Source organism: Micropterus dolomieu, linkage group LG06 (genome assembly GCF_021292245.1).
Source record: "Micropterus dolomieu isolate WLL.071019.BEF.003 ecotype Adirondacks linkage group LG06, ASM2129224v1, whole genome shotgun sequence".
In the NCBI taxonomy this organism is placed as follows: Eukaryota; Metazoa; Chordata; class Actinopteri; order Centrarchiformes; family Centrarchidae; genus Micropterus; species Micropterus dolomieu.
Genome location: NC_060155.1, coordinates 13,831,112 through 13,902,809, shown reverse-complemented (window position 1 = coordinate 13,902,809; position 71,698 = coordinate 13,831,112). Strand labels below are relative to the sequence as shown.

At 41.9% G+C, this 71,698-nt stretch overlaps 3 protein-coding genes across 6 annotated transcripts in view; 2 read left to right on the top strand and 1 right to left on the bottom strand.

Moving 5' to 3' along the window:
• LOC123972797 (solute carrier family 22 member 23-like) overlaps positions 1-7,930 on the bottom strand; it is a 37,910-nt gene extending 29,980 nt beyond the window's left edge. For both annotated transcript variants that reach the window (XM_046052484.1, XM_046052485.1), the window contains exons 1-3: positions 7,118-7,930; positions 394-497; positions 130-284 (exon numbers count right to left, since the gene is read on the bottom strand). In XM_046052484.1, coding sequence (XP_045908440.1) covers positions 130-284; positions 394-497; positions 7,118-7,555 — 697 coding nt within the window. In that variant the 5' untranslated portion in view covers positions 7,556-7,930. The remainder of the gene's footprint in view (positions 1-129; positions 285-393; positions 498-7,117) is intronic.
• Positions 7,931-13,672: 5,742 nt separating this feature from the next.
• dspa (desmoplakin a) lies at positions 13,673-31,075 on the top strand. Of its 2 annotated transcripts, none has more exons than XM_046051264.1 (24): positions 13,673-14,066; positions 15,306-15,390; positions 15,685-15,803; positions 16,191-16,338; positions 18,117-18,242; positions 18,404-18,463; positions 18,587-18,754; positions 18,886-18,990; positions 19,081-19,176; positions 19,274-19,399; positions 19,949-20,101; positions 20,445-20,599; positions 20,754-20,880; positions 21,041-21,227; positions 21,327-21,580; positions 21,789-21,970; positions 22,128-22,266; positions 23,680-23,873; positions 24,016-24,178; positions 24,300-24,383; positions 24,503-24,610; positions 24,891-24,989; positions 25,118-26,932; positions 27,334-31,075. In XM_046051264.1, exons 1-24 carry the CDS (start codon positions 13,819-13,821, stop codon positions 30,556-30,558), a joined length of 8,166 nt encoding a protein of 2,721 aa, XP_045907220.1. In that variant the 5' UTR covers positions 13,673-13,818; the 3' UTR covers positions 30,559-31,075. The 2 variants fall into 2 exon arrangements, with proteins under 2 accessions (XP_045907220.1, XP_045907221.1); XM_046051265.1 differs by having other exon boundaries at positions 13,676-14,066; positions 25,118-25,615.
• Positions 31,076-32,019: 944 nt separating this feature from the next.
• Positions 32,020-64,889, top strand: LOC123971914 (tensin-3-like). Of its 2 annotated transcripts, XM_046050981.1 has the most exons (27): positions 32,020-32,399; positions 40,175-40,342; positions 40,594-40,644; positions 40,864-40,986; positions 41,279-41,343; positions 42,356-42,439; positions 43,682-43,794; positions 44,255-44,315; positions 44,513-44,588; positions 44,697-44,826; positions 45,060-45,125; positions 46,228-46,329; positions 51,395-52,600; positions 55,776-55,933; positions 56,048-56,180; positions 56,314-56,397; positions 58,186-58,318; positions 58,936-59,495; positions 59,579-59,665; positions 59,771-59,902; positions 61,441-61,536; positions 62,025-62,102; positions 62,287-62,364; positions 62,612-62,780; positions 62,864-62,932; positions 63,192-63,221; positions 63,352-64,889. In XM_046050981.1, exons 2-27 carry the CDS (start codon positions 40,193-40,195, stop codon positions 63,494-63,496), a joined length of 4,179 nt encoding a protein of 1,392 aa, XP_045906937.1. In that variant the 5' UTR covers positions 32,020-32,399; positions 40,175-40,192; the 3' UTR covers positions 63,497-64,889. The 2 variants fall into 2 exon arrangements, with proteins under 2 accessions (XP_045906937.1, XP_045906938.1); XM_046050982.1 differs by lacking the exon at positions 51,395-52,600 and having other exon boundaries at positions 32,022-32,399.
• Positions 64,890-71,698: the final 6,809 nt, after the last annotated feature.

The following is a 71,698-nucleotide window of genomic DNA, read 5'->3' as shown; positions in this document are numbered from 1 at the left end:
TGCCAACATTATCAGTGTGAACTGCTTATGTGTATATGGAAAGCTTGACAGGTGTAGCAACAATAACACAAGGTGGTAGGTCTTGGCAAAGGGTCAATTAGCACTTTTAGTTGAGAGATAAATACTTACTGAGGACGTAGAGGGACAGGGTAATCCCTGCCAGGCAGAAGCCCTCAAAGAAGCGCAAGGTGCTGAACATGGGGGCGTTGACAGAGAAGGCCACAGTCAGACCAAACACCAGCATGAACAGCACCGATATGATCAGCACTGGGTGGCGGCCAAACCTATACAAGATACAAATACATTTTTGACTATAAATAATGTGAAAACAGTGGTTTTGATATACACACAATAAGACTTTATGTTGTGCAATAGCTTTGTCCAAAATCTTACCAGTCAGCAAGGACTCCAAACACCAGGTATCCAAAGATGGATCCCACCAACAGAGAAAATTTTGCAATGTGGACTTTCCATGCTGAGTCACACACCAGACTCCACTGTGAAGACAAATAAACACAGGCATTAGTCCCAAGTCATGTATGCTGGGTAAAAGGTGAAGGTTTTGAGAATGAGACACTTTATCTATTGACTATCACTGTCCACTAGGTCTGAATGATTTCTGGGGAATTATTATCACACAGAACACCGGAATGTGAAAAGGGTACATGTCTTTATGCCTGTCTTTATTTTCTTCGGTGACTGAAACTCTCCACTCCAGCAGCAGAAGGATTCCTAGAGGGCAAACAATGCAGTGCCCCCCCCCCGTAGACAAGTTGTGACAGATAGATCTTTTACATAGCACAGGCTATTATAGTACAGAGGTACAGGGGGAAATGTAAAGGCCAGTGGGGTATATGCACTTCTTATGTATGTCAGCTGCTTGTGGGAACAACCTACATATACCCTCAAATATCTACCCTAACCTGCAACTTCGACCATCATTGATAATATTACATAATTAAAACTAGGATAGGTGATGTTTGAGAATTTAACAAGAGATGGCTAGATTTTGAAAGTATGCAACCAAAATAATACCAACCCCTCCATCCAAAGCCACTCCCCCAAAACACAGTTTCATGCGCAATGACTGCACAGGCAGAGTGCGCGCAGGTATGTAGGTAGAAAGGCAGGTAGGCCGGACAATCATTTCATTCGGTCCGAATGTTTTTCACAGTCCTGTGACAGTGACAGACACCTGTTTTGTTTCTGTGTCAGAGCATTTGACTTACTGATTGCTGTAAAGTGATCGATGTAAAGATCATTTCAACAAATATAATGAAAAAATGCTTCTAAAATAAATTGCCTACCCCAGCTTTAATGAGCCTAGTAGAGTAGTTGTTCCTGTGAGGGGGGGAGGATATTTGGCAACATATGCCTCTCAGCTGTCTGTGCTGACACAAGCAGCAGCAAGGCACAGACTGGGCGTGGTGGCTAGCATATGGGGGAAGCTGATCAACACTGACCTCAGTTCTGTCTCACTTCGGTCTAATCTATACACCAAACCACTATCACTGTATAGAATATCGGAATATATATATTGCCATGTCACAAAAGAATACCATCATCATCGCCATTTATATCAAGCTCAACCTCATCTTATAAATACAAAGTGTAGTTTGTTCTCCTGTTTTTCTCTGAGGGGCTCTAACCTCTCATAACCTCTACCCTAGCGACCTGTTCAGAATGGAACCCTCCAGGATTACCCAGAGCCACCCAGCCATCACATGATCCAGGCATGCAACTCACTCATGGTTTCAGTATCGATGTCAGCAGAGAAAAAGACAGAGGGAGGAAAACAAGTTCCTGTCGAGCAATCACTGCACAACCAAGGGTGTTTAAAAAACTCAAACTGCCGTCCTATAGGAATCAAAAACAGGCATACACAGAAATTAAACATCTTCGTGGCTGGATGACAGTTTGGTGACCATTGTTGTAAAATACCAACATATAAACTTTCCCCAAGTCCTACACCAGAGACAAAGAAGTAATGTCATGCAAGTGTTAAGTGCTGTTGAAATGTGTAGCCAAAAGGGCAGAGCATGGCAGAATTTGATTTGAGCCAAAGTATCTTTAATGTGTTTTATTTATAACTATCTGCCAATTCGCATGTATTATTAACTAGGTTTCTCTCCAGGCCAAGACTCTGGCCGAGATCATACCCAATCATTAACAGGCATTGCTATTAGCTATTATCATAAGTGAAAAAAATATGGACAGACTTTCAACAGTAGTAGTAGCAGAGCAAATAAATCCCAGCAAACTGCCATTAACTCTACGCATGAGTCAAATCCACGCAGCTTGTCTGCTATGCCCCTATTATTTCTGTCAGTTGCTCTCTTGCTGTTGTCTTGCTCATTTAGGAGTAATGAATAGAAGTCAGTGTGTAGAGTCGGGTTATAGGCACATTTAAAACTATTAACTGAAATAAAATGCAGAACAATGAGCGGCCAAAAGCAAATCAGTTCAAATCCCTAGGGTGTCTGCTGATCCCTCTCTCAAATGACTGGCCACCAGTGATCGGTCTACACCAGTGAGTCTCATTAGCTTAGATGAAGACACTCTCAACTACAGCTGCACATTTCTGCACTCGTTGAACTACAGAGTGGAGGGTGGTGGGTCTCAACGGAGGGGGAGCAGACAAGGAGGGAGGGAGGGGAATGGAGAGCACAGGAGGAGGGAGGAATAAAGCTTATTCAATCTAGAAACATAACAAACAAAGACATGGAGGGAAATGCAAAGAATAAGTACATATATGGGAAAGGATAACAGGCTGAAGGGAGAGGGAAAGAGATGCTTAAAAGCAGTTGTGAGGGGAAGGCAGAAAACACATGGAGAGACTGCTGCATAGTTACTGCCTAGCAACAGACCATCACTGTGGTTATCAGACTATTTCTGCTTCCAAGTGCAAGTTTTAGCTATCGCTGCTCCACTGAAGGTTAAAAATCCTATAATGTGGTGGTAGCTTAGGTGAAGGTAAAAGAGAATGAAAAAACGGATTTTAAAAGAAAGGTTAGTAATAGCAAAAAGATTTATCTATGCTACACATACACATGCGGTTTTGTGTTAAAGTCAAGAAGGAAACAAAAAACACATATCCGACATTGGTGATGTAGCCTGAGGCACTCACAGACAGAGCGTGTCTTTAGATAGGTGTGACCAAGTTTCAAGTAACTGTTACACTACTGTAGCATCTGGACTATACTACACATCACATGAAAAAACACTAACATGTTTGACAAGCTGGCGGATGGCAGTTATATTTTCCCTGCGGCCAACAAACAACAAACCTTTTTCCGCCAATACATTATTCATTGCCTCCTTTTGTTCACAGCTAAGAACCGTAATTAGACATCACAAAATACACCAGATATGTATTGATAACCAACAAGCACTCCTACAACCTGAATTCTGTCACACCTCACAACAAACTTAAACCACGGCAGAGGGTCTGAGGCCCCACAATGTTACAAAAACAACACTTATCAGAAACGAGCCTGCAGCACGCACACACACAGAGCCCTAACAGAATTTTATCTTTTGGTCACACAAGCGTCTTTCCTCCCAGCTGACGCTGTGAGTGGTTGTCATTGTGTGCTGACTGGGTATCTGCAGTGGGGTCATCGCCTTTCGACAGCTGAGACCGTTTCAAAGTGTCCCGCATTGATCCGGGGTCTGTGGGAGGAGCAAACCAGCTGGGTAAACAGTATGAAGGGACACGGACAGAGCAGAGAGGCCTGCATTGCTATTCAACAGTATCATCTTTCAGATCTTTGGGTGTGCAACCTCCAGCACAGTGATATTGGGTCTGGGTGTACCCACTAATGTGCTTTACAACATATCTTCCTTTTCACTTTCACACAATGCTCTAACCTACATTATCCAACGAAGGTTAAAATCAAGGGCAACTGGACTTGGTTGAAGATACTGGAAGACGTTTCGTCCCTCATCCAAAGGACTTCTTCAGTTCTGACCTACATTCTAATAAATGGCACTGATAATTTGACCATGTATATACTGAGTTAATGCTGAAACAATTACTCATATATATTATTATATATTATATATTATATATATATTATTATATTCATGATTTATGGCCCAAGAAGCCCATTCTTTTTCTTGATTATTTGATTAATCGTCAAGACTATAAAATGTAAGAAAATAGTTAAAAGTTTACATCTCATCTCAAAGCCCAACCTAACATCTTAAAATGTCTTGTTTTGTCTAACCAACTGTCTAAAACCCCAAAATACACTGAATGATTGGTATTTTTGCTTTAAAATGATTTTAAGGATTAATTCATTGTCAAAATAGTTGCAGATTATTTTTCTGTTGATCAGCTAATCGATTAATCAACTAATCGCTTCAAGTCAACTATCAAAAGAAAGTTGTCGTGCAACAATTTTGATGATCAATTAATAATTTTGGTCATTTAGTAAGAAAGAAATTCCAAATATTGGCTGTTTCCAGCTTCTACAATATATCAGGATTTGCTGCTTTTTTCAGATTCATCATTATCATTTTAAATGGAATATTTTTGTGTTTCAGACTGTGAGACAAAACAAGCAATCTGAAGACATTAGCTTGGACTCTGGGAACTCTAGGAATTATTTGACCATTTTCCGACATCTTATAGGCCAAAGTCCAAACGCCATTCTACGGTGAAGCAGTAGGATTCAGTTTTAGACCTGTTAAATCATCAATCCCTAAATGTCAAGTGTCTCTAATTAATATGCAAGAACCACACTTTCCCAGGGAGTGTCAAGGTTACTCTTTGCTTTGAAGAAGTTCTCAGGCCACTAATACAGGCAGTGTGTGAGAGCTGAGTAGGATAGGTTGCAGAGAGACTCTATCTGTCTCTGAGTAATGATACATTCTCATTTCTAAGGCTCAGTCCAATTAAGACGGACCCCGAGGAGAGCTTAGACTCATTTAGGATGGGTCTCCACATTAACCACTTTGGATCTTTCACCACCACCTCAACCTCCACCGCCTCCTTCAAAGCCCCCATTCTGTGACACCCTGAGAGTCAGGAGCGGGCAGAGACCTGTGCTACTGATTCTGGAGGCTACACATATGTGGCACATAGTCTACATATGTGCATGTTTAACTCATGTGATATGAAGGGTTAACAGGGTAACATGGGGTTAGTATGTGTTGGTACATTTTGACAGAGACGCTACCACATTTCTTGAGTGCTGACACTGATCTGTTTTTCAAGGATCCAGTGTCACAGTCATGTGCAGTTATGCCTATGCAAATCAAACACTGGGAGAAATGCCAAGTCATCATTACCTCCTACAACGTCACCTCCTAGTTTCTGTGCTGTGGTGGTGGAAAAGGGACCTCGAAAGAGTGACGGTCAGGTTGAGAGTCAATTTTCCTTCCTTTTTTCATTTTGCATTTGAGGATTCGTCTGCATGCCATTGATTCAATCTCTCCTGACGGTGACCTTGTCAGAATGTGGACTACATGGGTCAGGGAAGGCGAGCACAGCAGATAACATTTACCAACTGCTCAGGCCTGACACTGATCTACAGCGGTGGTAGTGTCAACATGACATTCTCCATATGTGTGTAAAAGGCAACACAAATATAATTATCTACAGGTTACAACTCCAGCATGAGAGGAGGGCCTGCAAGTGTTTTAGCACTAAAGCCTTCATATCGGAAACCCCTCTTGAGTTGAGAATGTATTGACTGTTAAGTAATATGGATCCACCCAATTTTCCTCACATATGACTTCATATCCAGCTGCAGGTTAAGAGCATTTGGAACGCCTCTCTCCATAAAGACAGTTTATCAGTCCTTAGTTCATGCAACCCCACTCCCCAAAATTACCCTGCAGACTAGTTTTAAGCTGTCTCCCTGGCTCAAGACTTAATGAAAATGCCACAACTGTATTTTATTTGCCTTTTTATTTAAGTGGGGATATCATCAGTGATAAGCAGATGGGCTGTTTGGATCACAGTGGACGCAAGCTCAGGGTGGCACAACCCCCTCCTGTAGCACAAAGCCGATGCAAAGCCCAGCTACAAATCTAACTCTTCCTGATAAGACTTTTGATTATAGCATGCATGCCAAACTCTTCAGAGGTGAAGATGCTGCAGATTGAAAATGGAATGCAAGGGTGTGTGAGCTCATCAGAGCACGTATCAACATTTGAAACCTTTACTAAGCTGAACTGAACATTGACCTTTTCCCTTAAGATTTAAATCTCATTATCCCATCAATGTGAGGGTCAAGTTTACTCAGGGGACCCTGCAGATCAAAGTGCCATGCTTTTTTTCTCTAAAACTTGATATCTTGATATAAAGCATGCAGCATCCACAAAGGGAGAAGAGCTGATGCATTACGATATATAAACCCCTACTTCATGCAGCTAGACCAGCTCTGATGACAGCAGGCCTGTGCAGATAGGGGTATCACAACATTATGGTGGTGTGGTAGGAGGTAACGACATCACCTCTGGGAATCATGGACACACTAGAAGTGCCCAGAATGAACGCTATAAGACTATCTCACTAGTGTTTGTTTAGGACAGTGATAGGGCAGGTGATGTTTGACCAGGGATGGGGTTGCATTATTCTAGAGTACACTAATGACCTTTGCTCCAAATCAAAAGGCTTCATTCTCTATTATGTCCATTACGACAACCGGCAAATTCCACCAGCCCTGGCAGTTTTGCCCAGTGTGCCAATGGTGGAGTCTCTTTGCAATAGGTCACACTGTGTGTCAGCTGTTGCGATGACTCACGGTCAGCACAATGCAGGATCTCACCTATACTGTCCTACTACGTTTGGATCCAGCGTGAGCCGATTCGTGGCTCTGTAGGACCTCTACAGAATAGAAACGACTCTAGTGCTACCGGCTGTGGAGAAATGCACGCCTCGGATGCAATAATGGAGGCATAGCCACAACCACTATCCAGCAGCTGTCAAAGAACACGATTTGGGCACAGTGTTATAATAACATGACTGCGTTGTTGCCTGAAAAGTGTGAGGATTTCCCCCTCTTGCTAACGTAAATCGATCGTAAGAGGATTAGAGCGGCTAGGGTATCACATGTATAATACAATATGATGGAAAGGATGCCCATCCTCAAGATGAACAGCTTACCTTGGTAACCACATTCTGCACAAGTCCAGTGTGCAGCTCGAATGTCCACTCACTGCACCTACACTGCATGTTGGTGGTGTCATTGTGGGTGCTGTAACTTCCATTGGCATGGCTGTAAGCCGGCCGCGCGCTGATATTTTTTGGACTGTCTAACAACGAGGAATGGCCCGCAGTGTGGTTAGTCAGGTTTGTCAAAGGCTGGACACATGTGTTGTTCGGCTGGGCAAGGAGGAAATTATCAGAGTATTGGCTGAATCCAATAAATAACGCCGGAATCCATGTCAGCACGATCAGCTGTTTCTGGTACTTCCCAAATCCCCCGAGAAATGGCAGGACACAACCGTCGATGCGTGTCAGCAGCCCCGGCGACGTGGTTTCGGGGGACACGAAGCCGTTCTCCGGTTGATGGTCCTCCGTGTCGAGCTGCACCACGGCCATCGCGGTTTCGCCGATAGATGCCTCCGTTGTGTAGCGAAGCCGGGGTTGCAGTGCTACCCCCTGTCGACTCCACAATGCGTCAATGCCCCCAGCTCCGGCGGTGAAAGCCGTGCGCAGTTCATTCACTGGAATGGAAATAAGACGCACCTCTTTATTATCAGGAAGCACTTCCGTCTGCCACCAAAACTGGGACTGATCGCAGGCTCGAGCTCCGAAACAAAGGCAGATTGGAAGGAATTATGCAATGACGGGGAAAACTAGGTATTTTCCGTCGTCTGATTCATTACGGACTCTGTCAGTCAGCGGTGGAAGCAGAGCCCGCAAAAGTGCTTCCTGAATGAGCCACAGGTAACGCACCTGCCCATCAAGGCTGCGTGTTGTTGACTCCTACCCCAACATGGCTACCTGTGCACCGGTAACCACCTTGACAGGAAAATGCTCTGTGCAAAACTAGAGCAAGTCAACTAGGCTACTGGAAAAAAAGCAGTAGCTATTATTGCTCCTTATAATATTGCCTATTCAGCAAAAAATACACCAGTAGCCTGCTTATTTTGTATCCACGTTATGTTTATTATTTAATGACAGAATAAAAATCAAACCAACCTGCAGCAACACATTCAAACAAGTTTCTAAGAAATCGGTATTACAAACGTTTTGCAAGGAAGTCACAAGAGGCAGTAGTTTGTATTGTCTTCACGTTGTTTCCTAAATATTGTAGATAATGAATAAATATAGGTACATATATACGTAAATATAAAAAATGTAAATGCCCAGGACAGACGTCCCATCAACAGGAGGAGGAGGAGGAGGGGGAACTGGCTCTGCCCCCGCCCATTCTGTAGCAAACAATACACATGTATTTTAGATTCCAGCAAAGGTGAATAAAACAAATATAATTTTTCTTTTTATAACTTGTATAAGCTTATTCAATTTCAGATGTAAGCAAAAATCTCTAATACAGGAGAAAATGACCTGTCTGTCTGTTGTATAGGGGCAATGGTTTGTAGGCTGCAGTGTGTGGGAGCAGCATTCAAAGGGGTTTGGTCTTGACAGTTATGTCTGAGTGATTGAGAGAGAGCGAGAGAAGCAAATCAAAAATTTCTCTTGTCATAAAGGTAGCCTTTATCATGTTCTAATATGTTGGTAGTCATGGGCTTCAGCTTTTCTGGTTATTTACATTGTGCTTTGATGAGTCAGCATTTTGCACTCATTTTTGCTTTTGTACAATTTTGGGCAGCCCCATACAATTCCTTACATAGCCTACCGAATTTGTAACTAAAGAAAATTACATTTTTAATTACATTAAACAAAATTACATTTAACTTGCTTGGTGGTGACAAATCTAGTTTCATAATAAACCCACAGGCGTGGAGTTATGAATGTTAGTAAGTCATTAACAATGAGTTCTTTTGCTGTAATAATTTATCAAGTGTGGAGTTAAATGTAAATGTTTCATAATTAGCAGTTATCAAGTGGATTTTGTTCCAGATGGTCTTCAGCTCTTTCCAGTTGGTTGAACTGCACATTGAGGAGTCTTGCTGATGAAGAACTAAAAAGACTAGAGGAAGTTACACTGGAGGAGGATAGCCAACTGATATTTTCACAACCTGGCAACCCCAAACGTTTCCTTATTAATGTCTAATTGCTAATCTACGTGATTAATAAATCATTTATTACCCATCAACAATAGCCCAACATACAGTAAACTCTTTATAAATTATGCCCTATTAGAACGCGGGTCCATTCGTTGTAGCAACAGATGATTAATTTGTGTTGTATTATTCATTGTGAAGGATTTAAGGAAGCCTCATGGGAACGGGATAAACTGCACTATTTATGATAAAGAGTTCAATATTGGTCAGGTTTGATTTACACCCACCAGCTTGGTAGCCCATATTTATCTGACCATGTGATAGCAGACTCCTTCTTTTCTACTCAACGTTGTGTTTAGCAATGCTTCACCCTCCTGGCCATAATGTGCTAGCACATACTTCCTTTATTGACTCAGGTTGTTGAATCACGCACATTTAATTTTTATTAGTTTGTCAGTGTGATTCTTCTTCTTTTTAAACGATTATTATGAAAATAATATTCTATAAGGTATAACTGTACGCATAGCAAGCATAGCAGCTCCTGAGGCGCTCCTGGAATGAAGACTGAGGCTATAGTCTAGCTTGCTGCAGTATGTCTTGTTGTGTTAGTCACACACTGACCCCCCCTGCAGGCGTACTGGGGCAACACCACTGCTTTCTTTTCATTGCAGCATTTGCAGCCTGTTTTTTTTTTTTTAAATCTGGCAACAATCATGCAACGTCAACATTTGTGCGGGTTTAAAATTCTCACTAAATTACTGACAGGATATAAATGTAAAGTTAAGCTGTTTGATGCAAATGATTTAACTTTCAATGTGCTGTACAACAGCTAATGAATGTATTATAAATGTATTTTTCCATTGCTTGCTGTTGTATGTAATCTACAATAAATACTAGATTAATGACCACATATATTTTATCTGCTTCCTTTACACAGTGACCCAGACAATGTTTTCTGTTGTAGTGTGCGCAAAATATGTCTCATGGCTGTGTGCCAACAGAAACCAGTCGACCTATGTACCGCCATACTTTCTCACTGTGTTGTTTGTTATCATTCAAACCTGCTTATTACTTGCTCCCATGGCAACTAATTCAGGTGTGTCCAGGACCCACCCAGGCAATGCTGTGAGTCAGCGTGTGTGTGTGTGTGTGTGTGTGTGTGTGTGTGTGTGTGTGTGTGTGTGTGTGTGTTAGTTTATCTGTCTGTCTGGTATATGGTTACACATGAGTTGTAAAACAGGGAGGAAAAAGGTGGGCCTGAGCTTTCTCTCACAAAGTAACAACGTTGCATGAGTCTTTTTGTGCACTTTGATTTCAAAGTCCAAGACAGATTTGGACGTTTGGGGTTAATGTCAACTTTAGCTAGGGATGGAAAACAATAAATTCATGGTCAGTGTACACAGTTTATGGACTAGGCGTGGCCACACCAAGATACAGTCACGCTACTGCACAAATACTGTGAAGAGCTTTCAGTTAATCTTGAAAGAAGATAAAGTAAGGAGATTTAGTATTTTCTACCAGGATTACATAAAACATACACAAAAAATTCTAAACTTGCAACCTCTTTTTTTACCAAATGTATTTTTACTTAGTTAATGTGGAGACCTTGGCTTTACTGAAGCGAATGACAGAACCGCCAGTGGCCCTGTAAAGCAGCACTGAAGAAATGTCTCTCATTCAGTATTGTGCTATGAAGCAGTGGAAAGTCTGTATGTTTACAAGCTGCAAGGGAAAATAAGATAAGGTATTAAGATAAGATATTAACAAAACGTTAATAAGCGACATGATGTCAATTGTCTATGCAATTTAATAAACCAGCTGTCAGTCTTTTTTCCCCAGGTGACTCAGTGAGGGATGTCAGTGCTAGTGCCGGCAAATGATATCATATGTCTACAAGTGTCAGCATGTCTCAGAGTCACTGTGAATCACTAGTTCGTCAGAATTAACCTCCTCAAGCCCTTGCATTGTTTTTTATTCATCAAGTTTCACATCCATTAAGTCATCTTGGGAGGTTTTGAATTTTGTTCCAGATGTCAGTTTGGTGACACATAAGTGACATGAACACACCTTTGCAACAAATGTCCTGTCTGCAAATGTAGCGGTGACCCACACTGGATTTAAATGCAGAAAGCAAACATTTAGTTAAATATTCACCCCCAAGCTGAAGAGACAGTCAGCAATGCTTTTACTCTGTCCTCAAAACACCCTGTGTACATCTGAATGGATAATGCAGACAGAAAGTACAGGTTATGGACAGACAAGTAGAATAAAGGACCAGAGGGAGGCTCCAGTCCATGACACAAGTATCACAAAATCTGACAAGATGAGCATTCCCTGTAGTCATTGCCACACCTTACTGTGACTGAGACTTAAATCTGGAAGAAAGATTCTAATCTTGCAAAAGAAACTTTTTCTCACTTGGGTGCCTGAGGTTCCAATTAATCTTCATTATGTCAGTATACAGTACAGCAAGGTTCACTGTCGTACTGTTCTCTTTTGGCACGAGAGCTGTTATTAAGCTGCAGTTTGCAAAATTGTACATGTTCAGTCTTGCTGTGTCTTTTGTTGGTGGTGGTGGGGGGGGGGGGGGGGGGGGGGGGGGGGGGGGGGGGGGGGGTAAAGTAAACCAAACCCTCTTCAGCCTGGTGGGAAAGAAATGTAAGGTGGGTGTGTTTAACATGTGAGGCTGACCTTCATAGTCATTTCAAATATGTTTTCATTGTGGTTTTAAAAGTTACTGAATGAGCCGAGGTGTTCAGCATGGACATGGCCATGCCAAGTTATTTTTCAAATACAGGCATTCAAAAAGTTTGCATGTGAAAAAAGAAAGTGTAGTAATGCTTAATGGTTTGAAAATTCCAGTTAAGGGTGTTGGTTTCTTAAAGTTGTCGGTTCAGTTCCCACCCATGACTATGCCTCCCTCTCCACCTATCTTTGTCTTTCTCTCTGTCCTTACACTAGCCTCTCTGATGTAGTGCGGTAGTTGTGTGTGTTCAGTGGCTATACCTCAGAGCTAAAACACCAGGGGGCACAATATGTCTGTCAGCAGTCAACTATTGTTCTCTCTCTCAGGCATAAATACTTTATAAAGAGTGAATTAATTAAGAGCAAAGCATTTTTCTTCTTTTATATCTTTTCCTCACATGGATCATCTGTCTTTTCTACTTTTCTGCCAAATAAAATAAAATAACACTCGGGTTAACTGTTTACTCTTCAGACCTCCCACACCCTTTTTGAAACACTGCCTCACCCTGACACTACATATACCCTCCTTACTCTGTCTCCTTGTGTTTCTCAATCCCTTTCACTTTTTACAGCTCTGTCACGCCTACCTGTGGTGTGCTGTGTGTGCAGAGGAATGGAGAGATAGTAGAGAAGTAAAGGCAGAGTGAGAGCGACAAAATGGAGAAAAAAACATCCTTGGTTTCACTTGGTTGTCAGCTTCAAGCAACTGCGTCAAACACTGAACTCTCAAATGGACTCCTTTTGACCTCAAGAATGTTGAACCCGAGACGACAAATTCTTTGCACAACCACTATCTCTACTCACTCCACTGGGGATTAAAAGCCTTGGCTGCTATATTCTTTAATTATTGTCAACTGGATAGATAGCACTATCACTTGCCAGGCTTTAAATGAGTCCACATTGATCCTGAGGCCATGGGGGGGTGGGGGTGGGGGTGCAGGCAAATGCCCTAGAAATGCACTGGGAACCCAAAAAAATCACACTGTGAATTTAGAATAATTCTTCAGGTGGTGTGTAGGCTAAGTGTGGCTGAGTGAGCCCATAAAAGGACAGGGGAGTACTTAGTAAAATTAAGAATTTTATTTATTCATTTATCGCAGAGAAAAAGCGCAACGATCAACATCACCAGTGTTAACCAAACAACTGATTTTCAACTGTTGTCCTTTGCCAGACATTACCATTAAAATAACGATAACATCATGTAAAATCATAACAGGAAAGGGCATGATTGTACTTTTTTTGCAACCAAGTGAGGTGTTATTCCAAACACTGTAGCCTATATTAATCAATTTGGCCTACTCCAATTGTAGATTTCACATAATATGAGGTATAGGCCTACAGCTTACAATTAAACCACTCCAACCCCAGAATAGGCTACAGCTGGTCTCAAATTTACCACATAAGTTGATTCAACATCTCTGATAGGGATAATTAAGCATAAGCTGTCTGTGTAAACCTCAAGGACATGTTTTGAAGATGGCAGACATTTGTCTTTATTTGTAACAAGTTAGTCTACTTGTTAATAACTAAGAATAATGGCAAAATAGCAAATCTAACAAGCTTTAAGACAGTTCCCTTAGCTCGCTCGCTTCAACATAAAGTTGAACAGATGTTGTAATTCATCATAGGGCTAATTCAAACCACCAGGAGAGCTATGATTGCAACATAAAAGCAGAATGAAATGACAGCCCCAGCGCTAAGTCTTCCCACACAGGCTTTTGCTGGGAGCAGGAGTGTTGCACGGACACAATAAGGTGTGGTTTCTAAGCAAAAGCAGGCGGCTTCCGTCTATTCAGGACATTATCTGCGCAACAGGAGACGGGGAGAGGAGAGCTCTGCCCTGTCTGGACTGCAGCGCAGACGAACGGCAAAAAAAAACCCAACCCAACAACACTTTCTTAAAACATTTAAAACGACTCGCCAAAAATGAGTTTGTACGGCTCCAATTCAAAACTGGCTACAATCGGCCCGAGAAGTAATTCGCGACCGGATTTGGTGGGTTCAGGTTTCCGAAACGACGTGTTCGTCGGTGGAAACGGCTTCCAGGGGGATTACCAAGCAGGGGACGGCGGATACACCTTAACCACCTTCTCCAGGAACTCCATGCACGGCGGGGGGGTCGCGGGACAGAAAGTGGGAGCTGGCATGGGGGGCAGCGGAGGTGGTGGAATGAGGTAACGTTAAAACAATCACCTGTTGCTACTGAATGAGTCTTACGGCACGGTTATTAAATGTTGCCTACCTGTAGCCCACGAAATACGACGTACAAAAAGTTACGAATAATTGGTAGCTAGTTAACACACAGCTAGCCTATTCTTGAGGACTACGTTATTAAGTAAGCTGTGTCCATGCAAAGCCATAAGACTCATTCGGGAAGATTTCGTTTTTAATTTACACCAAAAGAGAAAAATGTCATCACGCAGGTTCCTATAACCACAGAAACACAGCCTTGTTGTCTGTGAGTGCTGTAGGGCTATTTATACAACAAAACAATTCTGTTCTTTCATCAGTCCACATGCATCCCAGGTCTTGACCTCTTTGCCTAAACGTCATGTTCTAATTTGTAAGTAATCCAAGTTGTTATCGCTCCTCATCTGTGGCCCAATATTCTGAATCACAATAGAGGAAATAACTTGCACACATCCCTTGAATGTGGGCTGCTCCCAGTGCTAGCATTCATCATGATGTCAGTTTTTAATGGTGTGATTATTGGTGTCTGTCTGTGGAGTGCCAAGAGCATCTTTCTAACTATCGCCTTTTTAAAATTCAACTAAAGTGGAAGTACAAAAAAAATACAGCATGTTGTTTAAGTGTATAGGGGATTTGACAGCCCTTTAAAGAGAGAGAGAGAGACAGCAGTTGGTTAGTGTTTTGTTTTGGTGACCCATGTCCATGACCCAAGACCTATAGCTCGACTTCTGTAAAAGCAATAATATATGAATTGTATCATTTTTAAAGGATTATTCCTCATCAGAAATGACTTTATTCTTTTTTTGATTTTCACACATTGTTGTCACGCTATATTGTTCATTAAGAAAGCTGGATCTGGTATTTACTGTTTTAATTAAAATTTCCATCATATTCAGTGATCATTTACAAGCATTTAAAATAGTTTAGTAACCTACTAACTATATTAACAGCATCTGTCTTTGAAACGTTGCTACTTATTGGCTTAAAAAATCATCTAGCAGCTTTTTATCAAGCCTGCATATTCCATTGATGACATCGATTATAGAACAACAACCTCATGCTTCTCAATAATCTTCTACTGCAAAAAGCTAGCTGTGCGTATACAGAAATACACAGTTCACTCTTTATTTTTAATTATGTTATTTTGTTTTGTTATCACATTGATATTATTTCAAGCTGTATTACATCATCTGAAAATGGATTGTTTTTCTCCTCACGTGCAGTGGACAGGCTTTTCAGCAAAGAGCTTTCGTCTTGACAAATCAGTGTCAGGAATACCTGCAGAGAGCGCAGGTGATCCTCCAGAACGTAAGTGTGGCACAAGGGTTACACTAAACATAACTGATCTCAAGTGTTTCACTTTTAGTGATAACAAAAAAAAGAATTAGAATAAGAAGAAAATTGTCCGGTTAGTTTGGCTGTGAAGCGGCATTATCATAAATACATGAGTTAAATCTTGCCATTTTGTTGACTTTATTGTTAAAATGTTTTCTGTTTTGCACCTCAACATGATAATGATGATTCTGAAAAAGCAGATAAATATAATTTAGCTGGTGGCAAGAGTTAAGTGTATGTACTGTGTGATTATATATATATATATAGGGGGGTCCAGCTGTGGACGCAGAAAAGATGTTGGTCATGGCTTCAGAAACCATGGAGCAGATGAAGGTCTGTGGCAGAGAGCTGCAGCAAATGCGTATACCTAGTGATGTCTTCAATAGGTAAGAAGAGAAGCAGTGTGTTTTTGTTTGTGTGTGTGTGTATATGGGCTTTTGGAAAGTGCAGGTGTGCACTCGCTTGTGTGCTGTCTTTGCATGTTCGCATTTGCATGTGTTCATTCATGACTGTGTATACAAATTTGAGTAAATCTGCCTACAGCTTAACATAAGTAGGTGGCGCTAAATGGGTCAAATATGCTAATATTTGAGTACCATCTGAGTTTTCATCTTCAGTTTATTGTTGAGCCAAACCTCACACAGAGAAAGAGTTGCCATCTGAACATTCTTCTCATTCAGCTGTATTTACCCAGCTGAGCCCTTTGAAGCTGAGGGATCAGTGTGCCCTTGGAAGATTCACAAAGTATTTTCCTTTTTTGTACAACTCCGCAGCCTAGAACAGTTCCAGCAAATGCAATCTGTTATCCATCAGCAATTAGTCAGTAGTATGATGACCACACGGCGGAACAGAGGCAGTGTGGGTTCCCTTGAGGGGGGGAGAATCTTTAATGATGCCATGCGCTGGATTACCCAACAGAAGGTGAGCGCTTCATACTTCAGAGACATTTAAGAACATAATAAAAAAACGCAACAAATATGGGTGACACAGTTGAAATCAATATCATAATAAGAATCTTTTCCCTTCATAGATACACATTAGTATACGGGAAATCTATGTGGAATAACATACAAAATAATGTCATTTATGTTTAATTGAGTGATTTGTGTTCCACTGTTATGGACAAAACTCTTCACACATGTAAAAACAAAAACTTTAATTATTAATTTTCCTTTTTATTTCAATTTATTTGTACTTACTAATTTGGACAATCATTAAATGTTAATACTGATTTGTTAACAGCATCAGTATACTCGTCTGACTTGTGGCAGCATCGTCCACAAATGTCTTGGTAAAAGTCAGTTCCCAACAGTTTACTTTTTTTTTTCTTACCAGTTTGAGCAGTGTAAATAGTTGCAACTACATGTGTGTGCATGCCTGTACGGGTTTATTTGTATGCACCGTTTCTTTATATGAAGGGAGGAGGAGGAGGAGGGGACGCATTCACCCTATCACTTATTCTGACCTCCTGTAACGCAAACCATGTGCATACGCTGCCAGAACCCGATCTGTGAGTTAGTGAGGGAAGCCAAGAGAGGTGCAGATGGATTGAAACAAAGAAAAGGAAAGAGCTCTGCCATTTGAGAAAGAGACAGAGAGACGGGAAGGCAGGAAGAGGTAGAGGTAGATAAAGAAGCCGTGGAAGCAGAAAGAAAAGTAGAAGTAAAGGAGTGTGAAATCTGACACTCTCCACTGACTCGGTTGTTATGGGAGAGGGCAGTTCAGCAGATCTCTAACATGCTCATGGGAAAATGCCTTTCTACTCTCTACCTCCCCAAGCCTCTCACCCAACCAAGAAAAACACTCTGTCATTCTGTCACCACTTCAGGCCTCACCTCCTCTATTTTGTCTTTCACCCCCCCTTCCCCCTGTCATCAGATACAGAAACATTTGCATATTATTGTCCAAAACTGGGAACACAGCACCTGATGACCTACTGCTGCCATTTTTACTAATGTGTCTATGTACTGTTGGTCATGCTTTTAGCTAATAAATAACTTTGTTGAATCTAGACTTTAGCTACACTTCTGTCTTGTAACAGCCATGTTGTGTGTAGCTTAACAAGCTAAGCTTAAGTAACCATAAAGGAAAAGGGAGTGGTGAGAGAACAAAAGACTTCAGAGAGAAGGGAGAGAGGAAAAAATGTGAGTAAAGAGCAGGGACCGGCTGAGGTTGGTTTACTGGCAGAGCTCTTATCAAAGCTGAGAGCTGCGAATAAGGGAGGAATAGTTGGGATAGTTTACTGCTTAACAATCGGCTTAATGAATATAGTCTGACACCTAGAGGGCGAAAAGGGGAAGGACATAGATTTAAGGTCAGGGAATAGTGTGTCTGTTTAGATTTAGAATTCTGTTGCCTTAAAGGAGTGGTTCTTTAACTTTTTTCTGTCAGGCCCCCCTTTAGAAGCCGAAAAGAAGTTCAAGCCCCTCGACTCTAGCAAAAATGGAATTAATTTTAATCCGTTATTAACAACAAGGGTGATTGAAATAAAACAAAAGATTCAGGTTAGCAACAGAGCCCTTTTTTTTTGTTTATGCCACACCACGTGAATCACATTCATGCTCAACATCCATGCCTTTAGAGTAATGTTCTATAAATTATGTTATTTCCCTTCAACTGAGGTTGATTTTGTCACTGTAATTGTGTGTAGCAGTTCCTGATTTTAAAAGGTAATAAAACCTTGATTCTGCATCTTGTAGCGCATGATTGAAACATCTCCGTGGGGAGATGACTCCGTCACCATAGAAAAGCAAATCATGAGCCAAAACAAAAACCACAGCTCTATCCAGAGGAGCCTGGAAGTAGACCGTGCCAGAGATGAACTGGTAAGTGGTCTCTCTTTACCCTGTTTTCCTTGTTTTGAGGCTCTTTTTAGTTGCTCTTTTACTTTAGACTGTTTTAGCCTAATGTTTATTCTTTAAATATCTTGTTCGTTAAGGAGGATGGCAAAAAATTAGAAAGAAAATACATTTTCTTTTTTTTTCAGAGCTCGAGGGGGGACAAGTACAACCTCTCCATCCTGGAACAAGAATGGGACAGCCTGCAGGTAGAACCATTCTCTTTTACAAAAAAATGTTTTTTTTGGTCTGTCAAAATCAGCAGCATTTTATGTATTACCACTATTGTTACATCTCATCATATTCATATATTTACTGTGTCGCTTCTTCAGAAAATGTCCCACAGCCGTGTGAATCAGCTGCGTGAGCTCCAGGGTATCATTGAAGAGATCTCCCAAGCCATCATGTGGGTGAATGAGAGAGAGGAGGAGGAGCTTGTGTTTGACTGGGGAGACAAGAATATCGATCAGTATATCCCCAAGAAGCAAGAGAGCTACTCAGTAAGGATCTTTGGCTGAACTCTTCTTTTCTTCTGGTTGGATGTATCTGTCTCAGATTATGGGTATGTCTAAAGGCTTACTTTGGCCACAGTGTAGCCTTTTGGGTCTCTGACTTTCTATTCTCCTGACAGAGGCTGATGAGGGACCTGGAGGAGAAAGAGAAGGAGCTGAACAAGCTGAAGGTGAAAGCAGACACACTCGTGAACAACAACCACCCAGCCGCAGATAAGATTGAAGTAAGTCTATTTTTTTTTCTGGGTTTTGACCTCTCCTAAACTGTCAGTTATTCAGTAGTTTTGTACTCATAACTCTGTGTGTGCCCACAGGCCTACATGGACACCTTGCAGACCCAGTGGAGCTGGCTTCTCCAGATCACCAAGTGTATCCATAATCATTTGAAGGAGAATTCTGCCTACAGCCAAGTAAGTGCTCAGTCCTGCTCTTGTTGTTATAAAAAAAGGGCTGGGTATGTCTTCATGTGAAAACTGAAACAAAGCTTTTTGCTGTTTATGTCTTCAGTTTTTCAAGGAGGCCAATGAGACCTATGCAAAGCTGCAGAAGGAGCACGAGACTATCCGAACCAAGTTCACCTGCGACAAGAACACCCCACTGGATAACCTCACTGAACTCCTGAAAAACCTAGAGGTAAAATTATACTCTGTTAAAGTGTAACTTCTGAATTTTCCAATCTGGATCAAATTTTCCCACGTTTTTGTGTGTATGTGACTAATTAGGACAACATTTTTTTGAAAAAAGATCTATCTCTTTAGTGATCCTTTCCACAGTGTTGTGAGACACTTAATATAATAATAATAATAATATAATAATAATCTGAGCCAGTCAGCGGCAAAAACAAGCACTTTAGAGGATGTATTTTGATGGGGCACAATTGCCTGCAAGGATTACATTGAAGCTGCTGCTGACTATAGTGCCCTTGCTCAGTACTGGACCAATTTCAAAAAATGTTTCGCAATTAGTGACATAGACACACAAACGTGGGAAAATAGGTTGAAAAATATCAAATTTACCCTTTAAGTCTAGGTGATCCACATTTCCCTGCTGGCGTGAAAAACAAAACAAGCTGAGTGACACGGGTGGGAATGATTTACATGTCCGGTTAGGCAATTGTTTTTAGAGTCTGCAATGTACAGGTGCTCAGTTAAAAACACAGATGTGATTTTTGCATGTTTACAGAAGGAAAAGGAGCGAATCATTGAGAACAAGAGGCAGGTCCAAAGTCTGGTCAACAAATCAAAGGCCATTGTCAGGCTGAAACCTCGTAACCCTGAAGACAAGAGCACCGGCCCCATCATGGTCGAGGCCTTATGTGACTTTAAACAAGACCAGGTGGGATATATGATCTATCTCTCCCTCACTCCCTCACACACACACACTCACACATCCTTGTACTTCTAAAGTTGTGAGGACCCTCATTGCCACAATGCGTTCCCTGGACCCTTAAAACCAAATCCAAAATGGTACTTTGAAGTTGTGGGGACTGGCCAAAATGTCCTCACTTTCCAAAAATGTTGTCACTTTTTTTGTTAAAATTTTTCTGGTCTTCACTATCTAGGAAGTACAAGTACACACACACATACACACACACACACACACACACACACACACACACACACACACACACACACATAGAAGTGAAACATTATTAAGTATATGTGTATGTGTGCTTCAGAAAGGGATTTTAAAAGGGAATGAGGGCATCCTGAAGGATAACTCGCAGCGCAGCAAGTGGCTTGTGACGGGACCTGGTGGTATGGACATGTTGATTCCCTCCGTATGTCTGCTGATCCCCCCACCAAACCCTCTCAGCATCGGCCTCGCCAATAAGTAAGAAACATTGAGTCAATGTAGATCAACATAAGTCTGTGAATATGCTTTTCAGATATTGTCCGGAGCAGTTCAAATTTTGTCAGCTGAAAATACATTGGATCCATATATTGTTGCAGTTTTCGAGTGATTAATGGCTTGTGCTGTTACCTAGGAATGAGCAGTATTATGAAGCCATCATGAGTATCTGGAATCAGCTTTACATCAACATCAAGAGTCTCATCTCGTGGCAATACTGCATCAAAGACATCAACTACATCAACTCCCTCACTCTCAGCATGGTAAGATATCACAAAGAATGCAATTGACTTCTTAGTTTTACTGTTTTCATACCAAGCAAAACTGAATTAGATTACGTTTCTGTCTGATCTGAAACACTGCAGGAGTTTGTTCACCTCCTGTGTCTTTTGCTTAATCTGACCCTGCTCCACTGTCTTCCAGCTGTCTAAGATGCGCCCTGAGGAGTACCGCAGTATCGTCAAAAGACTGGAGACTCACTACCAAGAGTTCCAGCGTACCAGCCAAGGTTCTGATCTGTTTGGGGAAGACGACAAGAAAACTATCCAGAGCTGCTTTGATACAGCCCAGAACCACTATGATACACTGATTATCCAGCTGCCTTCTTACAGTGAGTGTAAAACTATTTACCATTTCTCTAAATTGTCAGTCCACTAAATTGTTTACACTCTAAACTGATATTCTCTAAACTTCCCATCAACTAATAAAGAGGATGAAGGGGTGAAGCCTGAACCCCCAAAACAGGACATCATCAAGCCTCAAAAGATCACCAAGGTCACTGTCCCCAAGTCCCCTACCCAGCCTCCCCCACCCAGTTCCACCCTCAGCCTTACCCTGCTCAGTAATCTGCAAGAACTTCGACGCCGGCTGGAGCTGGCTGAGTCCGGCCTCACCACCCATCTCCACATTCCCATGGGGGACAACAGTGTGCACGAATGCTCACTGCACATCCAGAAGCTGCAGGTATGTAACTTTTCATTGATTGTTCTAATTAAAATTGAGGTTCTTCTTTGCTACCAAACCCATTTCCAACTTTGTCAAATATAAAAATGTCCAACTAACCACAAGAAAATTACAAAAGCTAAAACCCCCAAACATTCACATCCTGTTTCAAACACAGTGAGAAAAATCTGATTATGCTGACTTAAACTTGTCACACATTGATGTCTAGACTGTGCACCAAGATTTGGACTCCATTCATGATGAGTACCTGCGAATAAGAGAAAAGATTGTGAAGCAGCTGGAAGGGATACCTGCAGACTCTGAGCAAGCCAAGTTCCTCCGTTCTGAACTGGAAATCATAAACCAAAAACTGGGAGGCCTGCAAGGTCTCTACTCAGTCTACCTTCAAAGGTACGTTATTCTAGTCTAATCACACCATATTATTTATTTATTGAGTAAATGCCGCACAAAAATAACATAAGTACTGGGACCAGAACTTACTTTGTAACATACACGTTAGAGTAAAAAGGAGTTGAAAGTCATTTGCGTGCCTGTGTGTCTTTCACAGACTGTCAGCTCTGAAGGCCTTGCTCCAGAGCCTTCTCCAGGCTGAAGATATTATTAAAGTCCACGAGGCCCGGCTGACAGAGAAGGAGACCACGTCTCTGGACCTTCGAGAGGTGGAAAACTATCGGATCACACTAAAGGTTTGACACACTTTCCATATTTAGTTTGAACTGCCGTCTCTTGCTTTCCAATGTAAAGACAAAACGTAAAACAGTGCAGAACAATAATACTAGCAATAATTAATTAGTGCATTTCTCAAGTACTGTACATGAGTACAAATTTGAGGTACTTGTACTTTACTTGAGTGTTTCCATTTATGCTACTTTGTACATCTACTCTACTACAATTCAGAGGGAAATATTTTTGGTATTGCTAGTTACTGTACAGATTAAGACTTTACATACAAAAACTAATTATGATGAGCTTATTAAATATTTTCACCTCGACCAACTGCAAGAGTAAAATCCTACTTACATAGTGATGCATCAGTAATAATAATTCCTTATTTAATAGTATCACATGGGCCATTTTTCTGCATTTTGAGTTCTTTTGCGTTTCTTACTTTATGTGCATTTTTTCTAATAATTCATACTTTAACTTGAGTAACACGTTCAGTGCAGATCTTTTACTTGCAATGTAGTATTTTAGTTTTGCAGTATTTCTATTTTTACTTAAGTATCTGGATACTTCATCCGTTCTTCCAACGCTGAAAAAACACTAGCCAATTTCATTTGCCGATGAAGGCCGAGACTTGAGTTTGAGCTGAGAATATTTTGTTACACAGTTGATGTTTATTTACATTTATTCATTTAGCTAACGCTTTTTATTCAAAATGACTTACAATTGCTGTATATCAGAGGTCGCACGCCTCTGGAGCAACTAGGGGTTAAGTGCCTTGCTTAGGGACACATTGGTGGATGTCACAGTGGAGATTGGGGATTGAACCCAGGTCTCTCACACCAAAGCCATGTGTCTTATCCATTGCCCCATCACCACCACCCATGACTAAAATAACCAGTAGAAGTTTCAGTTTTTTAATAAATTGCTTGATGAATAAAGGTTGTTAATGCATGAATGATATCATGTCCATATATCGTCATAGCTCCCACTTCTAGATGTACAGTAAATAAGACTTAAAGCTACGGTGTGGAACTTTTACATATAAATGAACATCCGTTACAATCAAGGGCTTGCCAAATGAGTTCATCCAATGCCATTTAATTAAGCTATCACCCCCAGGTAAATCTATTTGTATTGGCAGTATACTGGAGTTTTCAAATATGCTCTCTGTGCAACATTCCCACACAGGCGAACCAGTAGTGATGTGCTTTATGCCAACCAGCAATGATTGGTTTGCCAGAGCTGAAGGGGGGGAGCCACTGTAGCGACAGCAGCAATTCAGTATGGTCTCATAAGCTCATGTCGACTGTACTGCATAATCCCTCTCACTGTCAGATGGGGGAGACAAAAGTTCCACATTAAAGGTGTAAATAGGATTAATGGTTATAATTGAAATTCCAAATTTCAATCTATCTTGTGATTCTTTGTTAAAGCAAATGAAGAGTGAGCTGGAGCAAAAAAGAGACCTGCTGACAGCTATGGAGTCTGACCTGGCTAAAGCAGTGCACTGGAACGGTCAAATCTCTGACTCCTTCCACAAGTGTGACGTGGACTTGTCCAAGTACTCAGACTTGGTGGGTCAGATGTCTGACCGCTGGCGCCGCATCCAAACCCAGATTGATAGCAGGTAGGATAGTCTGTACTTACATGTACACACATTTCTTCAATACCTGTGAATATTTCTCCATATCCCCCATTCGTCATTGCCGGTGACAACGCTAAAAATATCCTTCCATCCCTTCCTCTTCCTTCCACTCTTTCCTCCTCAGAGTCTGGGACTTGGAGAAGCAGGAGCAACAGCTGAAACATTATCAGCAGAGCAGCACTCTCCTGGAACAGTGGATAGACAATGCCAGGAAGCGCCAGGACACCCTTCAGATGGTTAAGATCAATGATATCCAGACTCTAATGGACCACCTCAACCAACAGAAGGCACGCCTTTCCTTGTGTACATTAACATATTGTAATCAATAGCAATGTTTAAACTGAAATGATTTAATTTTGAATTGGAAATATATCCACCATTTACACTTTTTTTTTGCTGACTGCACAGGCACTTCACACTGAAATTAAAGGAAAGAAGGAGAAAGTAGACGATGTACAGAAAAATGCTGACACATGTGCTGCCTCCATTAAGGTGGGTACTCAATTCATGTGCACCGTTTTATTTCATTTCATATTTCATTTCAAGTTGATAAGATAAAGCAGTAGTATGGCACAAAATAATGAGGTCCATGTTGTGTTGCGTGTTTTCAGGACTATGAGCTGCAGCTGGCTTCCTACAGTTCCGGCCTGGAAACTCTGCTTAATATTCCTATCAAGAGAACAATGCTTCAGTCCCCCGCTTCTGTGGTCAGACAAGAGGTATGAGTAGTGTCTCTTCATTAAGTCACACTAAACATACCTATTTTAAGTTAGATATTCCTAATAAATGTAAATTGTTATACACTCAAGTAATAATTATATGTTTATCTTCTGATAAGTAAACAATGATTATTTCCTTTGTATTATGAGCTCACTTAATACAACCAATTGAAAGGTTTTTGCAATTGCATGTGTCATTTAAAGATCTCATGTAATGAGTATATAATTAACACACAGACGTTTGACGTCAGTATTCATCCACTAATTTTAACTCCATCAGGTGGCAGATCTCCAGTCCCACTACATAGAGCTACTTACCCGCTCTAGTGACTACTACAAGTTCCTAGGGGAGCTGCTGAAGAACATGGAAGAGCTAAAGGTCAATAATATTGTGTTTGTAAAATAAACAGTTTGATAAACATAAGCTAAATGAACAGATGGGTTTGTTTAACATTATGAAAGTAGGTGACTGAGGCTCTTTCTTGCTTTTGTCATTGCTCTCTTCAGATCAGGAACACCAAAATAGAGATGCTGGAGGAGGAGCTGAGGCGTCTGAAGGAGGACATCCAGGACCGTAACCAGAAAAACAAGTCACTGGAGGATGCTTTGGCCCACCTAAAGCTGGAGCTTACTCAGTCAAAAGACCAGCTCATTTCTATGGAAGAAGTGAAGAGAACCACAGTAATGCAAGTTAACGCTACCAAGGAGAACCTGGACAGCACACACAACCAGCTTCAAGATCTTAATGACCAGCTGACACGCATTAAATACCAGCTGGAAGAGGAAAAGAGGAAAAGAAGGTTGGCAGAGGAACGTTACACCAGCCAGCAAGAAGAGTATGAGGGGGCTGTTCGCCGCAGACAGAAAGAACTGGAAGAACTCAACTGGACAAAGATTGACTTGGAAAAGGCAGTGAAGGACAAAGAACGTGAACTTGAGAGGATGAAGATACTGCTGGAGGAGGAAACGACACGTCGCCGAAACGCTGAATCAGATATCTCAAAGGTAAGAACACAGTGCACCCAAGAGATTAATCAACTTAAGCAGACATACGAGACAGAGATCCACGTTACCAAGACCACGATCCTGAAAGCCTCACAGCAGAAAGAAGAAAACACTGCAGAACTGAGACTGCAAGTTGACCGACTGACTGCTGAGAAGAGAGATCTAGAGGAGGAGCTGAGGAGACTGAGGCAGTCCATTGCTCACACAGAAGAGCAGAGAAGCAGAGCAGAGCAGGAGGCCAGCCAGCAGAGGGCCTCAGTGACACAAGAGACAAGGATGCGCAGTGAGTTGGAGGTTCAGCTGAAAACAGTCATGCAACAGAGAGGAGATGATGAACTCAAACTAAAGGAGGCGACCAAAACCAATCAGGAAAAGTCCAGGCAGATCAGCATGCTAACATTTAACCTGGAGGAGGAGGGGAAGAAGAGGAGAGCTCTGGAATTGGAAATCAGCCATCTGAAGCTGGCTGAGGCAGAGCTGAAGGCGAAGAACACCTCCCATCTGGAGGCAATTAACAAGCTTAAATCATCTGAGCAGGAGATCCGCATCATCCGAGTAGAGCTGGAGAAGCAGACCAGTGAGAAAACCAAAGCTGAGCAGAGTTCTGCCAGGCTGCAGAGCCGGATCCGGGAACTTCAGTCCTCTCTGAATGGGATGGATGCTGAGTTGGAGAAGCAAAAGAAGGAAACCCAGGAGGAGTTCACACGTAGAAAAAGAATGGAGGCAGAGTTGGAGCGGATGACACATACTTGCAGAGAGCACACCACCACAATTAACACACTGAAATCTGTGCAGCTAGAGGTTTCCAACTCTGGAAGAAAGTATGAGCAGGACCTCAGTGCCCTCCAGGCTGCTCTGGACAAGAGCGTGAGGGAGCATAAAGTCACTAAGGAGGAACTGGCAGCTGTCACAGCTGAGCTGAAGACCCTTAAACAGAAGCTCCAGCAGGAACAGGCTCGAATTCATGAGCTCAACCAACGGAATGAGAGCCTGTATAAGACCATTGAGGAGAAGAGCCGCCAACTTAACGAATACACTACAGAGATTGAGAAGCTGAAGACTCTGACGCAGAACCTGACAAAGGAGAGACTGAGGTTGGAGGAGGAGCTGAGGGCAGTTAGACACGAGAGAGATAACCTGAAGCTTAGCAAAGACACTATTGATGAAGACAGTGCCACTCAGATCTCAGCCTTGCATGTCCAGCTTCAGAGTAGCACCAAGAGGACAGCGGAGCTCCAGGCTCTCATCAGTGACCTGACTAAGGAGAGAGAAAAGCTTAAATTGGAAATAGACAAATTCCAAAAGCAATCGATTGAGGTATTTCTGACTGCATTGAAGGATCATCTCCGCATAATTAAACTAATTCTGACAGAACTGCTTTCGCATGAATGATTATGGGTGCATTAAGAGTAAACCTGATTTTGAAGTACGTGTGTACAGTGACAGATGACTTATTTTAGGTGTTTTGCATGAAACGCACAAATGCTTTTGCTTAGATATGCATGTTCACCCTTTTTAATTTGCACATCATGTGACTGCACTTAACTCATACAATAGTAACAATCACTTAATAAATCATTGCATACTAACTAATATAATCACTTTACATACTGTATTTACGTGACAGTTGGTTCAGTCAGTACTGTCAACTGAAGGATATTAAATCAGCCTACAACATCTGGATAGACATAATAATGTGTTTTCTTGTCTCTCCCCAGACATCAATGATGGTGCATAGCTCTCAAAGCCAGTACAGTGAGCTGCTGCTTGAGAAGGACAGTTTGCTATCCAAGCTTAAACTGCTGGAACAGGACAAGACCCGTCATCAGCGCTTAGAAGAGGAGCTCACCCGCATCAAGCTCACACTAGAGACGGAGTTCCGCAGCAAGAAGCGGCTGGAGGACGAGAAGAATGCCATCCTCAAGGATTTTAACTACATGAAGAGCCAGTTTGAGCTGAAAGACAGCCAGATTAGGCAGTGTGAATCAGACAGAGACAGGGCTGATCGAGAGAAGCTCTCCCTGAAGAATGAGATTGAGAGGCTCATGAGGGAGTTAAAGAGCGTTGAGGAGAGCTACAAGAGCCGCCTGTTCAGCTCTGAAAAAGAGGCATCAGACCTGGCTCTCAAGAGAGATTCCCTGGAGAGAGAGATAAAGAGGTTGCAGCAGAGACCCAGCAATCTGAGCAGGCAGACGCAGACAGATGAGAGGGTTCCAACAATCGATCCATCCAAGCTGATATTTAATGGGGTGCGCCACAAAGTCACAGCCCACCAGCTTTGTGACTGTGGTGTAATCAGTAAAGCCACTCTAGACCAGCTCCTAAAGGGAAAAAAGACAGTGGATGAGGTAGCTGTGGATATCCAGCTTAGTCTAAAGGGTACCGGCGTCATTGCTGGCATGATAACAGGTTCTCAAGGGAAAATGGCATTCACTGAAGCCAAAAACAAGAACCTCCTCAACTCAGAGAGTGCCCTCATGCTCCTGGAAGCTCAGGCAGCGACAGGCTACATACTGGACCCCGCATTTAATGAGAAGATGCCTGTGGATACAGCCTGTTCAAGAGGGATTGTAGACACAGAAGACAGAGACGCCTTGGTGACAGCCGAAGCAGCTAGCACAGGCTTTAAGGATCCATACACTGGCAAAGTGTTATCTGTGGGTCAGGCTTGCAAACAGGGCCGCATAGACAAAGACACCGCCGTTCGCTTGCTCCAGGCTCAGGAGTCTGTTGGAGGCATATTGGACCCTGTTCTGAGCGTGTTCCTTCCAAAAGATCTGGCTTTGGATCGTAATCTTATTGATGAGGAGCTCTACAGAGCTTTGAACAAAAAACCCACCTGCTACCTGGATCCAGTGACAGGAGAGAAGATAAGCTATAGTGACCTTAGAAAGAAGTGTACTGTGGAACCTGTTTCTGGCTTGCTTCTGCTCCAAGGTCCAGAGAAGCCCATGACAGTGAAAGGTCTCCGCGGTGAAGTCTCTGTTACAGAGCTCATCAATTCTGAGCTGCTGGATGAAACTGATTTGGTGAAGCTAAACCAGGGCAAGCTCACCAGCAGAGAAATCGAAGACAAGCTAAAGTCCTATCTCTATGGCTCTACCTGTATTGCAGGGATCTATGATGAGGCCAAGGATCGAATTCTGCCTTTATATAGGGCAATGAAGGAAGGCCTGCTCATGAGAGGAACCACCCTGGAGCTTCTTGAGGCCCAAGCTGCTTCTGGCTTCATTGTTGATCCAGTTAATAATGTCTTCTTGACAGTAGAAGAGGCTGTAAAGAGAGGCCTGATTGGAAACGAGTTTAAGAATAAGCTGTTATCTGCAGAGAGGGCAGTAACTGGATACAAAGACCCATCCACAGGAAAGACAATTTCCCTCTTCCAGGCTATTGAGAAAGAGCTTATTGAGAAAGGTCATGGAATCCGTCTTCTGGAGGCCCAGATTGCCAGCGGTGGAATTATTGACCCCAAAGAGAGCCATCGTATTGATGTCGCTGTTGCCTATAAAAGGGGATATTTTGACAAAGAGATGAATGAGATCCTAACTTATGAAGGAGATGACACAAAAGGGTTCTTTGACCCTAATACTAAGGAAAACCTGACATATCTTCAGCTGAAGGAAAGGTGCATCACAGATAGCAAAACAGGCCTAATACTCCTGCCACTCAACGACAAGAGCAAGACCCGGAAGTCAGTGGAGAGCCGTACCAATGTCCTTCGCAAGAGGCGGGTTGTGATCGTTGACCCAGACACTGGGCTTGAGATGTCAGTGAGGGAGGCCTATCACCGGGAGCTCATTGACTATGACACTTTCCTGGACTTGTCGGAGCAGGAGTGCGAGTGGGAGGAAATAACTATCAAGGGGTCTGATGGCTCTGCACGTTTGGTGATAGTGGATAGGAAAACAGGAACCCAGTATGACATCAAGGACTGCCTGGAGCGAGGTATCATTGAGCAGAAGTGTTTGGATCAGTATCGTGCTGGAAAGCTAACCTTGACGCAGTTCGCTGACCAAATTACAAGCAGAACCAGCAGCACTGAGATGACCATTGCAGCCAGCAATGTTGATGACATGTTCACCCGCAGCAGTCCCACCCTGGCCGCACCGTCTTCTCCTACGGTCCGTAAACGCTTAAACAGTATTTCTATTACTGTTTCTCCCCCTGAGATGTTCGATGACCAGAGCCCTGTGGGGGCTATCTTTGACACAGAGACCTTGGAGAAAATAACTATTCCTGAAGCGGTCCGAAGAGGCATAGTTGACTCTCTTACAGCGCAGAGGCTACTGGAGGCCCAGGCATGCACAGGTGGTATTATCAACCCTGCCACTGGTGAGAGACTGTCGCTGCAGGATGCTGTCCATCAGAGCATCATTGATGACAGCATGGCCAGTAAGCTGAAACCTGCCCAGAAAGCCTATGTTGGTTTTGAGGATGTGAAGACTAAAAGAAAGATGTCTGCAGCAGAGGCAGTGAAGGAGTCATGGTTGCCTTATGAAGCTGGCCATAGATTTCTGGAGTTTCAGTACCTGACAGGAGGCCTGATAGAGCCTGGCACTGGAAATCGCATCTCCATTGAAGAAGCTATCCGCAGAGGTTGGGTAGATGGTAAAGGGGCCCAGAAGCTTCAGGATACACGCAACTACCAGAAGAATCTGAACTGTCCCAAGACAAAACTGAAGATCTCCTACAAGGAAGCCATGGACAGCTGCATGGTGGAAGAAAGCAATGGTATGAAGTTGCTGCAGGCCTCCTCAGTCTCTTCCAAGGGAATTAGCAGCCCTTACAATGTCTCTAACCCAGGGTCTCGCTCTGGGTCCAGGGCTGGTTCCCTTACTGGCTCCCGAAGTGGATCTCGTAGAGCCAGTGTGGATTACACCTCTACTTATAGCTATAGCTTCTCCTCCAACAGTACCACCTACAACACCAACAGTCTCTCTTAATACACAGCATAGAAAAAGAATGATACTAGACTAGTTATTACCAGCAGGGCCTATGCAGGTTGCTTTTCTAAATGTTTTTCTGCTATCTATGAGATTCTGTGAGGTTTGTTTAAATACAGAATCCGATTCTGAATTTATTGAAATATTTTGACTGCAGTTTTTGCTGATTTGGTGTTTCAATACTAAACTTAGTATAATTAATGCTGTCATTCTAACATACATTTTGAATGAATATTATTTTTCACAGCTTATTTTAATATACAGCTTTTTTTTTTAAGAATTTAACAGTTTGTTATTTTAAAATATGCTTTTTGTCCCTGATGTCAAAATTAATTTTGCTATTTTTTATTCTTAGGAGGTTGCAGCTTGATTTGTGAATGTTTTATTTTTTAGAAAACAATGTTTGTATCAGTTGCATGCTGAGGTTTAGCTTAAAATACTGTAATGATCAACTATGCAAATTCCTTCCCGCTACAACGTTATACTCAAGTGATTAAAAATAAAGTTGTTATAACAATTTTGATTCATTAATTTACTAATTCATTAATTCACTGACTTGCTGAATATTGGTGGATTAAAAGCTTTAACAGTTCTGTGTATGAGGAGAAGCTGATGTACAGTCTTGAAGTATCCATTGTTACCTATGGATGGCGCTAATTACCATGCTAAAACAGTTTATTGTAGGCCAGTTTGCCTTCTACACCACATTATACAGAGAGGTGGGAAACAAAATTGGTTATAGTGTAATATTAACTGGACTGTATAGTGTTGGAAATATTAACGGAGTGAAAGCGAGCTGTTATATTTTAAATGTGATGATCATGGGCCATATATAGCCTATAAACGTGAACAAACGCAGGTAATTGGGTATTAATAATCAAGCATTACATATAAACTAACAAGCAAGTTTCTGATTTAGCCTAAAGATAATTTGAGTGCGTGTCAAGATACCACGGAAGATAGGGACATTTCACACTTTCAGTTTTATGATGATAAATATGATCATTAGAATTTAAAAGGGCAATTTCTTATGAAGTAATTATTCTTGTATAGTGCATTTCGGCCCAAAGAAGGTGAAACCAACTCATATAGGCTATAGGTTACTGAATGTGTCCTGTAGAGAGTACAGAGTAAAATAATTTGATCATGTTCTGCGCCTACTACCAGTTTGTTCAACTTCTTGAATTATACTCTGGGGGAACCTTATGATGCTTAAATCCCTTATAATTTTATATTTCATCATATAATGGACTGTACTGCTGCTACCTTTATCACTGTCCGGTCTACACATGTGAAGGGTTTTTGGGGGGTCCTCTGAGGGGTGGCTGGAGGAAGTCTCCGTCTGCTTGTGAGGGTGAGAACAAATGGAGAGGCAGAGGGAGGAGGCCATAGAGAGGGGAGGTAGAGTGGAAGTGGGAGGGAACAAGGGAGACAGCCCTAGCGGCGCGGTGGGAGGACTATCCCATGCCAGGACTTGTGGCGGCTGCAGCGGCAGCCTGAACTGGAGGAAGTGTGCTGGGCGGGGGTCTGAGTAGCAGAAGCAGTTCAGGAACCGAGCAGAGGCTTCCATTTTATCACCAACAGCCACAAAAAAGGCCGAGGAGAGCACGGGGTCCACCTTTGGTCAGAGTGAGCTCGCAGAAGCGGCCGTGGTCAACCTGAGAGCAGATTCCAGCAGAGGAAAATGAGCCTCTCAGCCAGCATTAAGCCTGTATGACGGGCTGAGGGCTCTTTGATCAGGACCGTACCCCACTCTTTCTCATCCAGCAGCTCTGACTGACAAAGGGAAGCAGAAGGGGAAAGAAAGAAGAATCAAAGCTTTCAGTTTGAAAAAGTAAAAGGTAAGAACTTTTCTACCGTCAGTCATTGGCAGTGAGGGTTTTGAAGTCGAGTTGGTCAGTACTTAAAAGCGGGATTAGACATCCACACACAACAGTGCATTTCAACAATTTATCTGTTCACTTTAGCCCTTTGCTCAGTCACATTTGATTGCGTTAGCTCATTTATTGAAAGTGCGAAACAGGGCACAGCTTTCTGTATTTACTTTGGCTCTGAGTCTTAATAAAACCAAGTGTGTGTGTGTGTGTGTGTGTGTGTGTGTGTTTGCTCCAGCAGCACCCCGAAGACAGAGAAGAGAGTCATTCAAACTGACCAAGCACTGATCTTGTGGCCCCCCCCCCCCCCATTTCCATGTAAAGGAGTATTATTTAAGGCCTTTGAATTGAACTCCCTAAAGCTTGGCTCGACCTCTTTGAGTCTTTGTAGCTTTTAAATGTCTTCTTCAGTGAATTGTGTTTTGCATTGGCTATAATTTTGGGCTCCTTGCTGTTGTGGGCTATGGTGTACTGGAGACTTTTTTGCAATGTGAAACATATGGGGCCATTCTTGTGGAAGACTTAGCCAGTAGTCAATAGAGCTACAAAATAAAATTTTTTTGTCCTTTGTTGACTGTTTAGGCTCCTCTGTTGGTGGATAAATGATGGGGACAATCAGAATGAGAGAGTTTGGTTTTTTGTTTGAGCTTCAGCTGCTGCGTGGTATTTGCGGCCTTAAGGCTATGCTTCTCAGGCAGCCACTGTTGACAACATGTGAGCATTCTTACATCACACCACCTACAGCCCTCTTCACCTGAATAACAGTCCTTCCCTTTCCCTGCTTGGAAATCAGACACACACCTGCATTTGCACCCTCCTGCTTTCAGGCAACATAAACCATGCTGGTTGTTCTGAAAGCTTGCAGGCTGAACTCTTTCAAGATTAGCTTTAATTACAGACCCAGCAAGACAGGAGAAACGTTTTTGAACTGGCAATTGTAGCTTTTGTCGGTGGTTCTGTTTGGAGGTCAGAGTCTTATGAACAATATCTGGTCCTCAAGGCGAATGAAATGTGCGTCAGAAACAGAGAAACCAGAGTGTCATTTTTTTTATGCGGCAGTTACAAAGGGCTGGCAGAGTGACGGATGACTGGGGATCCTGATAGTGTGGTTTGGACAGGTGGGTTGGCAGAGGGTTGGGGTTGTGTACTGTAAGCAGAACACTGTGATCTAACCCTGTGAGGAACAGCATGGGACGGAGCACTGGGGCATTTCACTTTGTCACAGCAGTGCCACGGCCACTTGGCTGACATGTGTAAGCCATTAAACAGAGAGAAGGAGACCTGGAGAAGGAAGGAGAGGGGAAAGAATGGCAAGAAAGGGGGAAGAGAAAAAGAGATGGAGAGAATGTGTGTGTGAGACAGAGAGAGAGAGAGAGAATGGGAACGTAATCCATTTTGGAGCACATTCCACTGTGACCTTGGGATAGAAAACGGTAATTAGGGAGTACTTTAGGAGCCTTAAGGGTGCACAGATTTGCTGAGAGCAAGGGCTGTCATTTTTATTCCCTTCAAAATATCTCATGAAAATGTGGGACAAATACACGTTAGAGTTCCAGGGTTACTAAATAAACATGCTAAAAATACCCAGCTCTCCCCTCCCATGCCTTTTTTTCTCAATAGTTCTCATGGTTTTGTTTATTTCAGTACTTCAGCAGTGAATGGGTGTCAAAGCCAGAGCGTAAACATATAGAGGCCTTGACAGGAAATGGCCAGAACAAACTGTAGCCTTGTCCCTCTCCGGGCCCTTCAACCAGCCTGTTATGTCACTGTGGACATGTTATTCCGCAGTATGAGGCGTGGACTCGTGCCAAGTACGAATACAAGGCGGTTTGGAACAGTGAAGCTGATGGTATCAAAAGTTATTAAGTAGCTATTAGATGTGAATGCTAAATATCTACTATGTGCGACAGCAAGAGGACAAGGGCAAGAAACAAATCTGTTCTGGTTATCCAACTCTTGTCATCTGATGGCGTGGTAAGCAGGCATGAATAGTTCTTTTCATGTTCTGGGCATCAAATCAAGCTAATAGGAAAAATTTAGGTAAATTTAGTACAAATGCGTAAAAAAAAAAAAAACATTTCAGTCCAGCAGTCGCCCTGCAGGCAGCCAGACTTCCTGAAGCATTTATGGCACTTTAGGTGTTATTCAGGTTTGCAGACAAACAGCTTAGAAGATCATTAATCTGTCCAAAGTCTCCCAAAGTAGACAGTGGTGCTGAGTTGTTTTTCCCCCTCCTATTAGTGAAGAATATCAGTGCACCCATTTTTCATTTCAGACATATAATTTCAATTTAATGGACATATAAAAATATTTAAGTTGTCACAAAATGGAGGCTGTTGCCACAACATGCCAATCAAAAAGTAAAATCTGGAGCCAACAGAAGCAATTCAGTTTGATTTCGCAGTGTGAATGGACAATTGATTGCTTTCATATGTGTGGATGTGTCTGTTGAGATTTTTGTTTTCTTTAATTGATCTAAATTAGTTTGCATCCCTTACTAATTTGCCAACGTATCAATTTAAATATGGATGAATCACTTTGGTGGATTTAAGTCTCTTACTTGGAAAAAACTGGACTAAAGTTCGGTGGTTGCTGCTTCTCTAATGTAAGGATTTAATGCTTTTCTGCTTCATAACATTAAATCCTTTTATTACTTGGTGACATTTGGTGAGACTTTAACTTGTGATGAGAATTTTACAGACTAAACATTGAATCCAAAAAAGAATTGATGCTTTGGTTGATGAAAAAACAAACAAACAGTTGCAGCCCAAATGGTCATTAAAGCTTAACATCTTTCTTTCATGGTCATTGCCACATTGCTGATATCCACATATCATGACTGATGCTGTCTTTAAAAGAAAATGCACTTCCTTTACCTTAAACTTAAATAAATGTTTTCCTTCCCTCGTTTGACCAACACTGTCTAAACTGTATTCCTGTCTTCCACTGGTTACAAAAAATATGTGAAAGCAATCTACATGATGATGTCCACACTGAAAATTGCTAATGGAACAATCGGGGGAGCCTGTAGACATGTAGCAACCAGAATAATCACATACAAACAAACTTTCGGGTAAATTGATACGGTTGCTGTGACTCAAACCCTTGGCTCGGGAGAGTCTTAGACAAGCATGCAAAGTTCTTTCCAACTGTTGTCACCGCAATGGACTCAAAAATGAAAACAACTATGAGGTCACTGTTCACATGATTAGGCCATGATTTAACCAGTAGGGTCTGACAAACTAATGTTTGGATTTTGAGCCAGTTCTCTTCGCAGTTTATGTCCTATTGCATGATGCTGATCTTTCTAGCGGTTCACCTGCTCATACAAAATGGACGATTCCATACTGTGCGGACCAGGTGAAGGGTGTGGCTCCTGAAATAGAAACAGGCCTCATCCCAGCACTTTAATATGCCTTCCTAGTCTGTCTTTTTACTTATGAATGGAATGTCTGATTCATTTATTTTCAGCATTGTTCTGCGTAATTGAGAGAAAGGTATTTGGAGCCAATCTGAAGTGATGGTCATGCATGTGTGAACGTGGCTGACAGCACCCACGCAGCCCAGTCAAGCTCTTACCTGCAGGGGCTGAAGCTGAGGGGAGCCAGACACACCCTAATCCCACAACATCCTGACCATAGTAAACCTGTCGCAGCTTGTCCACAGTAGACCTGGCAACCCGTTTTCTCGAATCTCCCTGCCTACCGCGCTCCTCTACCAGCCTTGCTCTCACAGTGCCATGGGTGGGCTCGGGATTTGAGTTCCTTGGCACTGCTTATTCTGCCTTTGTGAGCTAATGCTGCGCCTCAACCAGGAACAAAAGCAGTCAGTGTAAATTAAGGGACCAATTATCTTTAGTGCGTGCTGGGGCAAGTTGCTCATGTTAGCTTGAATGATGAGTGGGAGAAGTGAGAGGTTTTGTAGGAAAAGGATGTTTGGTGCTACAGCGTTGCGCATGAATGATTCATGTGAAATTAATAAGCCTCAAGCGGATATTTAGAAGTTTGATTTGATCTAATTTATGATGTGATATATTAGCTACTTTTGTGCCTTTTGTGGGTTTTATTTGAATTGGTTAGAACCTTTATTTGTCTTCGTTTAGTATCTTGAAATTGGTAATTTTTTAAAACTTTTTAAATTGCTTTCTTTCTGCGAGTTAGTTGAGGAGACTGAATGCACTCTCATGCCTGTCTGTTAAATACAAAGCTAACGCCAGCTGCTGGTTAGCTTAGCTTAGCATAAAGAATGGAAACATGGGAAACAGCTAGCCTGGCTCTGTCCAAAGCTAACAAAATCCACCTACCAGCACGTTCAACAAGAGATGTTTAAAAAAAATTGTTTATTTTCCCCAGGGGATTATGAGCCGGACTATATATTGGCCTAAGCAAGGAAGTAGGGTACGAAGTTACTGCGTCTGATTTAAAAAGAGGCAAATAAGCCCCTGTAAAACTGCATAGTGTTGGTATGTATTAAATGTGTGAGATATAACATGTTAATTAGTGAGCTTTAGATGTGCTTGTAGGCAGATTTTGAACACAACCAAGCCAGCTGTTTACCCATTTCCAGTTTTTGTTGTAAGCTAAGCTAACAAGCTACCGGCAGTAGGCTAGTGTTAGAATTCTTTTACCGTACAAGCACAAGAGTGCAGTCAATCTTTTCATCTAACTCTTGGCAAGAAACAGAATAAACGCTTCCCAAAATGTAAAACTTTTAAAACTTACTTTAGAACACATCTTTATGCTCACATTTTTTCTCACTCCTGGGTCACATGGAGGTTAAGTGTTGGTTAGATATCCTTCCCATCTCCAGTTAGCACAGTACTTTGACACTTCCAAAACATTACTAAGCCTTCTTCTCAAGCCCCTGCCCTCAAGATACACAGAGCCAAAGTACTGGCCGACCTGTTCATTAATTTCCCATTAGTCAACAGTTTTCCCTTGGAGTCTCAGGGGAAATAGACTAACCCCGCCATTAGTTCCAACAATCCCAGAGGACCTCTTGCCCCCCGCTCCCACTGCCTCCACCAACACACACTCTCACAGAACACCCAGCCCTGTTTCCCCTGAGTGATGACCTCTTCGTACACATGGCCTCTTTCATTCCGCTCTGAGGGTTGGTTTAAGCTGTGGCCACACTGTCCCTGGTTTATGGCTCCCCCTTTGGCCCCCTTCAAAGTGTTGGGCTGTAGCCTGCAGTCACCGCAGACCTAATTGATGGACACATTCTTGACTGTGGATTGTTTTAATCACTGCAAACAATTGGAGTCATTCAAGATGGATGATGATATCTTTGGCAGCTTTAGGAATGCGTTTCTCTTCGTGAGAGTGTGTGCTTGTGTGAAATCTGAAACATTAATCAGGCTCTGCTGATCAGTTATCTGTTACAAATGCTACACAGAAATGTATAGATCGGTTATTTTCTAAAGTATACAGGCTAATTACATTTTGGTCAAAACATAGGATTTGGTTTGCTTTATTGACAATATTCTAATGTATTTATAAAATCAGATTTTGTCAGTGATAGAACAAGAGCCAGAATGGTTTGTCAATAAATTGATTAGTTGATGGATCAAAAATGAAATGGAGTCTATTTTGCTAATCCTGTTAAACTACATTTGCTGTTTCTAGCTTATCAAATGTGAGAATTTCTCTTTTTTTCTTGTTTTACATTTGTTTTACTTGTTTTACACAAGTTTCAGACTGTCGGTCAGACAATGAAAGCAACTTGAAGGCGTCCCTTTGGGCTCTGGAACACATTGATATGTTTCACTATTTTCTAACCTTTTTCTACACAAAATGATCAATCTGTTAATCAACAAAATAATCTATTTTATAATCTGACATAGAGAAAGAATCCTTATGAAATTTACCCAATTCTGCCTTGAATCCTTGAAAGTTTAAGTTTACCACACTTGCTCTGGTGTTACGACTATTAGACTGTCCCACATTGCTTGAAATAGTTGGAAAAGCACTTGAGAACACTTTCCTTTAAGATCTTTAAACATGTGGAGTTACTTTTGTGTCTTTATTATGCAACCAAAAAAAGCAAAACTGTCCACTCTCACAAAAATGTGATTAAAAATATCATCCAAAAATGTATAAATCCGTAAATTTTACGAATCTAAAATGTTTTGAAGGGGGTTTTGGAGTCCACAAGGTTTCTGTTCAACATTTTGGATTCACAAAACTTTTGGATTCACAATCAAAATGTTTGGATTCGCAAACAAATCTTTTGTGTGTGGATAGTTTTGCTCTCAAACCTGTTTTTATTGCACAATAAAGACACAAAAGTAAATCCATATAAACGGTGCCATCACAACATACATCAAAAACTGGATTTTTATTTATTTTTATTATTTAAGCTTAAGTTTATCCATCCATCCATCCACCGTCAACTGCTTATCCTGTGCACAGGTAAAGCTTATTTAACCAGGAAGGTATCAATGGACTCAACAAGATGAAAGATAACACAAAATATGCCACAAATCAGAAATAACCAAACATGTGTTTATAAAGTCATGAATAACATTTCTAACACAATTACTTGAAAAAGACATTTTATTCTTAACCACCCTAAATGGCAGCATCAAACACCCCAAGAGCTGTCTAAAACCATAAAAGGAACTAAGAACAACACAAACTAAATGAGACTACAATAAAATTATAAAATATCCCCAAAGCATTGGCAGCCAGAAGAGAGATCACCCAATTTCTGAAGCAGTGATTTGAGTTTACAGAGACCAATTTTTGCACTTTAGATCTAACAGCAGAAGGATCTAGCAGAGAGAGCAGCATACTTATTTTGCATTAGCTGTGTCTTTGTTTAGAGCACTGTTGGCAAGGGCTGCAACTCACTCAGTTATTTTTAATTCCCAAATAAATAATCTAAAGATTATTATTTTAGAATAATTCATTCTTTTAGTCATAAAATGTCAGAAAATAGTGAAGACGTCACGATGACTCCTTGTTTGGTTCAAGCAACAGACAAAAACATGAATATTTTAATTTGAAAATTATATTTTAAAAAAAACAAAGAGTAGCAGCAACAATTTATAGGCTGAAAGCAACAAATGTTCATATTCACTTTATAAAAAACAAATAAGTTTGATTGATCGCCTAATAGTGTCAACACTAGTGATAGCAGGCACCACTGTTCTCTGGCCAACGACCAGCACAGAGCATACAGAGATGACTAGATAAGATAATAAGGGATGTGTCTGTGGTTGTGGTGGGGTGAGACGGCTCTCTGTAGACCACCACTGCAGGAAGTGCATGGCCATGAGGTCACACGGACACGCCATCACTCAGGGATTTACAGCAACTGGTTTCAGCCGGAGTTCTTTGAAAGTTTTTTTTTGTCTTTGTCATTGTTGCTCCGACTGACTGACTGACAGTGGGAACTAGATTGCTGGTGTTCAATCTTTGATACTACTGCACTGTATATTTTTGCAGTAGAGATAAGTGGCAGTCATCTCATCACATGTTAAAAAGCCCTTCATATATTGTGTCGGTGCAAATAGAAGTATTTGTGACACACACTGTCGACTGTTTCTGCACAAACGAGACACCCTCAGTTAAACCATCTGAAGGTCATTCTTTATCGACATCGGCGGGAAAGTTTAACACTGAGGACTTTGACTGTCAAATATTGACTTGAGCAAAGTCACCTGCTCAAAGTAGGAAGGGTGTGACGTAATTGAAGGGCCTGAGCCGCCTGTGTCTCTGCTTCATTATTTTTAACAGGAAGTCTCAAAGTTCAGGATGGAGGAAGGATATGAACTCGACCTGACGTACATCACAGAACGTATCATCGCTGTGTCCTTCCCCCGGGGTTGCTCAGAGGAGATCTACTCTCACAACCTGAAGGATGTCACACGAATGCTCAAGTCCAAGCATGCAGATAATTACCTGGTCAGTGCTTGTCCGGCCTGCGCTGCTCTCTGTCTCACCTTCAAATGACCTGAAGTCAAGTGTCAAAGTGCAAACAGTATTGATGTCAGGGCTGAGGGCTTTCATGGGATATTGACATGAGTGTATTGATCTCTGAGTGCATAGTTAATCTTTCACTCATGCCAATTTAAGACACAGTGTGCAGCAGAATGCAGCACCCTTAGATAAGACAACATTTTAAGTCATGGGTATTTGTTGTATGTTCTCTTTAGATCATCAACCTGTCAGAGAAAAGACACGATCTCTCTAAAATGAACCCAAAGGTAAGTTTCCGTGACACTGTGACATACTTAAGATAAGGACAGGATGAGTATATCACTATGCATCAGTTTGGAGAAGAACAAATAACAATATATTTGAGTTGGCTGAATAGATCTCTGTTCGCCCTCTTTGATCAGCTGTGTCTAACCAGCTACAGTAAACAGTATAATATTGATTGGTAATGCATAGGAAGGTGTATGTTTATGGTGGGTGATTTTCAGACCCTGGATACAGGCTGGCCGGACATGCACGCTCCACCTCTGGATAAGATCTGCACCATCTGTAAGGCCATGGAGAGCTGGCTCAATGCTGACCCTCTTCATGTGACGGTTATACACTGCAGGGTGAGCATGCAGTTGTATTTCAGTTTTGCATTGATCATTTAGCAATTACTCAAATTACTCAAAATAACTATATGGTAATGTACACACACATAAAAGAAATAAAGATTTGTGACTTGTGAAATAACCAACGCTGTTCTGTCTCCGGTAGAAGATTGTCTGTTTACGTAGGATCCCATCACTCATAGCAGGAAGATGATTGACAAAATAAGTATCTGGGGCCTTAAAAACAGAGTAAAACCGCAACTGCTGCGTGTGTAGTGAATCATCTCCTGTCTTCTCTTGTTTCTTTTAGGGAGGCAAGGGTCGAATCGGTGTCATCATTTCATCCTTTGTGCATTTCACCGACGTATCGGCCAGGTAACCACCACAATGTATCACATTTTTTATGCGATGTTACTTTAAATGTCGTTTGCTCTGAAGTCAGACCTTATCGTAATGTGAGTGCGCCCACTCACTGTTGGCAGCGAACGATATCAACAACAACCCACAAACTTCACAAACACTCATTCCGTAGACCACAAGAAATGTCCCTGCCACTTATCATGGCTGATTTATTTTCCTCCTTTAATTCACGGTCAAGGTGATTCAGAAAGTGATTCAAAGAAAAGCACGCAATTTAAGCCGTGAATCACCCCATATTGAATTGCATGAATCAACTTGGAAACATTTTTGTTACTGTAATAGCTTCTGGCCACAGTGTCAGTTTCATGAAATCTATTCATCACGAAGAAAACTGATTCAAGATTTTGAACCATTGTTACTCATTCAAATACAAAGCCCTAAAGCAAAGAAATGCAGTAAACAATCCTTTCTGCATACAGCAGTCATTGTGGCATTAGCACACAGCGACCTTCGATTTAGCCAACCTCTTCTTCCCTTAGTGTTTGTGTCCCGCTGAGGAAGACTACGTCAGTAAGATGAATGTGAAAGACAGGGCAAAAAGAGGTAGAGGAAGAGATAGGAAAACAATGAGGCAGATTTACAATGGAATAGATGCGGGGGGGGGGCAACGAGAGAGAAACAGAGCTGTGGTGAAAAGGCTCCAGCGCCTGTTGGTTTTAGGTCTGTCTGAATAGCAGAGCTGTGCACACACTCTGTCCTCTCTCTGTCCTCCTCTCCCCCTCTGTGTTTACTTAAGGATGGCATTCTCTTCCTCTCTGCTGGAATCCCCTGTCTCTCCGGTTACTTTCACTCGTGTCGTTATGCATGTGTATGCATATATATATATGTGTGTGTGTGTGTGCGTCTGTGTTGCCCTAATTTAAGTTAGGGTTAATACCACTCAATTATAGAGCAGCATAGTTAAATCTCTCTCTCTCCAGTCATAATTACCCAAAGTGTTTAATGTGTCTCTCTGTCTCCCTCAAAGTGCTGATCAGGCGTTGGACCGCTTCGCGATGAGGAAATACTATGATGATAAGGTCTCAGCTCTGATGACACCTTCGCAAAAACGGTAAGACGCAAAACTTGAGCATGCCTTTTTGTCTAGCAACATGCATCTATCCATGTGCTGTTCGACGGGTGCTTTGATGGCCAATACACATTCATGTCCCAGACTCACCTGATTCATTAGAAAGCTTTGCAGGTCTTGGGGCTGTTTTGTCAACATTTCTTTTTCCACAGAAAAGCCCGTCACTGCTGATCATTTTAATGAGAATGGGACCACATAGTGACCTAGTGTAATCCTAACCTTCTGTATCTCTGTGAATCATCATCGGTCTCTCCAATGGCTCTGAGGCAGAACTGGTTTTGATTCAATTTGTTCTGTCCCAGTTTCTCCAAGCTGTCTTGACCCCAAGTTCTGTGTGAGATAAACCTTTAGCAATTGCAACATGGACAGATTTGCACATGTTAGTATGGCTGGGTCGTTTGATATTTTCTATACTAGTAAGCATTTGATACGTGAATGTCAGGACCAAAACCAAATTGACACATTTTGCGATGCTTTAATATGACGAGTATAAACACGTTTTTCTGTGAAAACGCTTTGTTCAGCAAAAGAAAGAAAACTTCTCAAATGTTTCAATTTTGTCTTAAAGGAATATTTTGACATTTTGGGACTTGCGGAGAGTTAGATGAGAAGATCAGTACCACTCTCCTGTCTACATTATTATGAAGCTACAGCCTGCAGCCGCTTAGCTTAGCATAGCAAAGCCTTAAGACTGGAAAAGAAGGGAAACAGCTAGCTTGCCTCTGTCCAAAGGTAGCTCTCAACCAGCACCTCAAAAACTCACTAAAAAACATGTTATATGTCGTGTCCTGGAGTCTTGTCAAATGTGCAAGTTTGCCAGGCAACCTGTGGAGACTCCAGGAAGTAGCAGCCAAGAAATTGTCATTTTTACACTTTTTTCTTTTACAGATTAAACAGATAAAACATTATTTTTATGAAAATGTTTGCATTAAAAACTAGGAGCTTCAGTTTGAAAGACTTGGGCATTAACCAGGCAGGGAGGGTCTAATGAAAAAAGTTGCATTATGGGACTAAATCTTTCGAAAACCCCTTTAATGTAAGCAGTTGTCTAAGAACTTTGCATTACAGTAAAATACAATCTAAAATGCTACAGACACATTTCTGTCTGTCCTGAAAATAACCTGACGTTTTGATATCTTGGATGTTCAGCATGTTTTGGGTTGTGGGGGATACTTACAATAGTCCAGCATATTATTTACAACCACCTCTGTGCTTTCATGTCAGGTATGTTTGGATCCTCAACAGTCTTCTAAGTGGATCCATGAAGATCAATGCCTCACCCTTATTCCTGCACTGCATCATCCTTCACGGGATACCAAACTTCGACGTCAATGGAGGTTAAACTCATATTGTTTATCACTATACACAGCTGCAACTCCCAGTGAAAATGCAGTTGCTGCCCCCATGAAAGTATAAAGGAATCCAGACACAGCCACATCAGAGGTGGAGCAGTAAACAAGATGGGGACTTATCTGTACTTTATATCTTTTTCTAAAACACACGCATGCTCAGACAGATTGAGGCACAGACAAGACAAACTTCCTTATGGCTTCCCAGTGGGAATTCACACCCATATTTTGCATGTAAATTGCTGTTTTCTCTAATTTCACTGAAACAACAGAGGTCTTCGTCACATCGTGGAGCCGAAATCCCTTTCTCACAACAACAGCTTATCACAGCTTTGAGCAAAACAGTCTGAGAAGCTACTCATGAATATCTTACCTAACAGGCTACTTAAGGTCAAGTTATCAGTGCACTATTATGTATTTGAGAGGGAATCTTTTCTTTTCTTCTCAGTATGTCGTCCATACATCAAGGTTTACCAGGGAATGCAAGCAGTGTACTCCTCTGGAATCTAGTAAGTAGCTTACACATGTGGTAGAGTAATTTTAACATTATTGTTTACTTCAAAGAATGTTGGAACACTTTAAAAGCAATGTTCTGTTTTACTTAGTCTAATGCTGATTTTAATTCTGTATTTACGGATGTAAATATATGTGGTTGCTTCTGAAGTCTGGCTCACTTTGACTAACTTCTCCGTTGTTTTTGTTTCAGTCACATTGGTCCAGGCCACAGAGACCGTGTATGCATTGTCCTGGAGCCTGCCCAGCTTCTGAAAGGAGATATCATGGTAGGGGAAAAAATTCAAGATACTGTTTCTGACAACAGTACTGATTATAATAAGCAATAGTTTTAGTAAACTTAATGTTTAGTAAACAATATTATTTTTCTTTTGTAGATTAAATGCTATAACAAGAGTGACATAACTTCCGAACGTGAAGTTATTTTTCGGCTGCAGTTCCACACGGGAGCAGTGCAGGGCTACAACCTGATGTTTGAAAAAGAAGACATGGAGACTGCCAACAAAGGTAAAAAAACAGGTCTCAACGTGCCAACACGAGTTTACGGCAGCTCCTCTGCTCCACGCAGCATCTGCGGGGCTCAGTCTGGATTTAATGGAGACTTGGCACTTTGAGACCCATAATCTTGTTTTCCCAAACATGTTACGTGTACAGAGAGAATCCTACTCGCAGACAACACCATTCATCTTTCCATTTCTGAATGGCCTCGCTAATGACATCCCTGTGTGTTTACATTCCAGATCCCAGATTTCCAGATTATGGTAAAGTGGAGCTGGTGTTCTCCGAGGGACCAGAGAAGATCCCAGGTAGATTCCTAACTTTTTGTTTTTTTTCAGAAGTTGCGACAGGAAGAGTTAAGAAGTGCTTTCTCTGTTTCTCCCTTCGTGCCGTCCTGTGCTGTGTTCCTCCCCCTCTGCCGCCTGGTCAGAAGGGATGTGGAATGCTGCAGAGGGGAAATGTAGTGTGAAGTGTGTGCTGACAGAGGGGGAAAGAAGCACAGCAGGAGTGAAACTATGTTGTGTGTATGTGTGTCCGTGTATTGTGCATATTTGCACGAGTGTTTGTGAAGCACAATTCCTATAGCATAGTTTAAATGTTTTGGCTAAGATGAGAAGCAATTCTTTGGCAGTTTTTTGGTCTTTTGATCAAAAATGTGATTGCTGTCTTGCAACAATATGATGTAGATATTATTTCAATCTACAGCATCAGAGATGAAAGTAAAACCTTGAATAAAACTTTTTTGGACTCGATATGCTTTGTATGACATGATAGGCTTAGGCTATTTTAAAGGAATACTTGGGAAATATGCACTTTCTTAAGACTGTACGGTAAATATGAAGCTGCAGCCAGGAAATGTGTTAGAGAAAGTTAGCTTAATTTAGCATAAAGATTGGCTACACAAGAGCTAGCCTGGCTCTGTTCAAAGGTAAAAACACTGTAACTGTCTACCACAACCACTAAAGCTCACTAATTAACACATAACACAAATGTATAAACAACTCATTTTTTTTGGACAGAGCCAGACTAACTGTTTTAAGTCTTTGTTTTAAGCTAAGCTAACTGTCAGCTGGCTGTAATCACTAAGGCTTTAACATCAGAGTAAAAATATGAGGGAAACACTGAAACGTTACATTTTTTATTGTTTTTTGTCTGAGTAGTAACATTTGTCAAAAATAAAACTATTCTGGGTGAACACGAACACGATCATATCATAGTGATACAATTTCACTGAAAGCTGATAATATCAAACCCTAAATAGCTACACAAAAATGTCCTGCTAAACCAGATCCTCCTATCTCCTGCCTCAAGCCATGATAGACATTACAATAACATAATTTAGTATTTTTGTGCTACTCCCTGAAAAACACCTGGATACAGTAACTACAATAATGTTATTCTTGGGCCCAGGTGCAGACAGGTGGCAAAATGGGGCGGATGTTATTGTGGACTACAACACAGCAGATCCTCTAATCCGCTGGGACTCCTACCAGAACATCTGTGATGGTGAAGGTACTGTTACTATGCTGCATTAGTCATTACATGACTCGCAAGAAGACTTTGTTGTAATAGTGCCAGGAAATATCAGTGGTTCATTTATGAATGGGAGAAGTATGCATAGGGTGTTATTTGGGCATTCAATGAAGTTTTACCTCCCTGTTTTTTTTTTTTGTTTTTTTTTTTGGTATTACTTTTCAGGTATTAAGTGGGTGCTCTCTGTTTCTCACTTACACACAGACACAAACTCTCTTTTGCTCTCAGGGAATGAACACAGCCTGACAGATCTTGTGCTCCACGTTACTGAGGGACTGCAGTGTGATTGCATTAACATGCGCACACAGTCACCACTAGCTTGGTTTATGTTTCAGTCGTTGCCAAGGGGAGTTATTACTCATGAGGTGGACAGGCTCTGTGGAAACAAGACTTCTGTTATTGCAAAAGCTAAATTGTAACTGTTGCAGTATGTTGGGCTCGACAAACAGTGTTGTTTTGGTGTGAAGGAGAGGGAGGATAGTTGTTGTATGTAGGGAATGCTGGGTTCAGAGGAAGAGCAGTTAGTTCTCAAGAGATTTCTATTTTGTTGTTTCATCAAATGAATAGCTTTAACCATCCCACACATGCAGACTCACACACACACACACACACACATAATCATACACACATAGACACACTCAGAGCCACCCTGGCGGGGCGTCCCGTCCTAGCTGCGGTTGTTGCTCTCCACTCAACCGCAGAATTCACAACAACCTCCCAGAATAGAGCGACGTGGTGGTAGCATTAAAACACAGATCCACCCTTTCCCAGTATTCATAGAGTGTTTTTATAAGCTAAGTTCAGCTTGATGAAAATGAGCTGCCTTTTTTATTTTCATTTAAAATACCCCAACATGTCCACATAAAGTGTTTTGCACACCTCTGAAAATGCAATGAAAGAGCGAAACACTCAAATTTAAGAATTCATCAAAGCAAAGCAAAGACATCAACAAAGGAGCAATTTTTTCTCTTGCCTTGATTCCAAAGCATTCATGTGGGATATTTACAGCTTTGCTTTCTCATGTAAACACTACATCTGAGAGGGAAGACTGGGAGCTTTGTTGGAATTCTACATCTACTCACCACCAGTCCTCTGGGAGGCCAAGTTTGCATCTGAGAGGCTGTCACTCAGAGGTTGGTCAGGAGGAGGAAGTCTAAAAACGTTTGGCACTGTAGTGCCAATGCTGTGAAAAGAAAATCTCATTTACTTCAATGGTTTTTCTTCAATCTACGCTGAGACTGTGTGTTTATCCCCACCTTGTGAATTAAGAGTTGAATTTTAAAAGATTGTTTTTCCAGAAAGGTTACTTAAGTTTCCTGTCAAAGTAGGCTATTGTCTTTATGTAGAACATAACAGTTGATTGTAGAAATGAATAGTTGATAGTAAATATTAATGTGAGGTTACTATTACTATTAATGGTTACTATTACTATTAATGGTTATTACTGATGTAAAATATAAAATGCGGTTGTAACAAGGTTATGTCTCAGATATCACTTTGTAGCCAAATTATATATCTCTCTATATATAATTATATATAATACAATAATAAGAGTCATTTCACCCAAATTACAAAAAATATATATATTTTCTGCTTACCTTGAGCGGTATATAGCCATGCAAATAGTTCTGTGATATCTGTTTCTCAGATTTCCTCTGCCACCCCAATACAGTGTAGGTGAATGGAATTTGGTTTGTGGGGCTCACAGCACTGAAAAATTCAACAGCTACATCTCTTTCTAGAAAAGGTGTTCTTAATACTCTGAATAATCCTCAGACCATGCTATCAACAGTTTTCATAGCGTCTATTTCTATGGCAGAATGTAGTTCCAATAAAAACTGTTAACTGCAACATCAAAAATTGGAATTATACAATACAAAACTCCAAAAAAGACCATATTCCAACTGGCTGGTGTAACATATAGGAAGACCAGACAAAGACCACCAATTCATCGTCCTAGTGAGAATTCTACTGGAAGAACATAAGTTGATGTTTTGGGACGCTAAAGCTGAAATCTCTAAAAAGGGTCTCTCAGGGACAAAAACAATGAAGGGCACAGTGTGGTCAAAAAAATGGCTCAGATGGATATATCTGTAAAATACTTAAGACTTATAGCAAGAAAGACATTACATGGACATGGCTGTATGCAAAACCTCTAATGAAGGATCACTGGACAGCAGTTGTCAAAAAATAAACTGTATTGAACAACTGTAACCTTTAGACTATAATATGATTGTGTGTGCGAGCGCTGTAACCCTGTTCCAGGACAAGTATTGTGTCACCAATGGCAAACCACACACTGAAAATAGCTATAAAAAAACATTGCAAAGAAGTATCAAAGTTGCAAAAAGAGAGATAACTGTTCACAGTTCAGTTTTTCAATGTTTTTAGCAGCACTAAAATTGTATTCACCCTCATGATACTGAGGTAAAGGCATAATTCTCTGTGATTTCCTGAACTTATACACAAATAAAACTTGTCTGCATGGCAATATACCACCAATTTAACTCTCTTTCATAAAGGAGTTTCCTTCAATAGTTTTTTCCCTTTTTTTTCCTTTATATACACTGTCCTGTACAAACTGTTCACAGTATTTTAAGAGACACTATTCCACTCGCCCCCCTCCTACACACCTGTCTCATAAAATAGATATACATAGTGTTCTAAGTCTGTTCTAAAAGATACATTTCCCAAAGGGTTGTTGTCTATGCATCTGAGGCACATGTAGATGCTTGGGCGGAAGAAAATGAGGGTGACGATGATCATCATTATGCTTTTCGCATTCAGGAGGTGCGGGATGGTAGTAACTGAGATGGAATGGGAAGGTTGGGTAATTGCATAGCCATACACAACCAGACCTCCTTCCGCGCTATGAGAGCAGCTTGAGGAATAGCTCTGGTTTTTGCCGCTCTCTGCACTGTAATTGGTGGATTATTCAGGGACTGACCATACCACAACAACCAACATGATGAATGCTAGATATAAAAAGTTTGACTGATTTTCTTAAGCTAAGAACACACTTGGTTAACCATTCATGGGTTTGTTGATGTCAGTGTTATCCCAATAGGTAAAACAGTTTTTAAAACAATTGTTGAACCCCATAATTGAGTTTAGGGCACATCTGTTTCTTGCCGATCTTGTACATGAGGACGGCAGGCATGCAATTTCATGACACACAAAAGTGTGAAAAAAAACAACAACTCTGCTGCTGCTTTTCATAAAATTGCCCAGAGCTCCAAGTAGAAGGCAAGGATTGCTTTAATTAAAAGTGTCTTTTTACAGAGTGAAAAAGTCCGGAGCTGCAGGAATGTTGTTTTCATTCTCTGATCCTCTCTGGGCCGCCCTTTCTTTTTCTTTCCCTCTTTTTCCTCCCTTCTCTCCCCAGTGGGGTAGTCCCCTAATGCAGGGCAAGAGTTCGGGTTACTGTGTTCCTCCATCCCGCCTCCACCCCTAGGCCCCGCCCCACTTGTTTACATTCCTCTGCCCTTATTTGGAGATCTCAAGGTCCCCCCCCCCACCCCCTTGTGTGGAGTGCAAACACTCTAACCTTCTCAGCAGAGAAAGGAAGCAGGGCCAACTTATTTTAAGTCTCTTGATTTGACCCTGACCATTATCTACTGGTTGAAAGCCATGTCCGCTCTCGTGTGTCTGCATTGCCTCCTCTCCTCCACAAGTTTGGTTTTACCGGAGACTATGATTGTCTTGTGTGCTTACCTGGCAGTAGCAGTGAAGGTAAGGGATTTTTTCTTTCTGTGGAGACAGATGAGTGGCCATGAGGGGGAGGGAAAAGAAAAGAGATGCAGGGCGATGACAGGGGTGATAGGGAAAGATGGCCAATGTTGAGGGAAAGGGGAAGTGTCAGTCTCAAAACCTGCTTGCACCTCGCCCGAAGGAATGTTACGAGAGGGATTTGTTGAAAACTCCCGGTGGAACTGACCTGCACGGAGGCCTGAGCTGAGGCTGCTCAAGGCCTTATGCAGGTTCAAGTGGTGTTGGGGTATGCAAGCCATACGTATAGGAGCTTTTGAAGAGGAGGAGGGGGAGCTTTTATCTTGCGTGTCTGGCATTCAGAACCTCCACTCATAGTTTGACTGAAAGGCAAGTACTTAAGGCGGCAGACTGAGGGAAAAGCATAGGAGTCATGTTGCCACTCTGTTTTGTCGAGGGAGAGGGAGAGTGACAGAAACGGCAAGTTTTACTTACTTGGCAACGCAGCTCACTTCTTTTCCTTAACTCATTTTGTGTAAGTCTAGAAAGGCTTAACTTGAATTGTGGTGTTTCACTCCTACGATGGATTTGACCCTGCCGTGCAAAGTGACTGACTTCTGTGATTTCTTTTACTTCTGAGGATTAAGGGGGTTGTTTGGACATATGCTGGGGGTCACGGGGCAGGCAAGAGGGAGCAGGGTGGCTTAATCACAGCAGGGTGAGGAATGCAGGGGTCAGACGCTGAAGATCCAGAAGACTTTACATCTCTTATATAACCTTAGCACGAGGGAACACCTTTGTCTGCTGCACACGCTGCATACACTAGCACCATGGCAGTTCACTTGGTGGCCTGGTGGGAGTTTAATAATTGTTTCTTTTCATGGCAAGATTAGAGGAATATCTTTGCTTGAAAAATCATCAAGAGGGATTTGAATCATTTGGGGGATTCTGCTAAGTATCTTCTATGGGTTTATTTTCCGACACATCTAATTGGGTGATTTATCCCACTTCAGTAACATTATTCGCATGCTTTTCCCTGTCATTGTGTTAATTTGCTAGTTATGTGCAGCGTGATGTTTCATCTGTATTGTCTAGAATATTGTCTTTGTCAGGTGAGGGGTGGTTGCAAGTGTTGAGCTTAGTCAACAACTGATTCTGAGTGATGGAGTTTATGGGATGACGTGACATGTGCATGCTGACAGAGACTTGTTTTGTCTGTGGCTTTGTGCCATTTGTGTTCGTCTGCGTGAGTCTCTGCTGTCTGTGTGTCTCTGTGTGTGTACGTATGCCCAAACCAGCTGACTGTATGAAGCGCTGCATTTCTTCTATTTTGCAGCGCCACGCTCTCAAGGCCTAACCCAGGACAAAGCGGCTAACAAGAGGAGCCCCAACGGAGGAGAGGCCACACTGGGCAGAGGGGCCCGTACAACCTCCGCCACCTCCAGCCCTGACCACAGCGACCACGCCCTCTCTGTCAGCAGTGATTCTGGCCTGTCTAGCACTTCTCTGTGGGCAGACCGACCCACACCTGTCACCGCCACCGCTACCGCCAATGCCATCACCTCCACCATCAAACCTAACCAGGGCCCCAGCCAGCAGGAAAAGGTCCAGCTGAAGCGCCTTTTAAGTGGCTTTGGTGTTGAGGACCCCTCACTGGAGGAGATGGATGATCAAGGCCCTAGAGTGAGCTTCCAGCAGATAGTCCCAGCGCAAGTGCACATCAACGGAGACCCCAGACCCCGAGAGAGAGAAACGGACATCCTGGATGATGAGGTGATCACAGGTCATGATCTGCACAGTGTGGACAGCTTAGGGACCTTATCGTCCTCCTGTCACAAGAGCAGCCAGAACTCCCTCCTGTCAGATGGTTTTGGGAGTCCAGGAGGAGAGGAGCAGCAAAACCAAAGCCAGCACCACCTCCACCACCCTGCACCCCCTCCCATGGAGGAGTATGAGAGGGCCTATGCTGAGACTAGGAGAGGCTGTCTGAGCTCCAGGAGCAACTCTGTGGCCACCTCTAATCCAAGCAGTGCTACCATGCCCAAGCAGCATGTCTACAGACAGGGAAGCTACTCCACACAGTCCTGGGTTCGCCAGCAGCAGATGGTTGCCGCACAACAGTTTCTCTACATGCCAGAGGACGGAAACGATACAGAAAGATACCCTGTGAACAAGCAAGGGAGCAGTTCACCTAAAGCAGGCCTTTCCACAGAACCACAGGGCCTTACTAGGGATGTGACGACAGATGCTCTGAGAAGCGCGGCGCCACACACGGAGCAGGCAACTATAAACAATAACAACAACAACAAACGCGATGAGGAGTTCAAATCTCTAACGTTGGACATTGACAACTCCATTGACCAGCTCAACCAGCTGATCATGGACCTGGATCCCACATTTGTGCCGGTACCAAGCCATTGCAGCTCCATCAAGAGGAACGGAGGGGCGCACGTGAACGGCTCAGTCTCCAAATGCTCAAACGACATCAATCTCAGATTCAACGATAATAACACAGCAACCCTGAAAAACACACAGCAGACAGGTAAGATAGTCAGACAGTATGGGTGTGGTGGTGATGGTGTGGTGTGGTCTGGGCGTGTGGTCGTGAAAAGAAATGTGTGACAGTCATTATGAAGCCAGTGAAATTTAGCTAAAAATGTGTAATAAACACGGCAAATATCGAAGTAATAAAACAACTTTAATGAATATGATAGGAACATTTTAAAACGTCTTTTCTGTCCAGCAGCATCAGCCTTTCTCCTCCTTCACCACTGTTAAGTTAACTTAACAAAGCGCACCTTCTTTCCCTCTCCCACCTGGCGTGTTTTAGCAGCAGAAATAGCAGAGTTCTTGCCAGGTTTTCAGATGTTTTCAGTGTGTTTCTAAGGAAAGAGCGGCGTCCAGACTTGTCTGTGGAGCTATCTGACTAGAGGATCAGTATGGTACAGAGAGAGGGAGAGCAGCTGCCATCAACCTTTCTGAACATTGCATCTATCAGTGTTTGACTGTAGACATTGCACGCTGAGGTATACAGATATTTACAAAATCAGAATCCTTAAAATTGTGCTTCCCACAGACTGTATGCCTAGTGTTGTGTGTTGACAAAGTTTTAAGCATTACTTAAAACACACGTAGTCATCTTTAATGCATACTCTCCTTCTCCTCTCTCCTTCTCCCCTTAGTCTCATGCTCATCACACTCCCATCTGTCCGCACTCTCATCCATATCAGTGATATGTCAGTTTGATCTTAAAATGTCTCCTTTGATTGTTGTTGTTGTTAGGTTTTTGTTGTGCAGACAGAAGTTATGCAATGACTGCAGTAGATATCCACCAAAGTTATTTCCCCTTTGTTCATGTTGAAACCGATTCCACCCAGGGCCATATTCTAGGATGCCGTCTATAATCTCTCTATAAACACTGCAAACAAATTCAGAATGGGTTTCAGTCACTGTGATTCCAAAGATAGCTCAAGTTTGTTTTCCCTGCAGCCGTACAGTGACGATAAACAGAATTGGCTATCTCTTAGGACTATCCCATGCTACAAATATCAGAATTTTTTTTAATCAGATTTGGCTCACCTTACACGTAATCAAGTTTGGTACTATTGACTCAGTAATAGTCTTACTAGGAGCAATGGCACTGCATGGATTTCTTCAGCTGAAAGTCAGTGAGGCAGAGAAAAGGCAGAAAGTTGTCTGGGTGTTAACAGTGCGTGAATCACACTCCAGCATGTACATGTGGTCGAGGGGGGTGTGAGGCACAAGATGGGGAGGCCTGAGGAATTTCCAAGGTAGGAACAAGTAAGCCCTGAGGCAACGTTTTTTTTTTTATCCCATTTGATTCCAAAAGCATACCTGTCTGTGCATATCAACAGAAGCGTCATTCCAAGAAACAAATGCTGAAGGCTATAACTTTGCTAATTTGCAAATAACCTGTAGGAAGTAATGGATTGTGTGTTTTTAATGTGGGCTTTTATCAGTTTGCAAAGGTAGCGGAGTCATTTTACACAAGCGTGTTATAAAATTGGAGCAAAGGTTATTTATCATAAAGGAAGGCTTATTAAATTATATCCGTTTCATGATTAATTCATCACATTTAAAGCAATTAGAGTTCTAATGTTGCTTTTTGCTTTAGGTTTGCATCCAGTATCCATGTAACCAGACCAGTCATTCTCTTCCTGCTTGTGTTCATCACGCCATTGCACCAAGCCCCCATTCTGTTAACTTTACACCATTTCTATTGAATTTACTTCAACACTCATAGCTTTATCAAGGAGGTGAAGAAAAGAAGGGAGATGGAGGAGGGAGGTTACAGTATTTATGTTGTGTCAAGGGAACTGCGACAGATGTACAGCAACTGATGATAACTCAGGAAGGCAGGGGTGATCTCCACCTGAGGCTAAAGTAAAGTAAAGCTTGCAGGAGAAACTTGGTGCATCATAGAGTACATTTTCAGAAATCATGTAAAGCTAACATAACCTAATGGGAATGCTTTGGGCGAATCCAATAAATTAAATGTCTGACACATCAAGGAAAGTAATCACAATGATGCGAAAGTCCTGTAAGGCCAATAGAAGTAAAGTAGCCTTGAGCTGTTGTTCATTGATTTGCAACAGCCTGATGCAACTAAAGACCTTAAAGGAGAGCCACCTCAGTGGAAATGGTATAGCCAAATCTTTCTTGCCTCACAGTACTGTATCTATCCTCATCCCCAACCCTACTCTAGAGGGTATATTGGGTTACAGAAATGATGGCACTGAAAGTGAGTCATTAGGGAGAAAGAGTATGCATAACACTGTCTGTGTCATCCATACTCACCCCATACAACGTGAGTAATGATCCCTGGCATTAGCGCTTCTGCACTATTAGCATTCTTCAGGCCTGAGAGGTCAGAGCTCAATGGGAGGGCTCAAATTAACAACCTAGTGCTGAGTGGTAGCACTCTTCAGAGTAGTCACAACATTGACCCCCCCCCCCCCCCTCCATACACACACACAAACACACACACAAACACAAACACACAAACACACACTCTACACTCTTTAGCCCACCAGCCAGACCCCTGGCATTCCACAGCTGTCCTCTCAAAATATGACTGTAGGCAGTGCCCCGGCATTAGCAGTGTGGTGCTTTCACCTTTATGGACCGACCTTCTTACAGATAGTCTTCCTGAAAATAGCCAGAAAGACGCCAAGCCAGTTTACGGTTGTCTGCATCAACATGTGAATTGAAATCAGTGTCACTGTCAGAGTACACAGTTCAATTTAGAATAGTGCAATAAATCTGAATTAGAAGACTGAATAAGCTGAATCATATTATGATGACATGATCTGAGCAAGCTGTAATTGAAAACCAACACATGCACACATTAAGAGTGCAGTTTAATACATAATTCCTACATCAGTTTGATGTCTTCACACGTGAATACATGTGTTTGAATACATGTTATTATGATGCATTGAAATAATAAAAATATTTCTTTAATCATATTGCCCAACCCTAGGCTATTATGTCTTAATTTCAGAGTAGACCGACTTTCCATAGTACCTTGACTAGAGAACGATAGTGTTGGATGTGGAAAAAAGTGTTTTCTTTTAATGGTACCAAAGGTCAAAGCACTGTTATTTGTTCTCCTTAATGCGCTTTACTTCCTTGAAATTGGTCATCCCTGTAAATCTGTTTAATGATCTGCTTGCTGTCTACCTGTGTGTATCCAGCTGTCCAGTCCAGTGAGGGGCGGGTGGGTGTCATGCGGAGTCTGAGTCGCCAAGGAAATGACATCACGGATCATCCAGGCTTCTGTAACTCGGGGTGGGGTGGGACAGAGGAGTACAGGGGCCAGCGGACGTACTCCCCCTGTGTGACACAGTCCCAGGTAAATACAGCGTGTGTGTATAGTGCTTGTATTGTAAGTGGCTTTTTCCCCACTTCATTTATCATTCGATTCTGTCTGGTTGGTTTCATTTACTCGTGTGTGTTGTTGTTACAGCATCACATGTTGTACAGGAGTGACAGTGCTGACTACAGGGGCCAGGGCCCAGACATGGACAGTGGGGTCGAGGCTGGGAGTGACATGACTCCACCCACTCCTGCCTTCCCTATCTCTCCGCCGACACCTTATGGTAAGTACTATATGGTTCCGGTGTCATTGTAAATACCGGTAGGTTTACTTTTGTTGAGCATTTGTGACCAGCTTTGTTTGTTTAATTTGGTTTAATTAAATGCCCCCTCTCCTGTTTCCTTCTGTATTTTCAGTGAAAAACATATCGGAATTCAATCTCCTCAGGCAAACACCATCTCCTAGCATGCAGTCTTTTGGAGTCTACAGAACAGACCATGGTAGGTTCAAGTCTCTTCAAAAGGCAAACTCACGTGAAGCTGTTATGAAAATTCTTCAGTTTGAGAGAAGAAAGTGGTCTTCCTTTGTGAACTTTTAGCGTTTAAGAATAGACCCTGGAAAACAGAACAATGGTACAGAAAAAACAGTTCTCCATATGATTTATGGTAAATATTTAAAATGCAGAAAGGTTATAAACACATGGATCAGTTGACTTTTTTCTAAGGTTATGGATTTGAGGCACCTTTATTATAGAAAGTTGACCATGTTTCACAACAGAAAGCCCCCAAAACATTTAGACAGTCTTCTTTGTTTTCCACTATACCTCTTTTAAATACATTAACCACATAAAGATAGTGAGTGACTGAAAGACATATGATGAGTGAGAGGTAATTGTAAGAATCTTGTTTCACGTCTGCCCTGTGACTGCCTGTTTGGATCCACTACCTCATTAGAACAGAGCTGTTTCAGGTCCCCCTTGCTTTACCTAATAATGGTGACATTGTTGGTTGGAATTTTTGCAGTCTTGAGACAGAGCCTGAAAACAAAGAGGTCTCATAAATACAAAAGCAGGGAGATTCCTAACCAGTCTCTGCCCTTCATGTTTAGTTTTTGGAGAATGTCTGCGTGGCTGCGGTCTGAAGAGAAAACTTTTTTAGATCTTACATTGTTGTTCTTTAGATTAGAACTGAGCTGTTTTTGTGTCTTTTTTTGTATTGATGTTGTTTTTCCTGTGGTGTTTATCTGAGGTGGAATTCACCCTGGCTGTAAGATTCTCAGAGATGGAAAGAGTTGAGCATTTATAGTGCTTTGTAGCATCAGCATCTCTGGACTTCATTGTAAATTCCAAAGTCATTTTATTGTCTACTCAATGTTGTTGTTTTTTGATCAGTGTGGTCACAGAAGCACAATATTGTACATGTTGGGAGCTGCCCACATACAGATGGACCATCTCTACTCCTAACGTGTACTTTCATTCTGCTTTGACCTCATATGGACTTATTTCCATCTACAGTATATCAAAAGGTTGTAGGGCAGATCTGTGCCGCTGCTGAGCCTCTAACTACCTCAGACGCTCAGGCAAGAATCACCACATTCAGTCCTGCCACATTTCCATGGTAACTGTGGGTCAGGAAGTACGGCACAAAAAAACTTTTCTTCCCCAGTGAAAGTGTCTCTGGGTACACAGAGGGGTTGTAGGGACAAGAAGAAACCAGCAACTCTTTCAGCTTTGCACCTTTTGCTTCTATAAAAGTTACCCAGAGAAAACCTGGCTGTAAAGCCTGAGTAGAAACATGAGGTTTTAGATTCGGGGCTGTCAGTGGCTATGATTGATTGACATGATTATCTAAAAGCCTAATGTTAGAGGGCTTTTAATTTCTAGCTGCAATGAAGTCTGATTTGTTGACTCTGTGGGTTGTGGCAGGGGTAATTGGTGATTGGTTTTATATAGATTGATGGCCGGTTCAAGGCCACATGGACAGTTTTCATTTAATTTAAATTCCAATATTGATTGTTTGTTACATGAAAGAATCCAGAGCTCCTTCCCAAGGGATTTTCTTCCATAATCCATGGCTGTTTTTTCTCGTATGGTACAGTACCATGTGTTACAGCAAGTTATTTTAACTTTTTGGTTTTGTGCAGATTTTCTCTCAGTGATTGTTGTAAAAATGTGTTTTAGATTCAGTGTCATTTGTTTTCATTTAATTCAGCATTTAAAAAAACAGCACCTGACCGCAATAAATGCGTGTGATTTTCGGTTTCTGATGTGTTTTCTTGGTCTCGCACAGAACCCCGGGGATATTCAGAGATGATCAGTCATGTTGGAGTTGACGGTTTACCAGACTCCTCCATCAACTGCCACAGGACGCTAAGTGCTACACACACGTCTTCTATTGTTGGGACCCTTCAGCGGACAGACAGGTACAGATCTGTGCTATCCAGAAACTTAAAGCAGCAATTTTTTAATGCTAGAAGGCAGAATTCCTAAAACAAACTTACGACTAAGGTTTTGATTTCCAGTGAGGTGGGATTAACAGCACATTTCTATATCAATTACAATGTGTCTTCTCCTTTAATGCTAACACCAGTGATATAAACAGTAAGTCAAATTCCATCAACCTGTTTTTATGTACGTTTTCAATTTGTGTTTAAAAACCAGATTGAAAAGAAATTCCAAATAAAAGTAGACAGTTATTACACTTGGCTAAGGTGAAAAAGCTTGTGTATTGATAAAAAAACAAATGCAACTAAGTAAAACTATTTATCTAGCAAATAAATAATGACGTACACGAAGCATGTGATTTAAAGGTCACTCGTCACTGACTAGAAATGACAGCAGATGAAGACACTTCTGAGTTGAGCAAAGAGGAGACTGTAACCATCGTCAAATTATTACAAGAAATAATCATAAATGCAATATTTTCACCAGATTTGCATTTTCTTTTGCTGATTATCTGGAAATTTGTTCTACATTTGATTGGAAACTTGACTTAACGTTTATTTAATGTACGTTTATGACCTTTTTCTCTGAACTTAAGTTCAACCATGAACCAGTCCTGGCCAGAGCATCCCGTCCTGAGCCGCCACTCCTCTCTGAGCACCTACCCCTCTCCCAGACACCCACTGCAGCACGCCATGTCACTGGACTACAGCCACCACTCTCCTCCCCTGCACCACCCCCACATCCACCCTGCCCCCAATGCACATAGCTCTCCTCGAAGCAGCCAGCGAAGCTGTTTGGCTCGCTATGCCCTCAGCCGCAGTCCCGCTCAATGCTTTGATGAGCAGGATGACTCTGGCCTCAGCTATGGCACAGACTGTCCAAACTCCCCCTCTTCTCTGCTGAGAAATGGAGGCATGGACAGGGAACATTTGACCTCCATGGATGGGCAGAATCAGTCACAGCTGTCTCAGATGCACCCCCCACTTCTGCCTGAGAAGAAGAGGGCATCAGATGGGGAGCATTCTCTGGGAACAGCGTCTCCAGCTCACAGTGGGTTCTCGAGTCCCCACAGTGGGAGCACCCTGAGTATTCCCTTCCCTAATGTTTTGCCTGACCTCTCAGCTCAGATGCCGGGCACAGCCTCACCTCTGCCAGGTAAGCTGCAGTCCCCTGAAGGTTATTTCTCATAATCAATATTGTACTGATTATTTGACTCATATTTATGTGTTTTTTTCCAGATGTACTGACCAGTAAGCAGGATACAGTAAAATTTGTGCAGGACACATCAAAATTCTGGTACAAACCAGATATCTCAAGGGATCACGGTAGGCTTCCAGTGTCCACTTTTGTTCCAGGGTAATCAGAGAAAATCAACTTTTTTGCAGAACTATAGAGCTGCCTCACAATAACATACATTTCTGTTCATGCAGCCATTTCAGTCTTGAAGGACAAGGAGCCTGGCTGCTTCATCGTGCGGGACAGCCATTCCTTTAGAGGGGCCTATGGACTGGCAATGAAGGTGGCTACTCCCCCACCCTCAGTTCTCCAGCAGTCCAAGAAAGGTACGGTAGATGGGGACAAAAATGTCTGTGGTAGGGTATATTGAACTGTAGTCAGTCAGCATGATTAGTCTAGCTTAGCAGAAAGACTGGAAGCTGGGGGAAACGGTAACAACAGGTTTTTTGTATGGTTTAAACAAACAAATTACAACATGTTAATTAGTAAGCTTTATAAGTGTTGGTAGTTTTTTCAATCAATTTTGGACACAGCAAAGTTAGCTTCCCCCTCCTTCTAGACTTCATCCTAAGCTAGGCGAAAATCCTCCCGACTGCATCTCCAGAAATGAGATTGGTTTCAGCCTGCTCATTTTAGTACGGGAAAGAAAGCAAATAAGAGTATTTTCCCCAAAAGGTAAATTATTCTTTCAGTTATTATAGTGAGGATAACAGCGATTATTCTAGTTGTACAGAGATCCTGGGAATCATATGTCACACAATCACACAAAAAGCTATCTACAGTTACAGCCCACTGTACTCATCTTCTCATGCTGGAACATGAGAGTCCCTCCCTCTGTTTGTGTGTGAGAGCTACTCACTCTATGTTTCTCTCCTGGGCATCATCATGAGGAAGCCAAACAGACCCCTTTTGCCTGATAGCCTTAGATGTACGGCTAATGTTTCACCTCTTAACAGAGGGTGTGCCGGGTCCATAAGCCTACTCTGATCCCAGAGCCTTCTCCTGGGAATCTTTCTGCCCCACATAACTCTGTCTGATATGGATGTAATATCCAGTGACAGGGGTCAAAAAAGGCTGCTGGGTTATTTACTTCCTAGTGTGTTTGTTTTGCATGTCCAGGAAATACAGAGGGAGGGATTTTTGGGAAAGAAAACAAAGTCTCTGGAAGAATCTGGCCAAACATTCTCTGGCCATGTTTCAACATGAAAACAAAGGCTGATTGAGTGATGATAGTGAATTACGCATCACTTTTTCTTATTCAAAAAAGGGCCAGAGGATATTAATTCCCACGCAATGTGTATTAAAACAAGTTGGACTATTTATAAGGTATATGTTTTTTGTCAAAACCAACATGAGGACTCAAAGAATGCCCTTATGTCCTTCTTGCACCAGCCCACCACAGCGTTCAACCCTTTCATTTTATCCCCCACTCACACCTGTCCTTTTGTTTGCCCTCACCCCTTCGCAATCCAACGGCACCTGTGGTGACATCATGACACGGTCCTTCTCCACACTTTCAGCTTAGGGCATTGAGCCTCCTTATAAGTGTGAAACCCAACCCACCTTAAGGAGCGGGCCTTTCTCCAAGCCTTTGTGTCAAGACATTCCTCACATAGACCCCTCCTGCCCCCTCAGTGGCGCTTCTGTTGAATCATAATCCCATTAATCTCTGGAGAGCTTGAATGTAGCGATTTAATGTTTTTATGTAACTCTTCAAGGCTGGGAAATTACGTGTTGTACTGAGATACATGCTTGGAGCTATTATGTGGGTCAGAGTAAAACAGAGGACAGTTTTGCTAAAACAGACATGTGGTGCGGTATTAATTATCTCTCTCATTTCTTCATTCGTAATTTTTTCTAACAGGAGGCGATCTAGCCAATGAATTAGTACGCCATTTCCTGATTGAGTGTACACAGAAAGGAGTGCGATTGAAGGGTTGCCCCAATGAGCCCTATTTTGGTGAGTACCTAACTCTGTTAAAACCTGTCCCTTCACAGCTGGTTTGCAACAGTGACATCTCCTGGCTGTTTAGCTACACTGCACAAAGTGCAAGACTCCAAGCACCATACTGCCCTCTATTGGTGTACGGAGCATTGTACCACTGACTTGTGATGCCCTTTATCCAAAACCTTTAATTTCATGTCCAATGCTTTTATCAGTCCTTTTTTGACTGGAATTGTGTTTTTTTTCCTGGCCCCTGAGTAGCTATCAGCAGCTATCTGTTGTTGTTGTTGTTGTTGTTTTGGCTACTACATGGACAATCAATCAAATCAACTAGGCGGTCATTCCATTGAACGTTTTATTTTTGTCTTCTTTTTAGTAATATCTTTGCATTGTATGTTCCTTTTTTTTTTCTTAGATATACACTAAATTATTAATTGTGTGGCAGTTTTTTTGCAACGTAAAATCTCACTGTGGTATGGATTTGACATCTTATTTTTTTGTAGGAAGCTTAACTGCACTGGTCTGCCAACATTCTATCACTCCTTTGGCCCTGCCCTGCAAACTCATCATACCAGACAGCGGTAAACGTTCAACACACATTCACAGACCTACTTTTATAGAGGAAGATGATGGTCAGATAGAATAATAAACTATTATTTAGGTTTTGTGGCTACCCATATCTGCCAGTCTGTCTGTTTAGCTGTCTGGCCATTTTAGGTTTTTACTAAATAATCTCACTGACGTTATTGCTTTTCTTGTTCATAGATCCTCTTGAAGATGTTGTGGAGACTACATCACATTCAGTCACCAACTCTGCCGCTGAGCTGCTAAAACAGGGCGCAGGTAATCAGGCGTCTAAGATGCTTTGAATAGCCATTGTGACAAAGCAATGACGGCATGGTACACAAACAATACTTGTGTGCAATTCTGTGATACTTTTGGAAATGAGCGCATCCACACTTACCCACACATTATTCCTTGTCCTGTTATTATGGATGGTGGGGCTGAGTCACTGAATACACTTGCTCTACACTTACTTGCACTTAGCAGTTGTGATGTGAGTTTAATTTGAATCGTTGTGTTCCTGCAGCCTGCAATGTGTGGTACCTATGCTCTGTGGAGATGGAGTCACTAACGGGCGTCCAGGCGGTGCAGAAAGCCACCAGTATGACTCTGAGTGCCGACCCTCCACCAACCTCCACTGTAGTCCACTTCAAGGTGTCCTCCCAGGGAATCACCCTCACAGACAACCAGAGGAAGTGAGTACCACACAGGCATATTTACACCACGCATACATGCACAGACTTATTTCTCACAATAACCACCCCCTGTCTCCTTTTAGGCTCTTCTTCAGGAGGCATTACAATGTCAATACGGTCATATTTTGTGCATTGGACCCTCAAGATAGAAAGTGAGTATTACTGATTTATAGTTTGAACATATAATGTAAGTGCTTGTCATGTTAGGCAAACCTGTTATTTTTCCAAACAGGTATGGTGTGTCAAAATGTATCCTGGAAAATCTCATGGCCAATGGCAAATGACAGAAAACCCCAAAAACTTTACATTGTCACTGGTAATTTTAAATGTGCCAGTGGAAAGTAAGGTTCAGTGTATTTAACAAGCTCTACTAAGCCAATGACACTATTGTCCTCTTTTCACCTCTCACAGGTGGAATAATGATGGCTGCTCTTCAGCAAAGTAAGTAAATTATTATTATTTTCAAATTGCTACAACCAGAGCAGCATTAAAGCAGTTATTTGTAAAGTGACATGGTCAGTTTGAGGCAGATGACAGCGCTGCTATTAAGTACTTTGCTCCACCTCTCCAGGATCTTTGGCTTTGTGGCGAGGAAAACTGGCACTTCTATGGACAATGTCTGCCACCTGTTTGCAGAGCATGACCCCGAGCAACCAGCAAGCGCCATTGTGAACTTTGTTTCCAAGGTGATGATTGGCTCGCAGAAGAGTAAGTAGGCCTGCAACGGACTGAGCTGATCTCCTGGACAGACTTTTACTCAGAGTAGAAACATGGGATAAAAACTGAAAGGCTGAAGAAAGGACAAAATGTCAGGACTGAAGACGGCAGTGACATTAACCGTGGATATTAACTGGATGTTCAATACGTAATGATCACTAACCAGCACCAGGACATTTAATGACATATTTTAATAGAAAAATATAACCCCCCTTCTGTTGTTCTTCTTTCCTGTAAAAATTAACTATAAAGTAGCCAAGAAAGAAAACAACTAAATCATAAGAAATGTGTAATAATTATTTACTGGTTTACAGTTATAATGTCTTATACAGTTAGATATATTCATGCTCAACATATTTTTAGTACATAACACACATAACATAAAGGCTGCTTTTCTTATTCGTGCATAGCAGTAATATGGAAAAATCAAGAAAAACTTGTGTTGTTGCATGTCATGTTTTTGTCTCTAATATTTAACCACAACAAACATAATTCAAGATATTAACATTCTAAAGTTGTAGCCGATGTAGAAGCACCTCTGATCTCCATCTGTCCAGCGTGCAGTATTTTCAAGTGGCATTTAAAATGTGGTGAAGCAGTGAGCAAATATGTATAATTTGAACTTTGGGAATAGGCTGTCGCATACAGGATGATCTTATTTTATCTATGCAATGTCAAATTTTATTTTTTTAAACCATGACCTTCTGTACATGTGCAGCATGTATGTGGCTTCTTTGAACTTGTTAAATAATTTTCTTCTTAAGATATATGATTGTGCGTGTGTGTTGAAAAGAGAGAACCCATAGAAAATATTTTAATTAAACCCTAATATATTGACTTGACTCGAGTTGGTTAAAAACACATCAGTACTTTGCGTAGTGGCACACCACTCAGCTGCCAAAATTGTACTTTATTTTGAACTCTTGGGGAGCTAAATAACAGCACTGCAGTGTTTCAGTATCAAAAATGCATCACTGTCCTCCATTTTGTACATTTAATTTGAATTAAAAAAAAAAAAGACATAGGCTGCTATATAGAGAGAACAAATATTGTATTATGTTTTAGTCTTGTACAAGTTCTTCAAAGAAAGAAAACGCTCAGTGTTGGAATTGCAAAAATAAATTTAGGATTTGATATACTCCTTTAGTTGTCAGTGACATGTTCACTAAACTTGCTGTGGCCATTTAATCCAGAGAGGGACCTACCACCACAATGCAGCTGTGTTTTTATTATGTATTACCTGTTGTCATCATTTTAATGACCTAATCTGTACCTCATACTTATCTCATACAATATGTGCTTCTGTGTATAACATGTTACATGTGAACAGTTAATTTGTATATTGATATTGCATTGTTTGATGCGTTCTGTAAATAAACAAAATGAAACATTTGTTTAATCATGGTGACCTGTTAACCCCTGACATGGACAGGAACAGTTGCCAAACAATGTCAGTTCCCGGCAAAGGCGATTTCTCAGTGATTTACATTTCGGTTTTTGTATGACTTAAACAAACAAGGTAAAACGTGTTATATTAACATTGGTAACTGGATGTTGTTATCCCCTGTGTCCCCATATCCAGGCTTTGTGCTAAGCTATCTTAGCCAACTTGTGGCAGTAGAAGCCTCATAGTTAGCAAATAGACGCGAGGGTGGTGTCAACATTATCTAACGTTACTCACGGCTAGAAAGCAACTAAGCACATTTCCAAAAATGTTGAACTTTTCCATTAACATACAGTTTTCTATTTTTGTGACAGCGTCACATAACGGTATGTCTATATTCTGTATCTGTTTGTTCTAGCTTTGTATTGAAGCACTCTGATATTTACACTGAGTGAAATATTCAAAGCCAAGACTGCATGTTTTGCATGACTGCACCTTTCCGTCTTACAGACATAGTCTACATGTCTTGTGAATCATTTTATAGCTTACATTTTCTTAAAATTCAGAATCTTATTTGGTAACGTCATAGACTTTGGGTCTCCACTAGAATTTTCTGTGGATTTGGATAATGCTTGGCTGAACAACATGCGTTTGTAATGACTGACCCACTGACAGGCTGGCTGCTATGTAAGGGGTAAGGCACACTGCTGAACCAAAGACACCATGCACAGGTCTTGGCTGATCTTATCTTCCAATAGTAGCTAATCTCACAATACAAAGGAGGATTTGAAAAGTAAGCAGATCATGACTCTATAGCCCAGGGGTCAGGAATGAGGAAAATCTGCTGGTAAAATAAACTATCTGTAGAGAAAATAATACAGTTCAATTTGCTGCCAGCAGAGGACACCAGCAACACAACACTTTTGAACCTGCACAAGTGGAGTAGTTTTGTGACGTGGCTTATTTATCCAGTCAAAATTAACATTCTTAGCTGTAGCCCAAAGGTGAAATAGTAATGGCAACCACCACTAGCCTACCACATCTTTTAAGGAGGCCTACATACAAGTATCGTGCATCTGTGCCTTTCTTTCTCAGTACATGTGCACAGATCCAACACCATGTCCACTCTCACATTTATGAAGTGCAGTAAAAGAGGGTTTTACCTCCACACAAGCCTGGACTGGTTACCCTAATGGTGCTGAGACGGAATAAAATTGCAGAGCTTAACCAAAGAGGGAGGAAGGTGTAATGGGGTGGACCGTCCCTCCTACCCACTTACTACTGTCCCTCTGTGAAAGTGAAGAATTCCTGGGGAGGGCAGGAAGGAAGCGAAGACCCAGGTGTGGCGACTGCAGAGAGCCCAGAGCCCATCTTCCTCTGTTATTTAGTGCGGAGTGGCCTCGAAATAAAAGAAGCTGGGGAAAGTCCAGAAAACCAAGCAACATTATTAGACTACAGAGGAATCTGTCAGGGTAGACAATATTTCACTCCGGTAATAACAGTGTGTGAGCATGAGATGTAGGCCGAACTCGAAACTGCAATGATTCCCCATCAAACTTGATTTATATGTCTTATTATTTACTATTACCAAGCTGATTAATGCGATAGGAGAATCTACTTTAAAAAAACAAAACAGAAATTGCCCCAGAGTTAGGCTTGTTTTCCTACCATTAACATTTACATGGCGACAGCTGATGAGGTGCTGTAATATAATCACTGCTATTGTGTTGACATTCCTGATCTGAGCAAGGACCCGTAACAGACACTGATTGAGGTTGTCACATACAGTATACCTGCCTCAACAAATACCAGCTTTCCAATAAACTTCACAGATTTCCACAAGTCTCTCCTAGCGGCCTGAAGCCAATCAAGTTTCACTTTGCAGATAATGTGGAAGTGAAAGGCCCTGTTTTTCAGGCTGACAGAGCCCATTCTCATTCCTCCAGCACCCCAGCTCTGCAGCATTTTTACGACCACTTAATTAGAGGGGCAGGGCTCATCTCTTTCCTCTGAGGCAGAATAAAGGTTGGGGAGCAAAAATAGAAAGTGCATTCTGGGATGGCCGCACAATTTGAGGCCCCTGTTTGGTATTTGGCAGACGCCAAAACCTCAAAACGCACTGAGATTAATTGTGAGGCTTCAGGTCAGGTCAAGACAATGGCCAACACCATCACCATTAGTTATTTTCATCATTTCAGAATGTGTGTCAAGTGTCAAAGCTGCATATTTCTGTTCCATACCCAGAGAGAATGTGACAGTTTGGGATGTATTGTTGTCATGACCACACTAAAAAGTGAGTTACAGAGCTCACGGGTACGCCATGACTGTGGCTGTGGAGGGGTCTCAATAGGCCATGGTCATAGTTACTGATCTTGAAACAACAAGCAATGAGGTCAAGTGTGTTTACATCACAGTTTAAGCAAAGGTGTTGGTCTCTGGCCAAGAGCAGAGGCCCCCGACTTTGTTTGAGTGATGTGCCCCCCTGTGCCCCATCAGATGAGCTCAAGAACCAACCAAAATGCTCCAAAAAAGTTCATTTTAAAAGATTTTAAATGGGAAGTGTTTTAAAAGTGGATACTGACACAATCGTCTTTATTCAATCCATGACATAGGACCTTTGTTTTAAATCAAGTATCTTTCAAGTTTGCAAGTGTATTGTGTGTGTGGGTGGGTGTCGGGGAGTTGGGGCGTACTAAAAATTAAATGTCTCGCCAATTTTATTGTAACTTCTGAATAGTTTCCTGTTGGCCATACAGTGTACCTTATATCTCTCATTTACCTAAATGTTTCTTCTGCAATGGCTTTTCACAATTCTCTGTCACATAGACCAACAAAATAAACTAAACCAAACATAAACTAAGCACAAAAGACAACAGACAGGAATAATGTAAAATTTAAATAACAGGAAAAACTATACAACTTTTTTCACTTGCGTACTTGTACTATAGAAAGTAAATTAGATTAGCTGGGTGAACCTGCCAGACTCACTGACTGTGCATGATAACTCTGTCTTTTCTCTTCATTCTCTACATCAAACCACATCTTGCAACCACAGACCACCATCACTTATAAAATAAATGGAGCATTGTAGTGCCTGCATCTGCAAGGGATATTCCCTCCTCCACCAAACCATAATTTTGTCCTCGTTCACGAGTAATGGCTTGTTGGTGTCCGTGAGAAAAAGATACATGACTGTGCAAGAATAAATTCCATGTAATGGAAATCATGCTCTCCATAATTTAGTTACTATAGTTCTTAAATAACAAGGCTCAGTGACAGATTGACTGAAAGAGCAAAAATGACAATCAATATGCTTTGCACATGTGAGTTAATGTACGATACATGTTCACCTAATGTGTCCTTATGAGACAGAGAAATACAGACATAGGAAGTGATACTGTCTAGGGGGTGGGGGTGGGTGTTGGGGTTGGAGCCCAATGTGAGCGGCGCCACTCTCAGCCCACTTCCAAGCACTCAGCAATCCGTCAGGCTGAATGCTGAGAGTTCCTCTCTCTCCATCCTCCACTTTGCTCAGACCTAATTACAGCCTTGGACTGCCTCAGGGGCCAAGCCTCCAGAAATGGGGACCATGACAGCTTCATGAACAGACCACTCCAAAAAAAATAAATAAATAACCAACCTTGGAATAAGATGAAAGGTGGCCTTTGCCCCTTTGGCTCTTTATTTTGTCCACTATTCAGACCACATCTAATAATCGGATAATTGTTGAAGCTCTGTATGGGTGCCAGCCGGAGCAGAATCAAAGGGAAAAGATCGTATTAATCATAATGGAGCTTGAAAAGCCCTAAGACGGGGACACTTAAATGAGAAGCGGTCATAAGACTGTGGGGGGAAAAAAGAATAACAATGACCGTACCAGACTTGTCATGTGATCTGTGGCAGCCTCATTCCTAAACAGGCCCGCCCCTCCCCTCTTACTCTAATACACCTACATACAATATGTACCCACACACTCTCTCTCCACACACACACAGACACACCGGACGCCCACTGCCCTCTCAAATTCCAGCTAAGAATGGGGAAAGAGTTGGTCGGTGTTTGAGACTTAGGGGCATGCACACACATCCTTCTCGTGGATTAACCCAGACATGTTCTGCAGACCTCCAGCTGATAAAACTATGTGCTTTTCATTCTGTGAGCTTTGGCCCTTGATACAGATTCTTGTGCTTTTCCCCATCACTACAGTAACACCATCACCTCTGTCTTTGCACTGAACACAGACAAAATCACACTAACAGAGTCAGAAATGGGGAAGCTCCCAAAAAGAAACATTATTACATATGACACATCAAAATAATACAAAATATCAAAATCAAAATAATAACACTTTCAATAAGAATTTTCAAAATTATATTTTACAGCACCCTGAAGGACTTTTTATGTAAAAAAAACCGGAAATCTCCATGACAAGAAAATGTTCCACCAGCGCTGTGAACATAACATAATATCTTTGTTCATAATTTGGACAGACTGATGTTTAATAATTGAGGTTTCCGCATTGTAATGGTTTGTCTGGCGATAGAAATGTGATAGTTAAAGCAGCATTATTTAAAAAAGTGGCTCACAGCTATGCAAAGCAGCAGCCTATGGCTTTTAGAAGAAACTGAGAATATGTGTGACACCCAGGAGGCAGGCATAAAATTTAGCCAAGGGCTTCAGTTCAGTAAGCTGCAGCACAACTGCTGGAGCCAATGCAGACCACTCTTGGAGCTTCAAGCAAGTGTATTTCTGATTTGCCCTAATCATCTTAAAACTGTGGAAAGTTGCTCTGAATTAGCCTTTGCAAGCAAGTTTCGTTAAACTCATGTACAGTAATATCCTGTGTGTGCAAAAGCAAATTCTTCACACTCCATCTTTATTGAGTGGCTGCTCTGCGGGATGACATTCCATAAGTACATGGCTCCCTGTGCCCAATGCTCTCCTCTGCTATGCTGAATATGCACAGGTGGCCGAGAGACTCGCTTCCAAAGAGGGAGGAAAATCAGCCGGCTTTTTTTCAGCTTATGAAACAAATGTTTGGCATTCCACTGAGCACTGCTCTGCTGTAGACCTGTCTGTTAGCAGGCGGCAGTGCGCCAGGGCTTGTTGGCAACTGATTTGACACTGGCTTCCAAGAAATTTCAAAAGCAAAGAGGAACTGTACACCTCGCCTCTCCTGCTGTTTTCTTTTGGGGTATTTTTTTTTACATTTTGTGCTGATGTATCTATCATCTGTAACCCATTAATAGTGGAGCTAAAAACGCCACAGATGTAATTACTCAGGAATTTTCTCACTTACACGTGTGGTGTGTGTCCTTATTTTAAGGTCTGCTTTGTAGCACTGACAAATGACTAGAACAGGCACAACTATGCCACACTTCCTAATAACAACTTCTTACCACTGCTTTACTGTATATGTGAGGAACGGGTGCATAAGGTGCTGGGGTTTTTTGGAGTCAAAAACACTGAATACCATCACCTTGAATTATGTTCGGCTGGTGAAATATTCTACATGTTTCTCCACTGATGGCTGAATTGTACTTTGACTTTCTTCTGGCCTCCATGAAACTTGTTTACTATAAAATCTCATCACTTACATCATCTTTAAAATTCTGCCCTGCAACAAACATTAAGTCTGCACATAAGTACAGGTTGATGCTACTTATTTTAGCATCAACCTGTTTATTTGTTACCTTTTGAAGCCAGTTCTGCAGAATGACTTTAAGGTGAATAAAGAGATAAACTATATCTACATTATATAACCTGCATACAAGCACGCAAGCAAGAGGAGACGTGTAGACCTGTCCCACAGTTAATAAAGTTGTTGGATTTTCGCTAATATTATACACTGCTCAAAAAAAGTAGGAAACAATCAATCGTCACAGTTTAACATAATGTCACTTAATCTTCAGGGATATCAATCTGTCCAGTTAGGAAGCATAAGTGATTGTGAGTCTCTGTCACTTGTTTTGGTGCAAATGAAAGTGCACTGTAGAGGCAACAGCAAGATAACCCCCCCCCAAAAGGGAATAGTTTTGCTGGTGGTGGCCCTCTCTTTATCTTTCCTGACTGATTGTTCTCTAGTTTTGCATTTTGCTAGTGTCCATGTCACTACTGATTTGGCATGAGTCAGAACCTGCAGCCCGTTCAAGTTGCACAGGTAGTCCAGCTACTCCAGGATGGCACATCTGTACATGCCGTCACAAGAAGGTTTGCTGTGTCTCCCAACACATTCTCTACAGCATGGAGGACATACCAGGAGACGGGCCGTTACACAAGGAGAGCTGGAGAGGGTTGTAGAAGGGCATCAACACAGCAGCAGGACCAGTATCTGCTCCTTTGTGAGAGGAGGAACAGGCGGGGCACTGCCAGAACCCTACAAAAGGCCTCCAGTGGGTATGTTTCTGACCAAACTGTCAGAAACAGACTCTAGGGTGGAATGAGGGATCAACATCCTCTAGTGGGATCTGTTCTCACAGGTGAAAGAGTCTGGAGACACCGCGGTTATGGCTATGCTGTCTGCAACATCACCCAGCATGACCAGTTTGGCGGGTGGTCACTGGTGGTTTTGGGGAGGCATACCCTTGGAGGGTCACACAGACCTTCACATGCTAGCCAACAGTATCCTGTCTGTTGTTAGGTACCACAATGAAATCCTCAGAGCCATTGTGAGACCTTATGCTGGTCCAGTTGGCCCTGGGTTCCTCCTGGTGCAGGACAATGCCCAGCTTCATTTGGCCAAAATGTGTAGGCAGTTCCTTGATGATGAAGGCATCGATGCAATTGACTGTCCCTAACATTCCCCAGACTTGAATCC

Bases quoted from the DNA above. Each gene is read 5' to 3' on its own strand.
- dspa (XM_046051264.1), top strand. From the start codon at position 13,819: ATGAGTTTGTACGGCTCCAATTCAAAACTGGCTACAATCGGCCCGAGA. The intron at 16,339-18,116 runs GTGAGCGCTTCA...TGCATCTTGTAG, and splicing joins GCTGGATTACCCAACAGAAG to CGCATGATTGAAACATCTCC. The intron at 20,102-20,444 runs GTGGGATATATG...TGTGTGCTTCAG, and splicing joins GTGACTTTAAACAAGACCAG to AAAGGGATTTTAAAAGGGAA.
- LOC123971914 (XM_046050981.1), top strand. From the start codon at position 40,193: ATGGAGGAAGGATATGAACTCGACCTGACGTACATCACAGAACGTATC. The intron at 41,344-42,355 runs GTAACCACCACA...TCTCCCTCAAAG, and splicing joins TTCACCGACGTATCGGCCAG to TGCTGATCAGGCGTTGGACC. The intron at 52,601-55,775 runs GTAAGATAGTCA...GTGTGTATCCAG, and splicing joins GAAAAACACACAGCAGACAG to CTGTCCAGTCCAGTGAGGGG.